The 72,089-nt window shown below is 41.2% G+C and overlaps 1 protein-coding gene across 1 annotated transcript; it reads right to left on the bottom strand.

Moving 5' to 3' along the window:
* Positions 1-10,975: 10,975 nt before the first annotated feature.
* CD28 (CD28 molecule) lies at positions 10,976-44,499 on the bottom strand. Its single transcript, XM_010991751.3, has 4 exons — positions 44,281-44,499; positions 23,468-23,824; positions 23,092-23,216; positions 10,976-17,593 (listed from the first exon to the last, which is right to left on the bottom strand). The coding sequence occupies exons 1-4, from the start codon at positions 44,423-44,425 to the stop codon at positions 17,465-17,467; spliced, it is 756 nt and encodes a 251-aa protein (XP_010990053.1). The 5' UTR covers positions 44,426-44,499; the 3' UTR covers positions 10,976-17,464.
* Between the last annotated feature and the right edge of the window lie 27,590 nt (positions 44,500-72,089).

Here is a 72,089-nt window from a genome sequence, read left to right on the forward strand (position 1 = left end):
AAATGTGTTAATCATTTCAATTTCTGGATCCCCCACCACCACCTCCCTAAAAAAATAAAGAAAAGAAAAACAAGTGGGAAGGAAACCTACAGTATCGTTTCATCTCCTTTTGCTACCGTGCCTTGACGCAAAAGTTCACAGACTTGTAGAATCTCTGAATGAAAAGGGAGATTAAAGTCAAGATGGTTTAAGCACATAACCCATGATGAAATTGACATGTGTACCAGTGAAAAGAGAGTAGGCTCTGAAGCCAGACAAATAGGTTAACTTTGCCACTTCCTTGTCACATGGCCTTAAACAAGTTACTTAACTTCCCTGAGTCTCAACTTTCTCAAATGAAAAATGAAGAAAATAGTGTGTAAGGTTATAGTGAAGATAAGAGGTTATGTAATTAAGATCCTTAACATTGTGCCTAGCACCAAATGGTAGCCATGATCTTATTTATTTATTTACTCACTTATTTAATTTCTACATACTTGACAAATGATCAGCCAGCTGTCTTAACTCCCCGTCAGTGATGAGAAACTCTTTGCTCCCCTTGTCAGCCCATTCCATATTTGGAAAGTCCTCCAAGAGTTACAGTATTTCCCTATTGCTAGGACTGCTAACTGCCCAAGGAGGGAGAGACTGGGGATGGACAGTAGCAAGGGATATATTAATGACTGAGGAGGCTGTGGATTCAAATAGATAGGAAAAGAAAAGAAAAAATTCCAGCTCAGTCAGGTCAACATGTGCTCCTTAGCCCTTCTATACATATATGCATAGCCAACCTTCAAGCTCCCTAGGCTGGTTCAAAGAAGGTTGAAAGAACCTAACTAGTTGCTAGCAAAACTGTAAAGGGTTTGGGTGGTGAGCACTTTGGAATCTCCAATATCAAAGCAATGTGTTCAAACCTATAACCAGTGAAACTTAGAAGAAAACATATGGTGCCCTAACTCGGGTTCCTCAGAAAGAAAAGTATGAAACAAGGACTTCCATATGAATACACTATTAGAGAGTGAGATTCAGGAAGCAGGAGTGGTGGCCAGGTGACACAAAGCCAAGAAGTGGGGAGATCCAATTCAAGGGTGAGTTATTTAATTAGCCACCACCCTGAATGAATGGTTGCACCATTCCATAGGACTCTATGCAACAATGTATACAATCTGAGGGTAGAAAAGGGGAAACAAATTCTCATTGATTAGCAGTTCATCTTAGGTTTATCCCAAGTTGCACTTGTGTACTAGCCAACTATAGCTGCAACAGTGCTGTGTAACAAATAACCCAGAATTTTCAGCAGCTTACAGAAACAAATATTCACTTTTCTCACTCATGGGTGTGTGGGTTGGCTGGCCATGCTCTGTTTTAGGCGATGATTGGACTTGGTTCAAGTCTGCTCCATATAACTCTCCTTCAGGGACCAGAAGCTTCTGAAACATGTTCTCTCATGGTGAATGGCAGAAACATGAGGACAAATCAAACCACACAAGCACATTTAAAGCCTCTGCCTGCATCCCATGCACTCACATTCCATTGGCCAAAGCAAGACATAGCGCCAAACCCAAATTTAATGAGACAGAGATCAAACCTCCATCTATGCTACTGGGAGTCACTAAAAAGATATTCACTTGACAGTGAGTTTCAATGTTTAATTCTATTACGGAAAGGGAGTGAAGATTGGGACCCATAACCTAATCTATCAAGCATATGTGGACACTAAGTTCCTGAGGAGTCTTCCCTAGAGCAGATGAGACCCACTCAGAGAACATCTGGGATGAGGCTCTGTCAAGCTGAAACTGCATGAAGCTAGTTGATTCAACAGAGGGAGGGAAAAGAGATGGGTGAGGCTGAGAAGATTTGAAGTGATACACAGGAGGAGTCCAGAACATATGGTCAACTCTGATATCAATTGGAGTTTTCTAACAGGACGAGGACAATTACTTCATCGTGGTATGTAAGAAGGGAGTGCCAACTGTACTAGGAGTTCACTCTCCAGCCTTTCCTGTGTGGATGGGAGGAGGAAAGGCAGTACAGACTGAAGCAAGGAATCTTCATTTTCCTATGCTGCCATCTTAAGAAGTTTGGAAGTGGAGTTTAGGAGATACCTATTTGTCCCTCTTACAAAAAAATGACTTGTTAACCAAAGTTTGATGTCAAATAGGTAAATGCCCATTGGGAACCATGTGCCCATTAATAGAACAGGCATCTTCCCTTAACACTTTGGCTTGGGGTGAGGAATTCAAGGACCATGCACCCTGATCCCACATTTTAAACAGATTAACCTCCCTGAGCCCAACCAAAGTACATCATTCTTGTCTGAAATAGACATATTTTTCCATATTGGAATGAAAGGGAGAGAGGCTTCGGTAATCGTACTGAATTTAAATTGGTTCCTCTAGGATTTCAACTCATTGGTCCTCATTCTATATCTCTGGGCCACAAAGAATGAAACTCATCTAGCTCTCTTCAACCCAAAAGATTTTCAAGACTGAAAACAATTCATGGTCAAATGTAACATCCAAGTATTTTGTCTACAATATGTCAAACATACGATGTCTGGAAATACATAGGCCATTAACCGAATTTTTATTTTTGTTTGAAGTGAAATGACTTTAGACTTGTGCATACTCCTAAGAATTTATTCAACATGAGGATGAATTTAAAAATACACATTCTTAGGGCAGCCAACAATAGGTCCCTTCATATTTGTAAAGATGCCCAAAGTCACAAACACCATGACGTACAATTTTCCTTCTTAAAATGAAGTTTTTGTACTCACTTGTTCAGGAGTACCTCTCCATAGGTTCAAGAACTATAATAAATACCATGAAACAAGAGGCAAAATTTTGTGTGCATGTGCTTTTATTCTGGGAAAAAAATTCATGACTTTAAAAAAATATTCCCAAAAGGGTCCATGCCCCATCAAAAATTAAGAACACGTGAATTTGTTGGTGGTTCAGATATTTAACATGAACAAGTTAGTTTACATGGAATGTAGCTTACATGGAAAAAATAAAGATGGAGGATCCATGAGATTTTGCTAATAAGTAAGTCAATGTAACATTCCAAAACTTTTGTTTTCTTGTGAAGAATTAGACATTTCTTAGACCATTGGTTAGACACAGATGGGTGGCAATGTAGCTGACAATATCTCCAGAAACTATGCCTGTGCTCTGCTCCTCTTCTTCCAACAGAGACCCCTTCCTGCTGGCATTTGATCCAAGCTAAATAAGTCAGAATGATTCCCTGAAATATTTCAGGCTGAATATCTTGAGGAGAAAGAAGAATGAGAGAATGGAGATTACATCCAGAAAAAGCAGAAGCAAGAGGTGAATAGAGTCTTAGGAACATGGGGATTCTGGTTCCATTGTCTCCTCCCTCCCCTGGATACACGAGCTGCTAAATCCCCTTTTTCCTACTTGCGCTAGTTCAAGTCATGTTTCTGTCATTTGCAACCAGGAGTCCTGATCCCTATATTTTCATCATTAGCTCTAGTGGTTATCTTCATTTTCAGGCTCCTTCTCAGTAGGGGACAAAGATGCCCTCACAAGAACAGAATATCTCCCTGGCATGCTCTTATCATAACTCCTTCTCTAGGGAAGTGATTTGCCTCCACAGATGAATCTCATGGGGAAGATTTTCATATTCATATCTAAGAACAATTACAAATCACCACAAGGCATAGGCCTTGGTGGCTCTCAACAAGTTGAAATAAAGAGACTATGTGAGGCAAAACGATTAAAAATGCGGCTCTGGATATAAATTCCCTGAGTTTGAATCCTTGACAAGTCAATTAAATTCTCTAAGTCTTGGTTTAATTGCCTATAAAATAAACAAAATAACAATGAGAGCAAGTGCATAGAGGAGTTGTGAAGACTAGATAAAACCATGTATATAATGCACATGTCACAGCACTTGATATTTATAAGCATTCTCTGAATACGGACCATAATATCAGGATTGATGCTTCAAATGTTAGTTTCTTGAGTGCCAGTATATGAAAGCTACGCTTATGTCCATGGCATTTGAAAGGAATTTAGAGGTAATACGAGATGCTGAATGCCAGTGAAGGGTTCCCAGCAAACACGGACTTTAATATTGTCTTTTGGCATCTCTGCCTCCAAGCTTCTAAGGATATGGGAAGTGTTAGAGCAATCTTACACAGCAAATGAGTCACCAAATCTCTTGATTCCAAAGTCTATACCCGATCCACTTTGCTCTGTTTCCTTGTATTGCTGCTGATTTGGGATATGGCTATTTAAAAATTCTTTGCCCTTCCTTCCGTCTTGAGATGGAGTCTAATTCTCCTCCCTTTGACTATGGGTTGATCTTAGTGACTCACTTCTAACTTCTAAAGCAAACTGCTTCTGTCTGGATCCTTCAAGAGGTCCTTGCCCTTGGACCCCAGCTGCCATACTGTTAGGAATCTCAGGCCATATGGAGAGGCTCTATGTAGGCCCACAGCCTCCAGTTAACAGCATCCTCTGAAATCCTAGCTGGAAGCCAATATCGGCTGCCAGACTCTGAGAAAGCTTTCAAGATGGCTCCAGAGACCCACATGAGGATGACCAAGCTGAGTCCACTTAACCCTCGAACTGTAAGAGACAGTAATAGTAATAATGTATTGTTGTTGTTTTGTGCCACTAACTTTGGGATTGTTTGTTACATATCAACAGATATGTAAATAACAGAATGGGAGCAGGCGTACAGAGGGAGGAGAGAGCACTCACACCTTTGGGCACTATTTGCAGATGTGGAAAAACAGCCCTCACAGAACCAACTGATCCCATGTAGGGAAGGCTCAACTGCTCTGCCCACACATAAAAGAAATACATTGCAAGCTCTAGTGATTTGTATTTGCCCCTCTGATATCAGGTCACCCTGTGTGTTTTGAACCAAGAGAAGAATAGAAGAGCTTGCTCTGCAGGAAACAAATCCCTCCTAGTCCATTCTTTTCCATTCAGTGCATAGTGCAGCAAAAAGGTCAGGAGCAGATGACTGAAATGCCCTTCCCCACACTCCAAAAATAATGGATGCTCAGTGCACTCGGCACACACGCACATGTGCAAGAAAGAGACCAACATCCCTCTCCAGGCCAAGATTCACTGCTCCACCCCACCCTAGGTTCCTTTCCCAGCCCTCACTCTCTCACCTTCCCCCCAACCACCCCCCACCTAGCTGCTCACTGCTCAAGGATCTTTCCCCATCTATTGTTTTCTCTTATTCCTTCAGCTTTCATTTCTCCATTTCTTCTAGATGTCCTCCTTCCCTAGACAGCTTAAATCTTTGCCTTCTAGTAACAGCAACAAAATTTTCCTTTTCCTTATCCTTTGCCTCTTGTTCTCCAGTCAGCAAATGTTTGCGAGCCTATCGTGGCCCAGTTACTACACTGTGCTGAACTCTGGAGGTATCAGTAAGGAGTCCCAGGCCAATAAAGGAGCTCAGGTGCCAGGAAGCTTCTCTTCCCAAGGAAACTTCTTGCCATGAGTTCTACTCTCCTGACCTCCTATTCTTCACTGTCTGATCACAATTTTCCCTGTGAGGACCTCACTTCTGGCCCCACCACCCACTGAAACTTACTTTACACACATTTTTCTCTTTTGTCATCATGAAGCTATATTAGTTGAGGTTGGGGAATACAGCATTTATTAACGCTTTGTTGTCTTGATTTATAATGTTTAGATATTTAGTGGGTCTCCATTGATTGGTACTTCATCCTGAGCTCCACAAAGATTAGGGCTTGGCCTGCCTGTGACTCCAACTTCAAAATGCCTTCTGCTCAAGACCTCCTTAATGCTCTGCACCTGCAGGTCTAGGAGAAAAGAAGCTATGCTTGCCTTCATATTTCCCATCCACCCCCAGGGTCTCACTTTGATTCATGCTCTTATTCTTTCCTATAAACCATATACTTTTTTCAGAGCACTTACCTCAATCTGTAATTATATTTGTTTTTGTAAGTTTATGTGTTAATGTCTATCTCCCCCACCTGCTTGAAATGAAGAAACTTGTCTGCTCTTATCATTTGATACCCAGCATATAGCTCGTAGAAGCACCCAATAAATATTTGTTAAAGGAGCAAATGAGAAAATGAACAAATTTTGATGGCTGACTCACAAATCTATCTCCTAGCCCAGATCTCACTCCTGAGTGCTAGCTTCACATCCAGCTGCTTCATTTGGTATCTCTACCGGGGTCCCCACAAGGATATCCAAAGTGAAACTCATCATCTTTCCTCCCCTTAAAATCACTGTCTCCTCCTGCATCCATGTCTTAGACAGTGCAAGTACCACTTGCTACAGCACCAGTCATGATCTCTCTCTCTCTTATAAGTCTAGTCAGCCTTCATCTTCACCTTTCTATCAAGTACCTGCCCCAACCCCTCTCTCCATTCCACATTCTTGCTTGACTTACTATAACAGCTTCCAAATCACTCTTCACATGCTACAAAATTATCTTCCTAAAATGCAAATCTAATCAGGTCTTTGTCATGCTTAAAACCTTTCCCACAAAATTGAGAGGGTGGAAGTTAGTGGAAGTGAGCTAAATTCTTCATCTTTCATTGTGGAGAGTCCATAAATACTGTTAAGTTTAATCAATCAAGAAATAGGAATATAAATACATCTAGAGTTATGGAGGTAAGAAGACTGCAGAAAAAATGAAGAATAGAATTGTAGGGGAGGGGACAAAGAAGACGAAGACCTTTTGATTTTCATTTTGTAGCTTTTTATAATGTAAGATTATTAATTATAGATTATAACAATTTAAAATGCAGAATTAAGAATATATAGCTTTTACTAGCTTTCCAGTGCTCTTGGAATAAACTCCAAATTCCTTGGCATAAAACTTTGTCCTAATATGATGTCAGTCCACACAACTAGTCTCATCTCCTGCACTCTCCCACACTTAACCTGTTCTCCATCCACCCCGAATTCACATGCTAAGCTAGTTCCTCAAAGGCACTGTGCTTGTATTTTTGCACAAGTTGGTCTCTCTACCTGAAATGTAATTGCCCCCACCATCATTTGGCGTCCCCTGTCCTTTAAGATTCAGCTGGTGTCGCCTACTTCATGAATATTTTCCTGAGCCTCCCCAACCCCTCCCGTGGGTTAGGTGCTCCACCTTGGAGCTCCAGTAACCCCCTATGTCTAGCTTTATAATAGACCTCAAATACATGGGGAAATTACTATATCCCTCATAGCTTGGAAGCTTCCATAGCCTGAGGACAGGGGTTACCTCTAACTCCCGTGCCAAATTCAGTGCCTGTCATGAAAGGAGTACTTAATAAATGCTGACGAACGAACAATGAAATAGTAAGTTTACATCTGCTCATCTCTAAAATAAAGGAGTTAACAAGCAAAGGGCTAGTTTCCTTAAAGAGGTCCTACATTAAAAATCCAACAATGCAACTTTAAAAAGTGGGCAAAGAATATGAGTAGACAGTTTTCAGAAAAAGAGATACAAATGGGTCTTAACCACATGAAAAGATAATGAATCTAATTCATAAAAAATGAATTGCAAATTAACTCAATACAATGATACGATTTTATATTATGAAATTGGCAAAGATCAAAAGTTGATAACACTGTGTTATCAAGAACAAATAGACTAATAGCCTCTCTCACACATGACTGATGGGAGTGCATGTCAGTATGACCTTTATACAAAACAACTGACAGTATTTCTAAAAATTAAAAATGCAAACACTCCTCCTCAAAGCAGTTCCACCTTGGGTGGAGGGTGGGAAGGGATAGACTGGGATTTCAAAATTGTAGAATAGAAAAACAAGATTACACTGTATAGCACAGGGAAATATACACAAAATGTTATGATAACTCACAGAGAAAAAAATGTGACAATGAGTGTGTATATGTCCATGAATGACTGAAAAATTGTGCTGAACACTGGAATTTGACACAACATTGTAAAATGATTATAAATCAATAAAAAATGTTAAAAAAAAAAAAAAGCAGTTCTACCTCACACAGTTGGAAGAGATGTATGCACAATACTGTTCATTTTAGTTCAGAGCCTTAACTGGAATCCCAGTTCACAATAATATTTCACCTCTGAACTTGAATTATATATCATTTATTTGGAGCTTAATGTGTACTGCCTTTATGACCAGTTATTTCCCCAACCAGATTATAAATTTCTGAGGTCAGGACTATGCCTTAAACCTCTTACTGTCCTTCTAAGTGTCCATCACTATACTGAACACATTTTTTGCTCTGTTTGTGTCCTTTTCACAGGACACAAGCTTCCTCTGGGAAATCAGTTTTGGCTTCTGAATGTCTGAACAATGTCTTAAAATGTGAATTTCTAGAATACATTTCAATAATTTAAGAAGTGGTAAATCTTTATCAGTACTCCTCAATTTTCCCAAGTTTTTTTATAGTACCAAGTTCATCTAATCTGTCAAAGACCAAAACAGCTTGTAGATATTTATCAAGAGAAAGATAATCATTCATTCATCCATCCATTTACTCATTCAGTTAAGATGTTTTGAGCACCAATCATATTCAAGATGTATTTCACTATGGAAGACTCAATAATGTAAATTTATGCTATCAAGAACTTTACTATTTGGAAAATGCCAAACTTTGAAAATGATGTAATAGTTTCTCATGCTATAATATGAAGGTGTCTTTCAAATTAAATCCACCCAAGTTCCACAAAATTTTCAAGATTTCTAACCTAAACTGACAAAAAAAATGTTCTTAAGAGAAAGTGATGGAAACAATTTTGATAAATTATTAAACTTAGAAGTTATAGGAAATTGTAGATTTATTCAAATAATCTTGATTGGCAACTATCAAACATAAAATATTTACATCTATAAAATCTGGGAATGTGATGATGGGAGAAAACCCAGAACAATGACATTTATTTGGGGAAGATTATCCTGGAAGAGTTATAATAACAAATGAAAACTGCTACAGGAATTAGACTCGAGTTCATTTAGTCTTGCCCCATCACATACTGATCATAATGAAATAAGAGTAGATTCTGCCAACTTAACTGAAAAGTTCTAGGGGCATCTTAAGAACTAACCCCAAACCTGGTATTCTCCAGGTCACAAAAACTCATTTGTTTCCCTCTGAGACTTAAGCAAGGAAGTTTCTTTTCACATTCCTCCTAAAAGACAACCCCACCAGATGTATGTCAGGAAAAACCAACCGACGGAATTCAAGTGTGCGGAAGTGCGAGGAAAAGAAGACTAAGGGAGAGACTCCGGAGAGAAAATTTGATGGTATTAAGAATGATTCCATTTTCTTCTGGTTTTTTTTTTTTTAACTACTGTTCATTGTGAATAATTCCTGTTTTGAGAATGGGGGTCCAATTTATTCTCTGAAGAGTTCAGCAAGCAAGTGGCAGAAAGGCAAACATCCTGCCAGGACCTCCATGGCCCATAGGTGTGGGCTTTAAAGAAAGGTGCCCTCTCCTGGTGGGCAGAGCTCTTTCCGGTGAGTAGCTTAATAAGGATATCCTGACTGGGTTTCAGCCCCTCATCCCGCAGGCTGGGGCCTTTGCACCGGGCAAACCACACCTGAATGTCCACAGTGGCCCTGCGTGATGGAGAAGAAAAATCTTGGAATTCCTGGGTCTGGAATTCCAGACCCCGAACTTGAATGCCATGTTCAAAGTCAGGATAAATCCATTCTACTGGAATCTTTTTTCATTACCTGGCACCCTAGACTGTTGGCACAATAATCTGAATCATCTGACCTTTTAGAGGCAATTTCCTCTTGGCCGGACAGATCAGGCTAAATGCTACATTTGGCCCTATTTTTAAATTCTCCAGATCGTGTGAAGGAGCGTGTGCTGGGCTACTTCCAGGGACTATTTGTACCTTGGATGTAACCGGCAGCTGTAGACAGGAGTGAGAAATGGAAGTGAGGGAATGGGAAGGGTCGGGTCCGTGCCCTTCTTATCTGAGGAAAAGTGATCTCACCAGTTACCTGTGAAGTGCCGAGCCCCAGTTCGGATTGCAGAGGGGTCACTCTTGGTCACCTGCAAAATGGAAGCCAAGGGCAGATTGAAAGAGTGTGATGGATAGGAAGCAGGAGGCCAAGGCTGAGACAGCTGCTTCTGGTCTCTGCTACCCCCCACCCCAGGCTGGAGGTGAGGGTGCAGCGTGGGGGTGAGTTAACAGGGAGAGTAGTCTTGTTCATTACATAGGACACGGGCCGTGCTTTGGCCCTGCCTGCTGTGACTCGAAATTCACTTTGTTTCCTTGGAGATTCAAAGGATTTTATGCCTAGGAAAAAGGAGAAAGAGCAAACAGAACTTGAGAGAAGAGTAACCACAATCCCCAAGATTTGTAGGCTTTTAGCAAGAATGTGCAGGGGACCCTATCTGCTTGAAACAGCTTCTCCTCCTCTTGACTTAGAATTTCCCATTTCTTCTACCAAAGATGACCTTCCCTCAGATGAAGATTCTTCTTCCTTATTCTTCATTGATCCGTATCTTTCTTTCAAAGCAGATTCACCACTCCCAAGAAGCCTTTACATACATCCAAACTGATCCCTCCAGCCGTAAAAGTGCAGATAGTAGGTGGAACTCAAAGACAAGCTGGCAGCTAAAATTGTGACCTGGGTCCAAGCCCAGAGTCAGCAAACTGTGGGCTGAGGCCACCCGCCTTTGAGCAGCCCATGAGCTAAGACCGAGTTTTACATTGTGCATGGGTGGGGTAAAAACCAAACGAATGCTAATATTGTACGATGTGTAAAAGTTACGTAAAATTCAAGCATCCACAAATGAAAGTTGATTGGACACAGATGTGATTGTCTGCTGCTGGTTTTTCCCTACAAGTGCGGAATTGAGTCACTGTGAGAGACCACCTGGTCACAAAGCCTAAAATGCTTATTATCTGATGCTTTCCAGAAAAAAATTTGTCAGTGCCAGATCTAAGATATTAAACGTGTTAGAGATTGGTAAGTAAGAACATCTTAAAGAAATAAATTTCAAGCAAGACAAAGGCTATCAAATAGCCACATTCAGGTCTGAACCCATAATTTATTTTGGAGGAGGGAGGTCATTAAGTCTATTTATTTGTTTGTTATTATTATTAATGGAGGCAATGGGGATTGAACCCAGGACCTCATGCATGCTAAGCATGCCCTCTTACCATTTGAGCTACACCCTCCCATCTCTGACCCTGTAAATTAAGACTAAGTGGTTACCCTGAGGATTAGGGTATTAAAAAAAAAAAAAAGAAGAAGAAGGAATATACAACATCTACACTCTGTACTTGGTAAGTGTGGAGATTAAAATGCTGGGTTACTTGCTACTCGCTGCCGCGAGTTACTCCCCCTTCCTGGCCCACTTCTTAGAGCTGGGCAGGCGCTCATTAAAGAGTGAGTGAGTGAGTGAGTGAGTGAGTGAGTGAGTGAAAGGGAAGGGAGGAGGGAGAAACAGGAAAGAGGTGAGAGGAGAGCTGCATAGGGTTGGGAATGCAAAAGGGACCCCCAGAACAACCTCAGGTTTGTCTACCCTTGTGTAATACATGGCAGGTTCTCAAAAGTTTGCAAAAATGCACGTTGGGAAGCTAACATGTCAAATGCTAAGGGTGTGCCCAGGGGACTAAGAAATGACTCGATAACTGTGGTAACTGTCGTGATGCCCATTCAAGCCCACCTTCTTCCACCCGCTTCCTCAGTCACCGGACACTCATCTGTTTAGTCCAGAGACTAAATTCAGACTTGGAGATTAGCGAGGGGAAGGAAATCGAATCTGAAGCTCGTGAAATAAACAGCACCACTTGTCACTGTTGATCTTTGATGAACTGGCTCTTCTTTCCGTACCGGGGCCCCTTTCTCTTTCTCTCTCTCTCTCTCTCTTCGCTTGCAGGTGACACCCACACATATCCTTCAGAGTTGGCAGAGATGCTCGCTCAGATAACAACGGGAGTTCATACTGCACATTTTCATCGTCGTGTGTCATCATCACCAAGTAAAACCACAACTATAGGAAAACAAAGCTGTTTGCTGCTCTTCTGTCTCAACTGACATTTCCACCAGCTCTCACAACTTGGTCTTTGGAGCCAGAGGAGTGTTTCAGTCTGTCATTGAGACCGCTCTGCCAGTGAAAGTGTAAGTGGACTCCGATCCACTCCTACTCGAAGAGAAATTCACCTTTCTGTGACTTTCTGTCCCCTCAAATTCCCAGCATTCCAAAGCCTTTCATGGAGATGGCGCAGGAACATAAAATAAGGACATGTACTTGGGAAGTGCGCGTTCTGGCCTTCGCGTGGCCTCAATAGCGAGGTCGGCTCAGAACAGATGAAACGTCTTGGATCACTCATGTTTCATCCTTAACATTTTTCAAGCAGGGAGCCCAGTGTCCACACCCTGAAAAGAACAAAAGGCACACTGAGAAAGTGGACTCCATTCTGCTCTGGACGATGTCCTGTGTCTGTCTCTAAGTGCTGAGCACTTGTGAATCTTCAAAGGGAAATACACGTTCCTTGGGGATGCCAAACCAGAGAAAGTTGGGAGGCCCACCCACTCAGGTTCACTCCTAAAGAACCAAATTTCTTCTTAGCACCACTGTTGAAAAGTCGAGAGATAAACAGTGCCTCAGTTAAGGGAGACACCGATGAGGTAACAGACAAGTTTCTGGTATGACTCCCAGACCATCCCATTTGCTTAGAGTAGTGGCCTGGGCCCCCATTATGACAGATCCAGAAATGTCTTTGATTTTCCTCCCTCGTCCATTATCTCTGTTCCAGACAAGATGAGAGAGGAAAAAGTGTTCTGCTTTAAAAGGAATCAATCTGTTTTAACAGACTGGAGGGGTAAACAGTGAATTCAGGGCCGCAGGGAATTACACTATTCACAGAGTTACGTAGTTAGAGCCTGGTGGGAGGTCTGTTAGGTGAAGTCATGAAGTTTGCCTTTTATTTCATTTTGCACTTGAATTTCAAGTTACTGGGACCATTTCACAGAACTAGGTTACACTATTTTCACTAGCCCAGAAAAGGTGTGCTTATTGAGCAGATTTATTTAAGGCCTGATTTTTACAACTTGTCCTTCTCCAGTTGAGTTGGTTTGTCCAAACTCATGAGTGACTAGCTGAGTTCCATCTTTCTTGGAGTAGTAGGTTTTAATTATTTTTATTCAGCTTAATGAGCTCCATTTCAACAAAGAAAACAGTCTGTTTGGAGATGAACTCATTGCATACCTCTGTGACTTCAAGCCACGCTCAAAGCACAATTTGAAATGAGCTGCTACATGAAGTATCAGATGAGCTCTTGTGTCTCTCGTTCAAGGGCCTTTCCCTACCCACAGGATGATAGCAGTGTGTGTGTGTGTGTGTGTGTGTGTGTGATGATTAATATGTCTGATTTGAATTTTCAATTTGCACCAAGTGCCACAATGCTGTTTGTTGTTCTTTTATTTTTAAACTATTTCAAGCCATTAGACTGTTCAGTTATGACAAGAGCTTGACAGGTGACGAAGCTGAAATTGTCTACCCCCAGCATTTCATCCTTGAGCTCTTTTTGAATTACAGCCAGGCAAGGCATTTATAGAATTTGCTAGGGGGAAGAAAAAGAAAGAAAAAAACAGGAAGGAAAAGAAAAGAGCAGCAGTTTAGTAGTAGGATAGGATTTTAACTGAGGGCAACATTTTCAGAAGCCTTAGACTATAGGCATATATAAAACATGGTCAATAATCCGTTAAGAGGGCATTTGGGGACTTCAGTGGGAAATCAACTTAATCTTGACTGTGGCTTATTTAGCGTGACTTTTTAAGATGACTCTAACAGTATTAGTTTTCCTCACTGCACAAACATTTCTAAAATGTAAATGAACTCATATATATCAGGGTTTTTTCACCAGGTTTGGCTATGTATATGTTTTACCTCCTGTCTCACTAATACAATGGATTTTTGAGCTTATTAATAGAAAAGTGGAAAACAGAACTGGCTGTCTTCTTCTTAGAGTGCGATTAGTACATTTAGATTAACCATTAATTCCTAGTCATGTGAAATTTATTCATTCAGTCTATAACTATTTGTTGCATGCTGGGCACTGGAAATATGGCAATAGACAAAGCAGACAAAGTTCTTTCCCTCCTAGAGTTTACATTCAAGTTTGGGGAAACAGACAACGAACAAATAAATTAAAAATCTAGTGTAAGAGATGGTGAGATGTTATAAAAAAAAAAAAAAGGCAAGGAAAGTAGATGGGGCTTGAGGGGGATTTAACTAGGGTAAAAGGTGACACTTGAGTAGGGACCTGAAGGAAATGAGGGAGCAAGCCAGGTAGATATCTGGAGAAGAACTTTCCAGACAGAGGAAACAATATGTGTAAAGGCCCTAAGGTGGGAACATGCCTGTGATGTTTGAGGAGGAATATATCAGAAAGTATGCACTTATAAGAAAGAGAATTCCAGAGCCTCAGATGCCTTTGCAGATACCAAGGCCTGGGTAGTAACATGTCAATAGCAGTGACGACCCTGGTTCTAGGTTCATTGGTCACTGCCACCATCTCCAAACTTCAACATATAGTTAAGTGAACACTTTAGGATCAGTTCTCAGGCCTGCTGTGGTTCCTATCCAGCACTGCAAAAGAATGGGAGGAGGAATCTGATAGCCATTTAACCACCAACATCCCCGTTTAATTAGCCATAAGGACTAGTGGCTCAGTTAGTTAACCTAAGGGATTGATGGAGCCGAGGCTGAAGTTCAGTCTCTCTCATAGGGAATTTACATCACACAGAATGCACACGTAAGCCGAGCCTGATCTCTCAAAGATATAAACCATTGGTCTGATGAGAAATCGTGACTAAAATCGAGCAAACAAAGAAGAAGTGTACTTTGCTTTGAAGTGAAACTAATAATTGAAAGTCTGGATTTTTTTAAAAGCTAAACTGGAGATTTATAAAAAAGATTTGTCCCACTCCTTTTTAAATATCAGGTTGTCTCCAGATTCATTACCAAAAATGAAGCATACCTTCTCTGAGAGACAATATTAAAGCACAAATTTTAAAACCAGTACATGGTAGTTCAGTAATTTTATCACTGAATACACAGAAGATAAATTAACTTGGTCTCTTTAAATTGGCATGCTCAGCCCCAAATAAGTGAGCTCAAAATCAATTAATTATAAGACTCTTACAACAACAGCAGCAAATGGCATTATCTTCTTCATGGTTACCATATCTGAAACTGTAAAAGCATTGCTCCAACCACTGTTTTCAAACCATTCTTGGTTCATACTAATAGTGAAAATGGACTTCCCTACTAACATCTCTACTCTGGTTCTGTTCAGAGTGAGTAAGAAAAAACTAAAGTGTGATTCATCTTCAGCAAACCTATTTTTCCCATCAGAAAATAAAACCATTTATTACCAAAGAGCAGATCTTTCCATTTTTTAATTTATTTATTTTTTTGTCATTGCCCTTTCTAAAAATTCTCCAGCTCTGTTGTTCTCAAATTCAATCTGACAACTTGGATGAATGAACTCTGTGTGCCAAGAGACTGACAACACAGCACACCTGCCAGTATAAATTCAACAGTTTGTCACCCAAGTACTGCTAGGTTTAACCTTCTTTTCATGGACTAGAAGCCTATTTAAAAACCAATCAAAGTTCAGTATATTCTGTCTGGAATTATAAGATTTCTACCCCTCCCCCTGTTACCAAAAAAAAATTTAAAAAGTCTTCTTTATATACAGAAAAGTGAGAGGCAGAATGCTGTACATGTCCTTACAAGCTAAAATATTTTGAAACAGGAAAATGGTGGAATTTAAGAGGCTCTCAAATTTCGTAGCACCTCATTCCTGGGTAGTGGGTTTAAATTTGTGTTACAGTAGTTTCTCTCTTCTCAGTTCATTGCCCAGTTTAATCATTATACATAGTTTATCTATATGACAATAATAATAATAGCTAACATTATATGTCAAGCATGGTACTTTGTGCCAGGGACAAGCCGAAAAATAAGACAAACTAGGGACACATCCTCATGGAAATTATAGCAGAGGGACAGACATTTGTGATCATTATCTTCATTTTATAGTTGAAGAATGAATCTTAGAAAGTCAGTAACCTGCCTGAGGCCAACTAGCAATGGGACTTGAACCAGGTCTATCTGCCTCTGAAACCTGGACTCCTCCAACATTTGAATGAATCAAAGCACTGAACAAATAACAAGGGCAGCAGCAAAGCTGTTCTTCAGGGTCCCCAGACATACTCCAAACTGGAGCAGAAAAATATCCATGGTGTTTCCAGGGTCTGGCCTTGCAGGGTATCTTGAGAACTCTGATGCTGTCTCAAAAGCATCAAATATTTTTCTGTATCAGTGGACCTCCAGGGTCAACAGACAACCAAACCACAGAGTTTTGGAGCTCTGAGCCCTAAAGCACAAAAAGTCCCATAAAGGAGCTCTCACCACAGCTCCTTCTGCCTGCCATCTTCTGGAAAACTTCCACCAGATGCTGGTCATCCCCTCATTACATGGCAAGAATTGCATCATTCCATTCTATTCCCCCTCCTCCAGAAGTACTCATCTCCCATATGCTAGTGAATGCTAACAATCCCCTTTCATGATATCATCACTTCTTCTGCACACATGCTCTCAGCATCCCACTTGAGATCTCCACGCAGACAATAAAGAAACCAACTGTGCAAACCTGAAATACATGGCATGGAAAAGGCCCATCTATGATCAAACAGGAATGAGCTGCTGAATAAATAGCCCTTCATAGGATTCAAATAATTTTGACCTCAAGTGACCTGATTTCCTGACACATTCTTCCTTTGTGCAGGAGGACTACTTTATTCTTTTGAAATCATATCGTGAAGACTACATTGAATTCCCAACACGGGGAGTAAGGAAAGCAAGTTGACCTCCCTAGCTTTGAAGGAATTCCATTGGTCAAAATGACCAAATAGGATCAGAATTCGTCATCAAAAAACATGCCCACATCTTTCCAAACTAAATAGGAACTAAGTGGCTCATTTCATGAGTGAGAGAGTGTTTTAATGGTTTTTAAAATGTTTGTGTCTCACTACCCTCTCCCCCCACTCTAACTTATCCCCACCCTAAACTCCCATTTAACCAAAGGGAATGATTTTCTAGCCTTTCTTCTCCATCTAAAAAGTCTTTTGATATCACACTTCACTTGGCCACAATGTGCAGGTGAATTAGAAAGGAGTGGAATTGGAAGCAGGCTTCAAGGCTAACAGAATCCACTCGATTTTTGGTCTCCATCCTAACCTCTCAATCAAGTCAATAAATAATAAGTTTGAATTTGGGCCATAGCACTACAAAATATAGCCTGTCACACTAATATTCTTTGACTTCATTTCAGAGTCTCAAAATGATGTTATTCAGTCTAGCTGTTCAAGAAGAGTTGGCACTGGTGGCCCAGCAGAGGCCTGAGGTGGCTGGCTGAAGACGAGGCAGTCCTTTCCTATCCAGAGCAGTGGTGTTGAGCAGGTGACGAGGTGCCAGCCGACTTGCATCTGGATAGGCGTCCGTGTCAGGAGCGGTAGGCTGCAAAGTCTCGCGCTGGCGCGTAGGGCTGGTAGTGCCTCCGGGTGGGCCCTGGCCTGCGGGGGGTCATGTTCATGTAGTCACTCTGAAGCATCCTGTTTCTCTTACTCTTCAACTGCAGAAAAGAGAAGTGTCACTGTGAAGGGGGCCGGGGACATGGAGGGAGATGACTAGGGAGGAGTTCTAAGACTGGGGACAACTGCACAGGAGTTCTAAGATTTGGGGGCAACTATTCAAAACATGGACTGTCAAATGAAGCTCAACAAGCCAGAATTCATTGAGCACATTGCACTTAAATCATGACTAATTAAACCTAACTACTTTTGACTCTTCAAAATTAACTTGAAAAGTCTGAATCAAAGAAAGTATTTTCGAGAAATGCACCCGTGTTACTCTCAATGCAGCCATTTGACCTGAATTCCAAAAGCATATCTAATTAACATATCCACTGCAGATGTGTAAATATTCTTGAAGGCTCTTCCTCCTTTGGAAAGGTTAAGTATCCCCAGTGCCACCTTCTTACATTAGTCATTTGCTTAAGAAGCCATTTTTCCATAATTAACAAAAGAGGACCTTCAGCCCTGCAGAGTCATAAGAGTGGAGACCAAATTAATTAGGTATTACAGTTCTAGACAACTAGGTACATTTTATTCCCTTATTTGTGAGTACATTTCCATAAACACAATAGCATCACTCATCTCCATTTCTCAGATTCAACTCCCTCTGGATGAATGTCTACCATCTTTTCCAGATCAATGTGATGGTAAAACTTACATATTTAATGAAAGACCCACAAACATTCTAAAAATAGAAAGTCCTCCAGATGTCTGGACTCAGAATTATCTATAATGAGAAAAAAAATCTATTTCTTGGACATAGAGCTGATGCATAAGTAAATATGTTGGATATGAATGTCCTGAACACCTGAACAAATAAGTAAATGAATGACTGACCTTATTTCCGTGCACTCCTACCCGAGCCCTTCACACCTTCTTTGTCCAAGGGGCATGAGTAAGTGTTACAGAAAGGTTAGGAAAATACTGACCTGCACATCACTAAATACAACTAACACGTTTTCAGGCCTCATCTTTTGAACTCTCAGCAGCATTCTCTATTATCAATTACCCTCTCCTTTCTGAAACACTTCTACTTTGCCTTCTGTGAGATGGTACCCGTTTTCATCCTACCTCTCTGGCCACTCCCTCCCTGCCTTCTTTGTAAGCTCATCCTTCTCTAAGTAGCCATACAGTGTCAGAGTTCCTCGCGGTGTGGTCCTAGGCTTTTTCCCCTACTCACACCGTCGCATCTCCCTAGGCAGACTCACCAACACCCACAGCTTCGATTGCCACCTATTTTACCCGAATTTATATCTCTGGACTAGACCACAAAGGCACTTTAAACTCGATATATCCAAGAAGAACTCAAGATCTTTCCCCAAAGTCTCATCCTCTCCAGCGTTTCTCATCCCACTGAACGACACTACCTTATGTACAGTTGCCCATGCCAGACCTCCTAAGCCTCCTCCTTGACACCTCCAGTTCCCTTGTCCTCTGCCCCAGGGGATATCTGACAATGTCTGAAGACATTTTGAGTTGTTAGCAGCGGGAGGGATGCTACTGGCACCTAGTGAGTAGAGGCCACAGACGCTGCTAAGTATCCCACAGGGCACAGGGCAGCCCCTGACAACAAAGTATTATCCAGCCCAAAATGTCAGTAGTGCCAAGACTGAGAAATCCTGATCTGAAGAGTCTGATCATGAAAAAAAGGGAACGAAAAGGAAGCCATGGATACAAAATATATCACCATATTAGAATGATTATTGTTAGACGGCTTGACTCCTCCTTCTTGCTCATACTCGAAGGTGACCAGTGATTTGAGCCTGGGTGACCAAGAGGATGGTGTTCCATCCATAGATGTAAGGTAAGATGATAGGAGAAGTGGGATTTGAAAGAGGCTATGAATTCAGCTTTGGTCATTTGGGATTGAGACAATGGATGTGTCATGGAGCTGAAAGTAAGAAGAGGACAGCATAAAACAGACATAATTGGGGGAGTCATTTAGAGAGAGGTAGCTATGGAAACCAAGCGGGTAAGGGAAGTCGCCCTTCAAACATCTTGGTTCTACATCCTTTCTACAAATGAAAGGCTAGAGGTCTCTTGGGCATAGGGTTATGGCAGGGCAGGAGTAAGGCAAGGAATTGTCTGCCCCCAAATAAATGTGAAAGGCTGCTCAGCTGATACCCTGGGAGGCATTATAGTATCTACTCAAATTCTGAGGACTTTCCTTGCCAGACTCCCCAGTGACCGTCTTTGCCTCTGGACACCCAAATAAAACTAGGTCTAGAAGAGGGGCCCCCATAATGAAGATATCTTGACTCTGAGGTTCTCTGGGTTGCACCAAGATTATGAAAGATCTGTTGCACTAAGCTCTCATACTTATTCTCACGCTGTTATCAGATAGCAGATTTAGTCATTATCACCCTAACTGTAAACACAGCAGTGGGATTGAAATGACACATGCATGGCTGGGAACAGTATACAGAACCCACAGTGTCCATGTGCACCTAGCATATGCACTTACGTGTGCAGAGCACTCACCTTATGTCTGTGTGACTAAGTCATTTAGCCCTTCGCCATTCACTGTCTGCTAAAGATGTGTGATTTCAGGACCACTCCTCCCTTTTCTGTCCCTCTACCCTCGTCCTTACCCACTTGTTTCTTGGAAGCAGCAGCAAGACATAGGCAATTCACTCAAAGCCATGGCCCTCAAAACTACACTGGATTTAAAGGCAGATACTACCGCGCACACAATTTCTATATTCCCCACAGTGTGACTTAGAGTGGAGAAAACTGTGCTTTTTAAAAGGCTCCATTAGACTAAGAAAGAGAACAGGTTTACCAGCTCAGCAAAGTGAATGGAGGATTGAGTGAGAGTAACAGGTGCTGGTCTGTGGCCACCTGGCAGAGGGGAGCTCTTTATTTATTCAAATGTCAGTAGCAGGTCAAGAACTGAGATGGAATCTGCAGCTGCTCCCAGAAGCCCACTCAGCCTAGAATTGCCTACAACAGCACGTCACAAGCCCTCAGGAAGTTCCGGAAAACAGCAGCTTACACCAAGGCACAGTGCAGACCAGCCAAAAATATGATCCCAGAAAAGTACCCAGAAAATGGCTAAACACTAGTGGTCCCTAGTGGCCGGGCTACCTAGCTCAGCAACGTGCTGGTAGCTTAAACAGTAACAGCATTGGGAAAAGATGAGCCCAGGTTAAAAATGCTGTGTTAGTCTATGAAATATACGTATATATTTGTTTCACACCCTTTTGGTCAGAGAGTACAAAGACCTATGCTTGAGATGCAAATAAAGGGTATTTCTTATTGGGTGACCTAATTAACCACAAGAAGCCACAGAAGACAAAGTACGCCAAGCACTGGGACTTCCCAATTTTCAGGGAGCCTGTGAGACAGAGTAAGACCAAAATAAGTTTTCCCGAGACAAAGCAAAATGAGCATCACTAGGAATTAGCAATGCTGCCAAAGAAAAACATATAGCATTTATGATGTTTCCAAATTGAAAATAAACTTAAAAAAAAAACCTCATTGAGAATGAGAAGCTACTTTGATCCCTTTGGGTAATTCGAGCCACTTAGCAGATTATAGCCTGGTTATAGTAACTGATATCCTAGGGTATATTTACAGTAAGTTTTAAATGGTGAGCAGTACCCTTCTGGCCACTGAAAGCTAAAACAGTTCCCAAAACTACTTCCCGCCAAGCTAGTAAAGGACGTTGACCCAGGTCAGTGTAATATTGGGGAGCATCTGTCCTGGAAACGTACCCAAAAGGGCACTCCACCTGGCTTTTAAATTAAGAAGTTGAGATTCCCAAGGGGATCAAGATAAAAAGAAGAACTGAGATTTTAAATTCTAATATTATTGGAAAACTTTCCAGAGGCTCAAAGTTGGATGGTCACTTGGACGAAGACACCAAGATCCAAAAAGATGAAGAGACTCAACCAACATCAGAGGAAGAACTTAGGCGACATTGCACTACATAAAAGGTCCCCATCAGGGCTGGGCAGCTTGCAGAAGGCAAGGCAGGCAAATTCTCAAGATGTATCTGGTATAATGGATTTCCAGGAACAAGCACCTGACAAACGTGGTTACAGAGTTTGTTGGAGGTAACTTTAGGCAACAAGTAGCCTGCCAAATGTCCATCTGCCCTGTAGAGTCTTCTGAAACGGGAAACGCATGTGGGGAACAAGCAAGAGGAAAACTTGGGCAATAGGCCAACAAGAGTTTAAAAGGATGCCAAGCTGAATCTATCACTGGCATGACTGTGAAGCCAGGGCTGCCCTCCTCCTCCACTCCCACCCTGTCCAGCACCAAGGCTATAGCAAACAGGATGGCTTCAACACGGCACAGCTTCCAGAAAACACTGATCCATGTATAAATTAGTTAAATGTAAAGAGTACGCCTTAAAGATGAGTATTATACTTCAGGCATGTTCATTTCAGTCCTTACTTTGGCCTCTATGGGGTTACCCATTCATAAGCGTTCTTTAAGAGCTTAACTAAATAAATGCACATAATACCAGACAGACGGTGAATATCAAGAGAAATGGTCCTGAGGTGGGGGATATAGCATGAGGGAGGTCCCGGGTTCAATCCCCTGTACTGCCATTAAGAACATTAAAAAGTAAATAAAAATAAAGATTAAAAGAATTTTTTTTAAAAAAAATAGAAATAGTCCTTTATCCTTGAGGAGCATATATTTCTTGTTGAGGAAATGGTTCATACATGCATCTAACTGCTAGAAAAATATTCAAAGACAATATGGAGTCAATGGAAGTATTCTGTACCACACTGTTTACGCGAGAACAGGAAGTTTCTGAGTAAGTGAAAGGTCCTTGATTAGGAGGTCCCCTCCTCGTGGTACATATGGTTACAATATGTGTTCAACTGAGGCCAAAACTTCAACGTTGAAAAAGGTAGAGAAAAATACACCAGGTTTACTGCATGAATGTTTGCAAAAGTCTGTAAACTCCAATTCAGTGGTAAGAGCTCAGAAAAGTCTAACTCCCATTGTAGTTTCATAATGACAGCACCGTACTTGGCCTCACAAAATTCAACTGCTTCAGAAGAGATAAAAATATGACTCAGATAAACAGACCTCGTTTCTTTGCAGGTTTGAATGCATAATTTCAGTAGTCAAATTTCTCATGATTTTTGACCCTGAACCAAATTTGTCATTGGCTTCAGTTGCTTAGATTCCCAAGTTTTTTAGATTTTCATACATTTGTATATATTATTTTATATGTCATAATGACATTGCAAAATGGGGACAAGAAAGGTCATTTTCTTCCCTAATTTATCATCCACCCCAATTTTTACCTGTTTTAGCTTCTTACTCTGCCTGGCCAACCAATCAGTGCCTTCTAGAACCTAGAACTCACATCGGATTTTTATCTCAGATAAAGTCAGATAGGCTAAAAGAGAACCCAGCAGGGACAAATCTAGCAGGGACAACAAAAATAATCCACAATAGGCAAAATTCTTGAATATATCCAGATTGCACACGCAGTAGGAGAGTTACATGAAAGCAGTGCGGCTTCCCTTACCCAGCAGTTACAAAGAGCCACTGATGCCAGCAAGCTGTAGAAAGCTAGGATGCTGGCTACCACCACCAGTGCCCAAAATGGCTTAGAAGACTCAGGAGACCAGGGAGCTGGACAAAGATGTTTCTCTGAAAAACAGAACAGAGTAGATTAAATGATATGGGAATGGCACTTGAGTACTTTTCCTTCCTTCTTCCCAGGGAAGAATTGGAGAGGAATTGATATATGCAAAATATCACTAGCTTAAAATGTACAGACTTCCTCATTGGTGTATTCTCTTTGGGCATTATCCAACCCCACCACTGATCATGACCTAGTCTTTACGACTGCAGTTGAAAACCACTACTGGAGAGAGGACGCTGGTTGAGCTATACATTACCTTTCACGTGGATAATGGTCCCGTTACTCTTCTCATTGTCTATGTAAGGCGGAGGATACATGACCTCGATCTTGCAGAAGTAAATATCTGTTTGGTTAACGTACAAATCTCGGAGGTAGAATGTCACTGTTTCGTTGCCCAGTTTCCCATTGCAGTTGAATCCCGTACTTGAGTGAAACTGAAGCTGATAGGAGTAATTTCCACTCACAACACAGACTTCCACAGCACTATCGGCTCCCTTATAAAGAGATGCCCGGAACTCCTTTGAGAAGAGGTTGTAGGTGTACTTGCAGCTAAGGTTGACCTCGTTGTTGTTCACCACAAGCATGGGCGATTGCTTCACCAAAATCTTGTTTTCTGGAGGGGGAAAAGATCATCTGCTTAGAACAAGAGTATAAGGACTTTTCCCCCCTGAAATCAAGATCTATTAACTAACAAAATAAACAGATCTCCAGCAAAGACTTTCTCTTGGCAGATGAAGATGCAGGAGCTCTTTGAGAGATAATTATACTGAGAGTTTACATTTTGATCTTATTTTTATCCACCTTTGAAGGAAACAATGGAGCATGTTTTCACTTGGAAGGCAGAATGTGGCCTTCTATTGGCCCTGAACACCACAGCTATGCATCTGGAATTTTGAAGTCTGCACTGAGATTTCTAAGGTGTCCTAAGATGTACAATTAATCATGCTTAATTGTATTAATTTCCTAATTGAGTGGTTTACTTGGGAATATGGCTTTTAACACCTGACATAGATAGATTTGTTATTTTAAGTTGTAATTCAGCCTTTTGTGAAGGAATTAACATGTTGTGAAACATTTTGAACTTGTTTATTGGCCATTCCAAGAGTAAGATAAAGAAGTAAGAAAAAATGTAACCCAAAGAATTTAATTTTTCTTCCATAGCAAATTCTGAGAAAAGCCTCCTCAAGAAATTTACATATTTGTCTCTTTAAATCACAGAAGAAGGAAGAGGCCCAAGAAGCTCACAGGAGTTCTCTCGCTAGTCCATCTTCTACCTTTATGCTATCCCAGTAAACGATCGAAGACCCTGGTGATGAGCTAGTCCAGTCTCTTCACTTTTAAAGCAAAGAAGCTGAAGCAAGGCTATAAAATATCTGGGGGAGGAGAACACATCTGTTCCATCTTGATTCCCACTATATCCCCGTTGCCTAACATATGATAATATATTCCCTTTTTACTTTTCTAGTGACCGTATGAGGTCTAGAAACATTAGATGATTTGTCTAATATCACTGAGCAGATTGTGAGCAAAGCTAGGACTAAAACCTAAGTAAACTACAACCACCTGGGAAATAGACCACTTAAGCACTGAGAATCAACTCTGCAACCAAGACTCTCCAAAATTTCTCTAAGCAATAAATCACTTTGTGTCTTGTCTTTGATTCAAAATTCTATACAAACAAAAGATATTTTTGCTATCATTTGGGGGTCTTCTAATAATTTTCTACCTGTTTGCATTTTTTAAGCAAAAGTTATTTGAAACAACACCCCCACATACCCATACTGAAGAGTCAAATAGAATAGTCTACTAAAATGAAATTTATAATTTCACCTGGATCTGAATCCATGTACTCAGGTATTTTGTTTTTGAAAAAGGAGCACCTCATAGAACTAAAGAACTAATAGCTTTTCATCTCCTACGCAGTTCTCAGCCCTAGCGGTACGTCAAGAACCAATGCCTGGTCCCATTCCCAGAAATTCTGATTTAACTGGTCTATGCTGGGGGGGAGAGGGGTCGATTCTTCTCGTTTTTTTCGTAACAACTTACTGAGATATCATTTATGTACCACAGATTTCACCTTTCTTTTTTTTAAAGATCACTCTCAAAGTATACAATTCAGTGGGTTTTTATTATACTCAAAGTTGTGAATGGATCACCACTCTGTGATTTCAGAATATTTTACTATCCCCCCAAAAGAAATCCCATGCCCACTGGCAACTACTCCCCATTCCTTCTTTTCTCCAGCCCCTGGCAATCACTAATCTGTTTTCTATCTCTAGAGATTTGTCTATTTTGGACATTTCATATAAGTGGGATCATACAACCTGTGGCTTTTGCGTCTAGCTTCACTCACTTAGCATAATGTTTTCAAGGGTCATCTATGCTGGTAACATGTATCAGGACTTCACTCCCTTCATGGCCAAATGATGTCCCATCACATGGATAGACCACATTTTTTGGTTTTTCCATTCATCAGTTGCTTCCACGTTTTGGATGGTATGAATAATGCTGCTATGCACAGGGAACTATGTTCAATATCTTGTAATAACCTTTGATGAAAAAAATATGAAAATGAATATATGTATGTGGATGCATGACTGGGCCATTGTGCTGTACAGCAGAAATTGACACATTATAATTGACTGTACTTCAATAAAAAAATAATTTTTAGAAATAATAATGCTACTATGAACATTCATGTACAAGTTTTTGGGTGGATGAATGTTTTCAATTCTGTTGGGTATATGCCAGGAGTGGAATTGCTGGGTCATTATGGTAACTCTATATTTAACTTTCTGAGGAACTGACAAACTTTTTCTAAGGCAACTGCACTATTTTACACTCCCACCAGCAGGTTCCAATTTCTCCACATCCTTGCCAACACTTGTTATTGTCCATCTTTTTTATTACAGCCATCCTAGAGTTATGAAGTGGTATCTCACTGTGGTTCGATTTGCATTTCCCTAATGACTAATGACGTTGTGCATTTTTTTCCTGTGCTTATGAGCCATTTGTATATCTGTTTTAGAGCAATGTCTAGTCAGATCATTGGCCCACTTAACTAGGTTGTCTTGTTAGTGTTATCAGTTTCTTTACATATTTTTTATATAATTCCTTATCAAGATATGTGATTTGCAAACATTTTCTCCTATTCTGTAGGTCATCTTTGGTATTATTTTAAAAACTCCCCCAGGTGATTCTAATACTCCGTCAGGGTTGAAAACCACTATAGCCTAACAGATTTCACAAGCTGACAGCATATTAGAATCACCTCTAAAAACCGTTGATTCCCAGGCCAGTTAAATCAGAATCTCTGGGTGTAGGACCCAGATATCAGTGCTCTTAAAGCTTCTCAGAAGATTCTAATTTGCAGTCAAGTTTGAGAACCAGTGGCTTAACAGTTGAAACTGATTTCTTATCCTCAATTCATAGGCCTCCACAGGCTTTTCCAACGTCATTTCCTCAAAGCCCTCCCAGCTAGCCAGGTTATTTAAGGCAGCCTCCCAGGGCCACGCTGTGAGTGTGCCTCTCTCTGTCCTTGGCTCACTGACTCCATGGCCTGCAGTGTCTCTCCCTTCGCCTGTCTCAGAGCGCTTTCTCTCTGTATCACTCATCTGCTGTTGGTTGGGGGTCTATATTTTGAGCATTTCTTGTTTCATAGGCTTCAACTTGTTTAGCTTTTGATTTGTGTGCATTTCCTCTGCACCCCTAGTTTCCAAGTCTCTTCTGAGCAAGGATGATGTGTTGTGCTTCTTTGTGTAATACTGTGTGAACAAAGGATCTCATCAAATGATCAATAAGTGAAAGATGGTAATCTGACTGTATCATTTTTGGCAGCAGCTAGCTCTGCCTACCATCTCCTTAAGTCTTGGTTTAAAATTCAGATCTCCACAACTTCAGCTTCATTTATTATTCAACAGATAATCTCTAAAAGCACTGAAAAGAAAACATGTGAAAAATCAGAAAGCTGAGCATGTCTTGATAGGGAAATCCAACTCACTTTTTGGTTTGTTTTGTTTTTCTTGGCCTTTTTCTTTGTTTACTTAGAATCACTGGGCCGGCTCTGATTGGAAGAACCAACCCCAGCAAGAAAGGCCAGCACCCCTCCTCCTTTCCATGTTAGGTACCTGTACTTCCGCTTACTGAGCCATCCAGGAAGGGTGTTTCTGTTACTAATTACTTGAATTCTGTTCTCATGGGCATTCACATTTTTTCTAATCCTCCTTTGAGAGCTGATATAAGAAAAAAAGTTGAGAATAGGATTTCTTTGTAGGGATTAAAAAAGAGGGAAGGGGGAAGCATGGGCAAGGAAACTGAATAAGGCTGGAGAGAAATCCTGCAGGGTCCCCAGCTTGGCTTCCTGCTCCCAGCACCCACAGCGACATGGAGAGGGAGGAAGTTCAAGCATCTATACTCCAATAGTTTCCTCAGGACATCTTGTATAACTTGGGGTGTGACACCTTCCCAAAAAAAGCACATAGGAGAGAGAGATTGATTTTCCAAAGATGAGCAGGGCTCAGTTTCTATCCCCGGGCAACTCACAACCTGGTGAAGAAAGATATATAAACAGACAGCTACTTTAGAAAGAATGGTACACTGATCTACACGTGTTTCTGGGGGCAGGTGGAAAGCCAGCTGAGGAGTTCTGGAGGAGGTGACTGCTGACCTGAGTCTTATAAGGACTATGTGTATATTGACTCAACAAGTTTTTATTCAGGAAAAGTTATCCTAGCTAATATGAGTCTTTGTGTTTGGGGGCACAGTGATCTAGGAGGATGTTTTTTGGGGGTAGGGGAAAGCTAGGGGACTGTGGGGAAGATAAAACAAAGAGAAAAAAAAGAATAGTCTAGGCAGAGCAGATGAGGAGGGAAGAAAGAGTTTGGCAGGTGCAGGGAATTACAACTACTTCAATTTGCTGGACCTGAGTTGTAAAATATAGGATTGGCAAAGCAAGCATGGTTCATAGCTTGGGCTCCATCCTGCAGGTAATGAGGGCCTCCTGAAGGACTTCAAGCAAGAATGTAGAAGAGAAATCTGAAGGGCGCAAGAGTGAAGCATGGAGACCAGCTAGGAGGCAATGGCAGTAGTCTAGGCAAGAGGTGATGAGGGACTGAACTACAGCTAGAATGAAGTGGGTGAAATATTTACAGGTTACAGTGGGCCAGTCTCAGCACTGGCTTAGGTGTGGTGAGTGAGGGAGTTAAAGATGCTGTCCTCAGCCACGCAGACCAACCAGTAAGTAACCCTGTTCGCCTCTTGCCTACATCTTGTCTTTGTTTATTACGTGACCAAAACAGACAGCTCAGAAGCCGAGGTGAAGTTTGGACACGTGGGCTGTGACGAGGACATTCTTCCAGCCTCAGGGATCACTGCAAAGAAAATGAGGAAGTACCTCGAAGGTTCCTGGTCACACAGCTGACTCCCGGGAGCTTAGTCAGCCTTTGCTCTTCTCCAGAAGGGAGAAACAGTGGTCTTCCTCCCCTGAAATGATTTTCCTTCACAACGCGTAATATAATGAGATAAGTGGGAGATGGGTTTTCCTTCTGTTCCTCATGGGGCCTCCAGATTCAAGCCTCAGTTTTGTTAAAACTGGTCAGGTTTTTCCTGAGTCCATCCCACCTCTGTATGGCAAAGTGAGAAACTTCTTAGGGAAGATCAACCCATGATCCCAATGTCTAAGCTGGCTGTTCCATAGTCAGTATACTCCTCAGTGAGGGCTTATCCAACAATTGAGCATGGAAAGAAAAAGTCCCTTCTTGGCTGACCTTTTGTATTACTACATTGCTGGGAAAGAGGTTGAAAAATATTGGTTACATAGCCATTTGAGGAAAAAGAGATGCCCAGTTTATCTGTTGATGTTTACTTGCCCCCCTCTTCCATGTCAACACAGAGCATTTTAAAATTAGGTGCTGTGCTTGAAGTAGTTCACTTAGTGTGTGGCAACAGCCTCCTAGCTCAGGGTTCAACCTGAGTTCAGGATTGGCTAACAGAACCTCTTGTTTGTCAACATGTGTATCCTTACAGCGCTTGGTCCCACCTTGGTTCGTGCCAATCTTTCAGAGAAGCCTAAGTGGGAAACCATTTCACAGGACTTCAAAACCTACATCTGCCTTAGAAAGACACTAAAGGAAGAAAATTCACTTTAGGGGGTAGAAATGGTAACCAGCTGCTCTAAGTGACGTTGAATATACATGATCATTATGACTTCCAGCAGACAGGATAATTCTGATTCCTCTTATGTTTTCTTGAAATGGAGCATGTTTGAAAACGCACACCCCTTACTCTGAGAGTGAAGTAATAGCGTGGATCAGTCCAAGCAACCAATAACCAGAACATCACGTGACAATTGGCTTTGATATGTATTTTGGTTTTCTGAGTTTCAGGGAATCCGCAATACTTCAAATAATTTAAGGACATACTGTAAAATTGAAGGGTATATCTAGCCTCGGAAGAAGAAACTAGAGAAAGATTTAGCTTCCTCATACTAAATTGATTCGTTTTGCTTTCCAGTTAGTTCCCTTCTCAAGTTAATTTTGTCTTGGCCAACTTACCTTTTTCCCTTTAAATATTTGGTCTTCCCTCTTGTGAGTAGTTAGGCAAAGTCTACCTAGGTCCAACCTACTGAGCTAAATAAAAGAGAGACACTGTCAATCTATCAATTGTATTTGCTTCTGGTACTAAAAGATTGCCTTGACTGACATTTCTCTAATTGAATTGACAAGTTGTTTTGATGATGAATTTAGTGCTTTGCTTTTCAAAGCCTTTCCTAGCAGCTACACCAGCTAAAGGTGTGGAGACAGGAAGCAGTAACCTCAAACCTCTTTCCCTCACAACTCCTCCTTGACAACGGGCAACATGAAGAGTAAGCTTGGAGGTGAGAAGGTACTTATCTGCTGCTTCTGAGCAAGGCAGGGAGAGCTGAAAGATTTCCCACAGATAATCTGTGAATTTTGTGATATAGTTGACTTCTGGAAAATTGAAAGTTGCTTGTGCTTCCATGAGAAAGGGGGAAGGGGGGTTCGGTTACTCTCCTCCCCCCAAAAAACTTTTCCTTTTGCCTGTTGTAAGTGGGTCAGTTACTAAAACAATAAACAAGCCAACTCCCTGCACAGGTGGGGAGGATAACCATCTCTAAGGCGTGGCTCCAAACACCAGAGAAGGAACCCTGACCCTACAAGGACACTCCCCACCAGCTCACTTAATACTTCGATTCCAAAATAAGGTGAAGCCTAAAATGCAGTGTGGAAAATACATTGACTTACATTAGTAACTATGATCTACACTCACAGGGCTACAAGGTGCTTTCTCCAATTTTCTCTCATATGAACCTCACATTAACCTGTGAAGTTAATAAGCAGGACAGTCATTTTTATGCCCATTTTACAGAGAAGGAAACTGGGGTCAAAGAGGTCTAATTCTTGCCCAAGTTTACAGAACAAGTAAGGGGCCCTTAGGACTTGGCTCATGCCTCATGCTTCGAATCTATTGTTCTTTTCCCCCTACCAGGTTGCATCAAAAATTCAACATAATTTCAGTGATTATTTCTTGACCTTCTCAAAGTTGGACTTGATAGTTGGATGGTACTAAAAGCGAGAGTTAGGGAGGAGAATACCACTGAGTAGAGGAGTAAATGGAGAGGGAAGAGGACAAGACCAAGATACATTTTGGTTTCTACCCCTCTGTTGCTGGAGTACCATCCTGCAGAAAGTGCTCAGCTGGAAGGAAAGGTGAAGATGCTTTCAGCCAACCCCTTATTTCACAGAAGAGGCAACTGAAAACCAAAGAAGTAAATGGCTTTCTAAACACACAGTGAAAGAGCTAAGATGTAATTTATTCTCGGAGTCATGTTTTAAATCATGAATGAATAATTTTGTACCTTCAACAAGATTGACTTGATTTCATGGTCATATTTAGAAAAATCTGTCTCCCAACTTGCTTTGTCTCTACACAAAAGATTTTGCTTACAGTTTCAGAGACTTCCTGAAGGTCATAGGCGGATCCCAGACAAGGCCTGCAGATGCTACAGTGACATGAAATACCTCTTATAAGTTATTTCAGACCCACAAGCAATAGTTATACCATCGCAGCACTTCCATTTCAGCTTGCCCGCATGTCCAAAAGGATCTGAACATAAACATCAGTCAATACATAAAGTCACTTCCGGTCTAAACCTCACAGGCAAATCCTTAACCCCAGGACCTTTGTGAATTACATTTATTTGTCATGTTTAATTTATGATATTTCATTTTGCTTGTCTATGTTATCGCACCACAGAGAGATAAAATGGCATGTAGTGGCTGGTGAACCAGAGAGTGGAATACACAGCACTGAAGACTGAAGTCTGCATTCCTTAGCTGGAGTTAAGGAAGCACTAAAAAAAAGGTGGAATACCTGTTTATCTAGCAATATGATTTTCCTTCAGAACCTCTTAAGAACTTTATTGGGTTCCATCCACCACACATCACAATCAGAGTTCCTTCTGCAGTTTGAAAACCAGGTTGTAAAGATCCTAATCATGTTGTTTCCTTTTTTAAATTCTGACTGAACAGAATTTTACATGTTAGGCAGGAACCAAAGAAAATGAAAGCTTTCTATTTTCATCCATCTTGCCCTGTGATGTTTGTGAACATATTGTGACGGTGAGGCTGGTTTCCCTGGCACAGAAGAACACTTCCCTCCTGACCACAGAGCTGGTGAAGTTACCGTAACTTTCCTCTGAGCACATTTCCTGTTCAGGCCCAGGTTACCCTTCAACACGTGGCCATCTGACCACTTAACTCCTTTTTCAGGCTCCATAAGGGGCAGGCTGTCCACAGGCCAATCCAGTGTTTGCTCAGGAACTTGTGAGACAAACCGTGCTTTCTGGGAGGATCAGGAGATTCAAGCATCTGTGGCTCTGGTAACCCTAGCTGGTGGCTTGGCCTCATACAGATGTAAGAAAGAGGAACACAAAACACCCATAGACCACAGCATCTTTCACCATCCTCCTCAGTGAATACAAAGATAAAAACAAAGCTATCACACTTTGAATGGCTCCAGACTCTCTGAAACTCATGGTAAAATGGATGGGGGAGAAAAAATAATTTGGACTACATTCTCAAAAGAACTTTGTGGTCATTTCATCTAGTCTTCTGTTGACGTCATCTTGAAATGCTTCTCATTTTCACCAGGAAAAGAGATTTAAGGGAAACCTCTCAAAAAAAAAAAAAAAAAAAAAGGGCTTTGAAAAACCATGGTCTCTATACAAATATGTTGTCTCATTCAGGATCTTAGCAGAAAACAGGTGCGCACTCAGAACCTGGGTGATAGGAGAAGAGTCTATTTATTGAAAGGCTGTTGGCAAAGGTTTGGAGCCACAAGGGGCAGTACTAGGATGTGTGGCTCATAGCAGCAGAATTCTGACCACCCTTACATCGCAAGGGGAGGGTGAGGCTCCCAGAATCAGAAAGAAAGAGAGTTGGAGTCCGCCATGACAGAAGCAATGACTTCTGTAGAGAAAAATATCAGGCCCAGCAGCCAGCCCCGCCCAAGACTGTGTATGCACAACTACCAAGTTATATCAAGCACCTCAGCTCTTATCAATAGACAGTGTGATTTTTAAACAAAATCTAAAGAGACCTTAGTTCAAACTAATGGTGCAAATGATGTACAGATGATTATAGAAATAGAAGCTGCTATTGGCCAGAGTCCCAGCGCCACCTGTAACCTTGCCCTGTGTTTCTACGCAGGCAGACACTGTAGTGTAGACAACAATTGTCCTTAGCCTTTTAAAAACTTGTTGTGCTCCAGGCAACTGTCAGAAAGTAACTCAGAGGTCAGATAGTTCAGTAGCAAAAAGTCCCATCCAAGCACCTAGACTTAAGGCATTAATTCTTGAGAGAGAAAAATTATCAATACGATCAATGAAAACCCTCTGAAAAGAAATTTTGATGTGTCAGAAAATTGTTCTTTGGTATTTTGACTTCTGCCTCTACAAAGTCAATCATTCAGTGAAGAAATAATGGGACCTAAAGTACTAGGTGCCTGGGAGGTGGGAAGATGTAAAGGATACAGCCACTTCCTTCTAGGAGAAACCCTAAGGCAGGTTCACAATTAGCTACACTCCAAAGCCACGTATGGAGTGTGAGCGCTACAGAGGGTCACTGACGGGCACACAGAAGAGCCCTTGTTTCCAGACAAGATGGTTCTGGAGGCTTTTGTGCAGAGTGGTCTCTAGCTGGACCATGAAGTATGGGGCAGATTTAGACAGGCTAAAGTGAAGGAAGTGACCTTTAGTGTAAGGGTTTATGGGGGACAAGCAGAGCATTCTATTTTCATGGGGGGGGGGGGACACTCAGGGGGCAGTAGGTGAAGATGGCTGATACCAATCATGGAGAGCCTTTAACGCCAAGAAAAGACACAAGGATTTTACTAGAAAGGCAATGGGAGATGATGAAAACATCTGAGGTGAGGATGGGGTGGGAAGTGTCACTTGAAGGTCAGCGCAGCAGTGCAGGGCATGTTGGCTTGCAGTGAGGACAGGGCTGAAGCCGGTCGGGAGGCTGAGTGATACCATCGACGTGAGCTTCCAGGGCTCGAGCTGTGGAGGTAGCCGCTGGGAGAGAAGGGGTGGACAAGGGGTGGACAAGGTGTCAGTGCTGGGTTACGCTTGGTGACGGCGAACAGGAACCAGAAATGACGTGGAGTTTATGGATGGGGGAGGGCCCGTCGACCAAGTTGGCTAAGTGAAGAGAGGAGATCTGTTTAGGAGAAACGCTGCTGGGGGTTAGATGTGTTGGGCTTGAGGGGCAGCAAGGCGTCCTGGAGGAGAGGTCTGGGAGTTTGATGAGTCAGACTGGGGCTCAAGAATGCAGGAGTACATTGGGATGTCATCTGTATTAGGATGATAGTTATTAATAAACTTGATTGAATTAAAAAAAAAAACTGCTGCCTGTACTGTAATCCGTCCCTATCACTCAGAGACAACACCCAGCTATGCAGGGTGTGAACACTCTAGGACCGAATCTTCCCAAACACAAACACAAACTTGGGTGTGATGTGACCCAGTCTCTACCATTCAAACATCTGCAGTGTCCTCTCAGCAACTAATGCTGGGAGGACCATCTAAGAGGACAACATGGCAGAGCCCCTTGAGTTCTATGAGAGAGGTACCTATGCCAAAAGCCGTCAAATCTGATCCAAAAATCAAATTTTATTACCCTGAAATGTTGCCTATAGTTCAGAGAGTAGGTAACTGGGGCTTTACAGCTTTCTACATAAATATTATGGCAGTAATTCAGTTAACAGAAAGAAATCCCACAGGTAGCAAGGGACATCCTATATTGATACATTGTTCTAAATACATATTTTAATCCAGTAACCATATTTGGGAACTATATTTTCCTCCTGAGCCATCATCATTCTAAGCCCTCATTCAAAACAACTCTGTAAAGAAGATGACAATACAATTTCCTGTCTGTTTCATTCTTCCTAATTTTTACACCTGTGAGAAGTCTGCTCAGAGCCACCTTGGTACACTGAGAATCTTCTAGGTAAGTGCCATGGCCTAGAAGTCTGAAAATAATTACTGTGTTGAACCCTAATATTACATAGAAAGATAGGGGAGAGCAAAATCAATATTGTCCCCCAAAGCCTTACTGCCATTTCTAAGCATACTAGCATCTAAGATCAGGTTCACAATCTCTCCAAGCAATTTCCAAGATGGCTGGTTGCAATTCTTGTATTTTCTCTATCAGATCGTAAGAGCATCCACAAAGGGGTGCCTTGCTAGAGCTGATAAAAGCTAGAGCTTTTTATTCCACTTAAGAAGCATTTTTAAGCCAGAAATAGACCTGAGATATCTTCTAGTCCAACCCCCTCATATAGCAGATGAGGAAATGAAGGCCTAGAAAGTTAAGTCACAGTGTAACAGATTAAACTCTTAATCACATCCCCTACCTTGACAAATCAGTGGCTTTAGCTTTTGAGTTTGGAAAAAGAAAGGGAGAAAGAATAACAGAGATGGCCTCCCCAAAGCCAAGGGCAAGCCACCATGTCTTTCCTCCAAACAACACAGAAAGATGCTAAGATTAACTTCCCTGACTGGCAACTTGCTGGGCAGTCTTAATAGGAACCTTGTGACCCCATTATCTCGGCCATGAGCTGAGGCCAAGCCCAGCCATATTGTGCACTTTTGAAGACTCAAGCAACTTTACAGCTCAAACAGGCTAAATCTCCAAAGTCAAGGTATGTATTATCCCGGTCAGCTTGTTGACAGAGGTTTAATATCATGACCTGCCTTGAGAAATAAAATATAAATACACATTTCACAAAAGCTTTTAACATCAGGTTTGCCAGTATGAATCATTCACCAACCCTAGCTTCATCCTAACATATCTCTACCCCTATAAATCTCTTCCCTTCCTCCCATTCTTCTTAGAGATTTGTCTTCCTCTCTCTAACACTCCTATCCTCCATGTCCCAAATCTCCATATCCTCAAGAAAGCTGCCTCCAATTCTCTTTTTTAACTTTCCCTCTTCCTCTTTTCTTTCCTAGTAGCCCCCTCTCTCCCCTCCACCCATGCAGCACACACATACACATACACACACTCAAGACTAACATTTGGCTCCTTCCACATGTCAAACATAATTAAGTCACTCAGTTTGCAAACATTTATTACATACCAACTATGTACAAAATACCATGGTAAATATTATAGGTGGAAAATTTCCTGATTGTCTTCACCTTATCTAGCAATTTCTTCTCCTTTTCACTGTCTTGATTTTGTCCCCCTTCACCTTTTCTTAACCCTTTGAAGTGCTCTCTTCTTTCCCATCACTCTGCCTAAACTCAGAAGCCCCAAATGGCCTCCTTTTAGCCAAAACCAATGGCCTTCCCAAGCCATTACTCACTTCTCCTTCCTTTATATAATCAATGCTATTAACCACTGTTTTTTTTTGTTTGTTTGTTTGTTTTGTTGTTGTTGTTGTTTTTCCTCTCTCTCTCTCTCTCACTGTTCTGGAGGCTAGGAAGTCCAAGATCAAGTTGCTGGTGGCTTTGGTGTCTAGTGGGGCTCTCTTCTCTGCTTGCAGATGGCTGCCTTCTTGCTGTGTCATCACATGAGGAGAAATAGTCTCTTCTTCTTCTAAGGGCACTAATCCTATTATGGGGGCCCCACCCTCATGACCTCATCTAAACCAAACTACCTCTTAAGGCCCCAGCTCCAAATACCATCACCTTAAGGATTAGACAGTCAATCTATAATTTTTTCCCTTTTTCAGTTTTATTAGGTAGAAATATTACAGTTTGACTGCTCATATACATTATATCACATGTAAATATATATATACAATATACTGCACTTTCTTTTTAGTTTACATATGTGTACTTATCATTGTTTCTATGAATAGATTAGAGCTTTAGCTTTTTAAACTTACATAGTTATCAATGGAATAAAGCCAACCACAAAATAAGAATTAACAGAATGCAGTAATCCAATCATAAAGGACAGTCAAATGTGCTTACACATATTCAAGAAGTCAATCATCTAAGTTATTAATAATAAGTAGTTCATTTGTGTCCTTATTTTTTTATTTTATTTTTAGATTCCACACATAAGTGATATCATATTGACCACTGTATCTTTTTGAAATTCTTTCCTCTTTCAGCTCTAGGAATATTCCATGAACCTCATTCCCCTCTTACCTCTCCAAACATATCCTCTGTCTCCTTCACTAGCTCATCATCCTCTTCAGCTGACTCCTAATCAGGGATGTTTTTCAGATGAAGTTCAATTCTCTGCTTTTCTCCAGTTATACCCTCTCCTTTCTACCAGCCATCCATTTCTTTGGCGTCAACTTCATTCCAAAGTAGAGGATTCCTAAATGTTTTCTTCTTGCCCAATTCCCATATTCAGCTTTGCAATGGACATTTTTATGACATCCCAACTTCATACTCAGTATGTCTAAAATTAAACACTATTTTCCTCCAAAAATCAGTTGCACAGCAACATCTTGATCTTAGGTGGAGATGCCACCATTCCTCTTAAGTCAAAAATCTTGCCATCATTCTTTGTCCCTCCCTCTCTTTCACAAACCAGGCACTAAGTCCTGAAATTTCTACTTTCAAAACATCTCTCAGAATAGTCACTTCTCTCTTTTCCCACCTTTGCCACCCAAATCCTATTACCCTTTTCCTGACAAAGTAACAGTGTTGTAACACGGTCTCCTGGTCATTAGTCTCCATACACTGTAAACCATCCTGCTTCCAAAAACTTTCAGCTGCTTCACAAGGTCTTGCAAGTGAAACTTGAACTTCTGTTATCAGTATTTAATCTTTTGTTTGACCTGACCTCACCCTATCTCTCCTAGCCTCTATGCATTCAGAGTGGCAATCTTTTCCAAAAACATGGAATGATGCTTCTGGTTTAATTTATTTGTGTTTTTTCTCCTTCCTGAGGCAACATGGTAATGGTAAGAACATGAACCCTGGAGCAAGAGTGTCTGGATTTACTCACTTACTAGCTGTGTGACCACAGGCACGTTGTTCTACCTGCTCTGTATCTCAGTTTTCCCATCTTATAGACAAGATAATCATAGCAACTACTTCAAAGGGTGTAGGGAAAAAATACATGATTCAATATAGAGAAAGCTAGCTAGAACAGTATCTGACACATTATAAGTACAAAATAAATAGTAGCTAGGAATTATTATTAAAAACATCATGCATTCAAATCCCATCCAGTTCTAAAGTCCGGTTCAATTCCCAGCTCTCCCTTCAAGCTTACTATTTCCTATTAATCTTATTAAAGTATTTACTTTATGCTTTCTTATTTTGGTCCTAATTCATTTATTTCCTTCTTCAACAAATATTTTCTCAACACCTACAAGGCTTCCAGCACTGGACATGGTACTAAGGTAATAAGAATGGATACAACATGATTCTGCCTGCAATGAGCTCACAGTCTGGGGGAAAAAAACAGATGCATCAACACAATAACAATTTTAGGAACCCTGATGAGGAATAAAGTCCCTCACTTTGCCATTTAGGGTCACAGAGAAGATTTCTTCAGGTGAGAGGAGTAGGGGACAGTCAAGATTACAATAATTTATGCAAAGCCATTAAGGCATCGAAGTAATTACTACGATTATCTTGTGATGAGGTAGGGGACTGCCAAGTGTTATTTATCTGTTTCCAGCTGTTATATCCTGTCATATACAGTCTTCTCAACTAGATCTGAAGTCCCTAAGAGAACTTGATTAATTACACAAGCAGTTCTTGTGTGCTAATTAACTCTTTCTATTTTCCTCTATTTATATTCCTTCAGATCTCAATAGAGACTAAAATATAACAGAGGTTTCATAAACATTTGTTAGATTGTGTTACATTCCCATGGGGATTCCTCTGACAAGACCATAATAAAGGCTGAATCCCTGGGGAGAGCTTCCTCAGCGAGATGGATCTTGCACTAAAGACATAAAGTGAAAGACAAGTGGGATTTGGATACATGGAAAGGGGGAGGGAATTCCAAGAGGGACACAGCATCAGAAAGGTCACAAACACGGAGTACAGGTCTGTGAGACAGGGAAGAAGGCTGCAATATTGGGGTTAAGGATCTTACATTAAGTATGAAAAGAGATAGATTGGATAATTAAAATGCGCCCAGCCTAAAAGCATCCAAAAAGGTCAGGAAACATTGCAAAGTCATCTTTCTTTAGCATCTTCTAGGAACCATCAACAAAATTTCCTTTCTATAAATTGAGAGATGTCTAGGTTCCCACCCATCTCTACATGCCTGTGGTTGGATTCCACAGTTCTATGGCTACTTCAACTTATCATTGTTTTCCATAAAATACATAGTGTGAATAGGGAACCATTCACAGTGACACTAAGTTGAAAGAAAAAAAAATTCTGGAAAGATTTCACAATTCTCATTTTTACTGCATTGAAGCTCAGACTAGGTTTTTGTATCAGTCACAGAATCTAAAAGAGCACATGGAAGATGATAATAAATACCCATTGAATGAGCACAGGAATGAAGGCCTGTCTTACCAAAACATAAGAAGGAGCAGGCATTTTGGAGAACTGGAGTCCAGTACTTTAGAGAACAGTAACTTACTAACCCCTGTTCTCATTCCCCCAGGAGCCTCATGTTGGGAGGAAACAGTCCTCTCCTCCTATGTGCCTATTCTTACCCAGCTTCTGTGGAACAGAGTCTGTGAATCAGAAATGATCCCCTCCTGGACTCAACATTCCTGAATCAGGTCTTAAATTACATGCATCTATTATTAGTAGTGTCCCATTTCAAAGAAAGTCATCAGGTCACATGGAAGTTGAAGATACAGCCTTAGTGATGTTCTGACACTTCTTGGGCCAAGTATCCCTAAGCACTGAAAAGCACAACCCTCTACCTTCTTAAGTTAAAAAAGATTGCCCCCCCCAAGTTATTAAAAGGGGAATCTACATCACTGTTAAAATGTAAGACATGTCAATAGTTCAGCTCCATGTGAATGAGTGGGAAATGACTAGGAGTTACTGTTATAATCAATATACTACGTGTGGATTGTGAGCCTACAAGGTGACTGATATTGCAGAAAGGGGCTCACAATTAGATTAGAGGTCAGAGTGAACGCCAAGTGGGTGACACTCATGACATCATCAGAAACTATTAACCTGGTTGCCTTGGCAGCCAGAGTCCCCAAGATAAAGAAGATGATGACAAATGAAAAAGATGATGGTAATGGTGATGCAGAGATAAAGTTACAGCTCAAAGTTAGGTAAGAAATTCACCACCATGCAGTTCTCTTCCAGCAAAGAAAACATAAACTCACATAACCTGCGTGGTCACACACGGACTACATTAAGATGCCTATGAAATTAGCACTGAAATCCTAAGGCCCAAGAAGTCTAAACTCCCTTTTCACATTGTCTAACAAGCAGCTGAATAGTCCTTGAACCCATCCAACACACCTCTCTTCCAGTGACAGAGTCATCAAAATGAGAATAACAAGCAAAAAATTAGACACCCACTTTCCATGGGGCCTGGGTTACCTTTCCTCCAGCTTCAGGGACCAATTCTCATGCAATGATTCTCAGACCGAAAGCTCTGGGTACATTTTTTTGATGACAACACCATGTCATTGACCAAAAAGCATCAAAGAAATTACCATAAAAGAGACATCGATTCCTGAACACATCTTAGAAAACCAAGGACCCCTTCAGTCTGTCACAAAGCCACCCAGATGTTTTTTTTTTTCTCAAGTTCAACTAAACTATCAACTGAGAAGAAAAGTTCCAGCCTCTATGAAGTTCCATAAATGATAAATTTCTTGACAAAAAAAGGCAAACAAAATTTTAACCAAGATGAAAAGGGGAAAAGGAAGACTTTATCCTTTTCAATGACCTGCTGTGAAATAACTGTGCTTTGAAGGAGCGCCTGCCCTCTAATTTTTAGACAAGAAAGTCTGCAGTGAATTGTGTAGCCTTATCGATGCCTATATCAGTTAATAAAGAGCTATTGTTTTAGAGACGATAAACCACAAACGGAATTTTCTTCTGGGATGTTGGTGGCATAAAAATTTTCATTTTGTAAATGTCAGCACACTGCATGCAGGAAATACTTGGAGGAAGTTATCCACACGTGATAAAAGCTGAATGGTCATCATGCGGCATTTTAACACTTGTGAAAATAGAATAAGGATATTTAAAAGGGGGATGGCTTATGTTTAAAGGAGAGGTAGTGAGATCCCCTCCCCACCCCACTGTAAAAGTTTGAATGTGAGAGCTTCAGAGTTGTGATCTCAGATTCATTTCTATTTCTAATCTGTCTGGGAAAATGACTCATTCTATTTCCTGGTATTGGTAAATTGGTATTAATTTTACATTCCTTGCTGTAAAAGTCCTTTCTGGATGGTGGATGGTTGCCTTAGGGAAAAAAAAAAAGTAGTATCTTAGGGTATGATAGTAGAGTAAAACAAATTCTTAAGCAATGAGTACACTTTTGAAATACCCATCAAGCCTACTGGAAATGACAAAACACCCAGTCAATTTTTTAACAGTCAGAAAAACTGGCTACTTGTATATTGGGTGCCATGCATTTACAGTGATCTGCTGATTACACTGCGTTTTCTATGTCCATCTTTTTACCTTACTTGCCCAAGCCCAGCCTCCGAGCAACGCTTTCCTGAAAGAGGTAAATCACATGTTCTCAGGGGGATGGTAAGGTAACCAAAAGCCTCTTGGTATCTCATGGCCTCTGAGTCCCTGAAGGAATCACTCAAGGCTAAGTGACAGGCATGAAAGGGGGCCCGAGAACAGCCTCCCCTGGGCTGGTGACCAAGCCTCTGCAGCCCTCGCCCACTGGCCAAAAAGAGAGGTCATTTGCCAAACTAAAAATAAAGTCTTTAATTACTTTGCTTTGCTGATGATTTTGTATTACATACCCATCATTGTCCTGCCTTCTACGCCTCTCTCAGAAAAAGAAGTGCTGGGGAAATGCAGCAGCCTTGGAGAAATCGATAGCCTTCAAATTGGCCATTGTTGACAATTTATTTGCTAAGGTTTGGGAAGAAATGAAAAGAAGTGCTCTCGTGGAAAAAACACATGGTGTTGTCCTGATTTTTGTCTTCATACTGGATGATTAGCTTGCTGAAAAATTACCAGTATTGGCTGAAAAATCTAAGAACAATGCCATGTATTATATGCACACCTTCTATCATCAGACACAGTTTGTTTCCCTTTCAAGGGCCTGCAGCTCTAAGCTGGACTCCTATTCCAAAGTCCAAAAAAGTCCCCTATTGTGGACCTCAATTGCACAATTGTCCAAATCCAGGAGAAAGCATATAGCATTAGTAAAGGAATGGTGTAAGTTCATATTTCCGCATGCTTCCTAAATCAGATTTCTTTAATTTAGCCATAAAGATCTTTCTATAGTGTTATCAAAATCATGAAGAATCAGGTTAAACCTTCACAGAATAAATATTTTAAGCTGTGCTGTGAGCCAATGAGTTAAATTTATTAAATTAGTGAAGAGAAAAAACTGTTCTTCGTACACACACACACACACACACAAATACACACATACACACAAATACACACACACACACAAATACACACGCACATAGCCCAACACAGACACAGCAGTAGTCTCTCACAACCCTAGGGAGGACAATTACACTTCGACCAGAGAATTTCCTTATCTAGAACTCCCTCATGGACAGTAAATACAGAGAAAGACAAGGCACGTGGAAGGTTTTGCACCACTGATGAGGATGGATCAGACATGTTTGTATGTTGGAGTTGTTTTTTTCCTCATTAGTTTTCTTACTGGAAGAGGCGTAAAATCTTAAAAGTTTTTATGAGGGTGAGTTGGCGTTTGAAGAGTAGACGTATCTCAAAGTCGAAAGCACAGTTTCCACGTGTGTGAACTCTTCACTGCTCCTTCAACCAGCCCCCTTTTAATAAGTGTTCTAAAGGGAAAATAGAGAGCTGTGAGTCTTATAAAAAGTATCTTCAGAGGAGAGTGAATGAATTGATGATGGACGGCTGGCCACAAAACACGCCAGGAAAGGGCTGTGTGGACAATTACCAACTTTAAATCATTTTCTGTCAGAGTGAGGCTTCTCTCTCCTTTCTGCCTATGCTATACTGCCTAATAAATTAAGAAGTTTTAAATATTCTTAAAAAATAAATTCTAGAGGTCCCCTACAAATAAAGTTTAAAGGCTTTTTTAAATCAATGTTGAAGATTCTTTTTAAATATATTTGGTAGCTCCCCGTGCTGGGTACCAGATGCTGGAGCATAACCTGTCTCGTCACCAGTTCATGTCCTTTATTCTACCAACACATTTTGTAAAAACACACAATTTGTAAATGTGCTCTGTGGCACATCAGACAACAAAATGGATGGGTAGACAGGTAACTATTGTACTCGTGCACGTTGGGTAATTATACCCTTTGGAGCTCGTGCACATGATGTTTAAGAACAGTAATTGAGTCCCCGCACTACCAACATAAGTGAGAAAGAAAATTGGAGATACTGGCTTTTCAATGCATCTTCAAGGGAAAAATATAACTCTCCTTAATTAAATATGCCTATTAAACCCTATCAATCCAATTTTTGAGCCAAGTGGTTCCCTTTTCTAACTCTGAGAACAAGTTGAACAAATACCTTATCACCACCACCACCAAAGCAACAAGCTCTTTCTGTTTGGAATTGTGATTTTCTGAAGGTGAGTTAACCCTGGACATAACTGAGAGCTATGAAATTATAAACCACATCATATTAGGTGGAATAGCATAAGAACACATGTTCTAGAGTTAGACTAAGGTGATTCAGTCCTCGGTTCCAAGCTAGGACAAGTATATCTTTAGCCAAATTAACATTTCTATCCCCATCTCTTCATCCGAAATGGAGTTAACTGTAATAGATTCAAGTGTTTCATCCTCATCCTCATCATCATTGGAAACAGGATTTCAACCTGGAAAAACAGATTTCAGCCAACTGTAAAAGAAAGCTGATTTATTATCTATATTGTACTAGCTTCTGTGACAACTCCAGAATTCATTTTGGCACTCATTCACAATTTGGGTACCCATGGTAATTACAACCAACGTTTATCTTGCTAACCAAGCACTGACTGTGCTGAACATTTTACGTGGATTATTTCATTTTTACCTTCACAAAAACCTTGAGATGAGGTTATTATCCCCATTTTACAGATAAGGAAACTGAGGCTTGGAAAGTTTAACTACTAGTCTAAGTTCAGCTAGCAAGCAATGGATCTTTCAGAACCAAGCTGCCTACTGCAACTTTCTTAAATTTAAAAATATATATGTATATACATAATCTAAAAACTCTTGGGACACTAGCAGCTAACAGCTAAATAAATCTCATTTAATTCCAAAGAATGTTCATTAAAATATCTTGTTGGCTGTAGCCTGAGAATCAGTGAGTTTCTAAATAACAGGTTGCTGCTCTGTAGCAAAAACTACACTTCAAATGTCCAAATTTCACAAGTTTTTTGAAACTTAAAATGAACCTAATAGCTCAAAAGAAAAAATTGGAGGAGGAAAGAAATCAAAATGGTTTACCTGTGACTTGAATTGAGGGGAAGAAGTTGAGAGCCAGGAGTAGCCTGAGGATCATGGTGCTCACGGTGGGCCAGGGCTCCAGCCCCTCCTCCCTGAGAAGCCCAAGTGTAAGGTGAGCTGAAGACACCCCTGAGCGTCTCGTCATCCAAGGCCACCACCACCGCCACCACCGCCTGACTTCCCTCGGGGCACATGATCAAGGGACTCAAACCACAAAGCATTGTGACTGCAACATTTCACACAGGATATTAACATTGTTTTGATGACTTTTGACTTTTCCTCTTCTTTTAAAGGCAAGCCTTTTCTTGTCACTGAAAGAGAACGTCAGTCCCTCTATGATGGGCTCATGGAAATCATTCTCAATGGACAGGTGTCAGAGCTGTGAAAAATGGGTGCTGGGAATCCAGCAGGAACTTCAGGGTTGACAAACAAGGGATTCTAAAAGAGGAGAGATTTTCATAGGATGGGGACAAACGGTAACAAAAAGACACCCATGAGAATTATATGGAGGATTTGGGAAATATTTGTCATCAGTGTTGAAAGGAATTACAAATATGAGGAACTGAGCTTTGGTATTGGACGCGGGCAGCCCCATGGAGCACTTGGCACACGCTGCTTGATTTATACCACGCCTCCCCCAACTCACTTTGAGGCACTTCAAGAAACACACCCCACTTGCAAGCACCCTGCCTACTGACTATCTGGACCAGGTTCCCTAAGCAAAAGGAGAGTCAGAAAATATCACATATCCTCAGGGGGACAGTAAGGTAACCAAAAGCCCCTTGGTATCTCATGGTCTGTGTGCCCCTGAAGGAATCACTCAAAGTTAAGTGACAGGCATGAAAGAAGGCCCAGAACAGCCTCCCAGGGCAGGTGACCACGCCTCTGCAGCCCTCGCCCACTGGCCAAGTCTCCTACATTTAGGGTCATCCTACTAGCGTGGCCAGCTCTGCCCTCCTCCTCTGGCACCAGGGTCAGGGTCTTGTACTCGAAGGCTTTCTCAAAAACTTTCCATTTTCAGCAACATAGATGGATCTGGAGATCCTCATTCTAAATGACTTAAGCCAGAAAGAGAAAGAAAAATACCATATGGTATCACTTATATGTGGAGTCTTTAAAAAAAAGACACAAATGAACTTATTTACAAAACAGAAACAGACTCACAGACATAGAAAACAAACTTATAGTTACCTGGGGGGAAAGGGGATGAGAAGGGGTAAATTGGGAGTTGGAGGTTTGGGGTACTAACTAATATATATAAAATAGATAAACAAGTTTCTACTGTATAGCACAGTGAACTACATTTGATGTCTTATAGTAACATATAATGCAAAAGAATATGAAAAGGAATCTATGTATGTATATATATGCCTGAAACATTACACTGTACGCCAGAATTTACATGACATTGTAAATTGACTATACTTCAATTTAAAAAAAACTTTCCAGTAACTTTTTTCTGCTTTCCTGAAAATCTCAGCTTGGTATGATTACCCTAGTTTGTGTGTGTGTGTGTGTGTGTGTTTGTGTGTTTAAAAAAACACAACTTGTGTTGCTTTTTATTCCGACTATAAAAGTAGGACGTATTTCATATAGAAAATTCAGAGAAAGGGACATTTTACCTTTTTAAATGTTAAAAATAATAATTAAAACAAAACTCATTCATAATCTTGCCACTCTGATACAAACACTGTTGACATTTTGTTTCATTGCCTTCCATGTTTTTCTATTAAGATTTTTACATATTTAATACCAGATTTTATTTATAGTTTTCAACAGATCTATATTATTATCTGTTATGTTATATCTTGACATTTTTCCATGACCTGTAAGTATTCTTTATAAACTTCATTTCATTGACACAATATTTCATCCTATAATCAAATCATTAGTTGTTTAACAATCCCCTAGTGTTGATACTTTTTGCTTTTTTAAAAAGCTACATTGAATATCTTTCACGATTTAGCTATAAGTGAAAAAAGTCTTCATGTCCCTCCCTCCTTGTCTGACAAATGACAGATCAAAAGTATTTCCCCTCCTAATAGACCCTCTTTGTCCATATTTCAATTTTCTCATGAACACTGTCTTTATGACCCTCCCATCCCACTATATCTTTCTGCCCTTTAGAGTAACTTGTCCTTGGAAATGATTCACTTCTACTTCTGAACTGCAGGTAAATGATGAAGGCATCTTCCCTAGAGAAGATTCACTTCTAGAATTTGACCCAGTATTCCTGGCTCTGACCCTCTAAGATACAGGGGAAACTGTCCCTAACCCAGGGCCTGATGGTTTTCTAGGGACAATTTATAGAAGGCACGGCACCCTTCTCTAAGAGGTTTCCCCTATTCTGGAGTCACCAGACCACCCAGATCTAGAACAAGAGACTCTGAAACTCATCTTCTGAAGAAATTCCAGTTTCCCTAAGTCCACCCAGGCTCTTGAAATTCAAGGACATAAACTCCATGATGAAACAAATGACCTTAATAAATCAGTACATACACTGAAGTCCCAGCTACATGGCTAGTCAGAGAAAAATATAATACAGGTGACCAAATTCTACAAGCTGTTTGAAGCATAATAGGAAATAAGCCTGGGGATAAGATCTTGGGGAAACAAAGAATCTAGGGGCATGTGATAATAGTGATATAATAAGAAATATGAGTATTGGTCTTCATCTTTGACTCCCAGCAAGAGCTTCTAAAACTTTTGTGATTCCCTGATCAATAAAGATGCTAGGAGTATCTTCTGTTTTAATACTTGGTCTTTGACCCCAGTTCCTGGTACACAACTCCTAAATCCCTTGGAGTTTCCTGGGTGATAGGAATTTTTTTTTGTTCTAATGAGGTGATTCTCTCGTGGGCTCCTGGAGAGCTTCAGTATGTGAGCTGGCCACCAGAAAAATCAAGCCACAGTTAGAAGCTTGGAACTTTTAGTCCCGCCCCCACCCCCCATTCCCTGGGGAGGAGAGAAGGGCTGGAGATTGAGTTAATAATTAATCATGCCTAAGCTATGAAACCTTCATAAAAATCCCTGAACTACAGATTTGGGAGGCTTTCTGGGTTGGTGGACACATCACAAGCTCGGAGGGTGGTTCACCCCAGTTTTACAGGGACAGAAGCTCCTGCACTTGGAATGCAGAACTCACTTTACATATCTCTTCATCTGGCTGTTCATTTAGCATGTCTTTATTGTGTAATAAATCAGTAAGGATAAGTAAGGGGTTTTCTGAGTTCTGTGAGCCATTCTAGCAAATTATTGAACCTCAGAAGGGGATTGTGGGAACTCAATTCATAGCCAGTCAGTCAGAAGTACAAGTGACAACCTGGGACTTGCAGTTGGCTTCTGAAGTGTGTCGGGGGAGGTCTTATGGGACTAAGACCTTAACTTGTAGGATGTGACATTAACTCCAGGTAAACAGTGTCAGAACTGAATGGAATTGCAGGACACCCAGCTAGTGTGGGGAGAAAATAATGACACATTTGGGAATTCCAGTGGCTAAAACACAGGCCATGAAGTCCCACTGGTTTAGGGGTCAAATCCCAGTTGGGTCACCATGTATTCGTATGATCTTAAAAAATCATAGCCTCAATTCCTTGTGTATAAAAATGGGTATCAAAATACCTCGCTCGCTAAGTTGTTCATATGTCACACAACGTGTGAATCTCCCCACCCTTAAGATAGAAATAAGATTTAATGAATCTCCATGTCGTGCTTACTATAAAGGGGCTGAATAAATGTTGGTTGGATCAACCAAAAGAGATCATCGAACATGTGTTTGATATATTTTTGTGGATTGACTTGACTTCATTGCGAGACTACCACCAGAATCATTTTAGAAATTAGCATATTATTCCTCCTTGGTGCACAATCCTTTAATAATAACATAAACCAAGATAAACTACAAAGCATCATGAAAGAGTCTTCAAGAATCCTAGTTGTCAAGCCATTCGGTGAGAATCCCTGTGGCTATCTCTAACTCACAGAGAGCAAACTTACCAGGATAACACCTTCTTTGATCTAAATTCCAGCTAGAAGCTTGCCTTTCATTTTAGTTTCTAATTTCCCCCAAAGTTCTGCCTCACAGAGATTCAAATGCTGACGTGGTGATTGTGGGAATATAATGAAGACTGAGTTTCTTCCTTTGAGCTGTGTGGTATTACCTCAGTCAACTGTATGAAAACCTTATTTAACAAAAATAGACAAAGGTGAAGTTTAAAAAGTTAACTTATGATCACAAGCCAGCAGGACCAAAACCTGAAAAAAATTATGCAATTACTAAAAGAAACAAAAAAATAAGAAATAATTGCTGTATTGATTGACTAATTCCACTGAGTAAAGAAATACTACAAAAAGATATATTTTCAGAACAATCTGAAAGGCTTTATCAAGGACTACATGAAAAAGATGGTAAAAAGTAGCTTAAAATAATTACGTAAAAACCTTTTGACCACTAACAGAGGCAGACCTATCTCTTCACTGGTAGAGGCAGTACCTCCCCACTTTCTGGGGAGTTCCTGCTAGCCGTTACATGCTGAGCATTATGCATTTATTATCTCATTTAATCTCCACAACAACCCTAGGAGGTTGGTACTATTATCTCCACTTGGTAGGTAAGGAAGCAGAAGCTTAGAGAGGTTAAGTAATCTACCCACACTCACAAAGTCACACAGCAGGTAACAAAGCAGGGATTTGAACTTGATTTGGTCTGACTCAGACAAAGTGAACTCTAGATTTGAACATCATGGGGGAAGCAGACACAATCCTAATCAGATCAACAAACAGCTTGAATCTGTGATTGACAGTGCAGTGGCCAGGGTCAGGGTTTTTAAAGAGGCATGGATTTTCTTGATGGACACAGCTGAGCTTCAGCACAACTTCATCAAGTTTCAGCAAGAATTCTACATGACATGCAAAGCCTTCAGCCAGGAGTATGAGATTCTCCTTACTTCTCTACTGACCCTATGTTCTTGCAGTCCCAGTCAAGAGGGAAAAAAAATGTGTAGTTCTGACATCACCCTGGAGGAATTAATTATGATGAGATCAGGAATTTGTGTGCTGTCAGCAAGGTCACATCCGGAGCCCGGGCAATGCTGATCTGAGCTTTAGGACAGTTCCACGACAACAGGTTCGTCCGCTTGGTAATCTGAAAAAAAAAAAAAGGCAGAACAGGGGTGGGGGAGGTATGCAGAGGCAGATACAGACAGAAAATGTCAATCACTGCCATTGAAGATTGTGAAAGACTGTTACCAATCAGACTCACGCTAAACCATTCTGAGAGGGTGACAAGTGATAGTCTGAGCACTCAGTTTTTTCAGGAAAGTCTACTGTGCTGTTCTCAAATCCCATTATTCTGGACATCTAGTGTTCTTATGGAGCCATGTTCCTTCGGTCCCAGAAGAAGACCAGCACCTACTTACTGCTGGCATTACACAAAGGTACCAAGCGCCCTGTGTTGGCTGAATTTTTAATTTTTTGAAGTCACTGGGACATTTGGATATCTTCTAGAAACAAGAATGTTAATTAAATATGACTAGGGTTGGGAGGACAAGGTAAGGAATGTGTTTCACTCCCCCTCGCATCTTGAACCTGATTTGACCCTCTTCTGCTCCCTACTGTGCCATCAGTGGAATGGTAAGGAGGCGACCTCTGGCCTCTTCAGGAAGTACAATCTTGTCCAGGGCTTGGGAAAACTGTCATGCCTGCTCTTTCTCCTTTCGGAAAAGTAAGAGCCTTCATCCCCTAACATGCTTTTTAGCACAGAACCTCCAGGAAACAGAACCGTTAACTTCAACGTTGCTTTCAATGTCTCTCATGTTACTGGGCCCCCTGGGAGCCTTCCCACCCTCCCCCTTGCTGCAGCTCCCTCCCCCTACCCTTCCCAACCGTTCCCACACTCACTGAATGAGGAAGGTCAGCCTGAATACATCTGTCCACATCTCTGGAATGCCACAGAGGAGGAACAGCTGTTGACCTCTGTTCAGAACACATGATCCTGTTTGTCCCAAAAGTAGCTTGGGTGAACTCCAGCTAATATATACAATCTCCACTTCCTATGGAGAATGTCAGGCCAGAGGAATATATTCCCTGGAATATATTCACTTGCTTGGATATGAAAACAACTACACCTCAGTAAAAAATAAAATTTGAAGTAAAAACGACCTGCATCCAAGTACTGGGTCCTATTACTACTAATAGTAATATTAATAATTATAAATACATATTTATTTGGCTATTAATATAGCCAAAATGTATTAGGCATTTGCTATATGCCAGATATAGTACAAAGCCAAAAGCACCCCAAGTTTTAAAGCTTACTTTTTCCTTTAAGTTTTGGGAAAAGCAGTGTATTTCCACATCTTAATAAACACACACACACACACACACACACACACACACACACACACACACAGACTAAAAACCTTTACTAACCTCCTGTGTGTACAGGCAATCAAATTGAAGATTTTGTGTTTCTTCCAGAAATATTTGAATGGAAATAAAGGAAGTTGATGAGAAGAAAAAAAGCTGTAACTGAAATATTACAATAAGCCCAGTAGGAAGAGCTTAAGCAGCAAGAATACAGAGGCTCTGGCCCAAGGCAAGGTCCACCAGACAAATCTTAGAAACCTGGAAAGACACTGAGGAGGAAGCCCTTAGCTTGCCTGGAGAGGGCTTCAGGGCAGGGCTGCTATGATGTGGAGGGAAAGTAAAACAGGCCAGACCAGCAGTGGGGAAGAATGGGGCTTTCCTTCCAGGCCAGTGCACACTATTTGCGAAAGCCCACAGCGCATGGCTTGCTGAGGGAACCGCAGGGAGCTCCGTGTGGCTGGAGCAGAAGGAACACTGAGGAAAGGCATGGGAGGTGACAGGTGGTCAGGCCAGGCTAAGGAGTTTGCTCTTCGAGGACCCCTCACGATACAGGTCAGTGTGCAGGTCAGAGATGCTGTTACCGATTTCGGAGGTATCAGCATACTGGACCCAGGCTTTCAAATAGGTTTAATCTCTTAAGCGAACTCCAACTGATTGATCTCACTGCCTGAACTGCAGCTGAACAGGATTTCCGGGACCTTTCTCTGGTTCAGTGGGAGCATGGGAAGGACACGGGGGAGGATGGGGAAGGCTCTGTGACTCCCTGGCCAGGATTATAACATAGCCATGACCACAGATCGGATTACAGGCTGCTCTTTCCCATCTGGTCCTTAAATCTTGGCATTTTTCCATTGTTGAGGTTTGAGGAAACTAAGAAATTATGGCCTTCTACTTGCTAAGTCAGTCCGAAATCAAAAAAGATAGATAAGGAAAGACAAAGGAGTCCTGACAATGAAGATGTATATACCAGCGATAAAGTAATCCTGGAGAATGTTGCCAAGTGTGCGGCCAAGACCCGCACCCCAGACCCGCACACCAGTCACGGGCAGCGCTGGTAAGCCACAGGCCTGCCTACAGGGGCAGAGTCTTTACCATTCAGCCCCCACGCAGCCCAGAACAGAAGGCTGCCTCCCTGCAAGAAGACAGGTCCCAAAGGTGGGGGTGGGAGGCAGCAGGAGCCAGAGGGAGATGAGAGGTTAGAGGAGGGTTTGTGGCTGGGGAGGGACAGAAGGAAGCACGTTTTCATGCTCAGGAACGGAAGACATCACAGAGAGAAAGACTGAGGGAACAGGAGAGAAAGAGAATAATCTGTGGGGGGTGGGGGAAATGGAGGAGAGATAAGAAATAGACTAGGACATAAGCTAATACATTAGCATCAAAGAAAAAGGAGGAAACCACTCTGAGGCTTTCACACTTGTCTAGGAAAATGGAAGTTACAGGAGTTAGAGATTAACTAACGTGGGCCAGGCATGTTTCAATTCATGCACATTATCTCATAAAAACCCCTGTAGGAGCCATTATTTTTGGTCCATTTTGTGGAGGGGGAGATCTAGTAAGTAACGGAAAAGGACTGAAGCACACTACTTCCATCTCTGAGACTGTGATCTTGGGAAAGGTGACAAATGCCTGGAGTCTGACTCCTCACTCTTTGCCATTAAACCATCGCTTCAGAACAAGCTTCCACTAGAAAGTGTGAATCAACGGGAGAGGCATCTTCAGAAACGATCATTCAGTGGTGAGTGTGGTGGAGGGTGGAGGGTAGGAGAGAGTGAATAGCCTGTTAAAGATTAAATTCAGTGTCTAAAATCTCTGAAGAAGTGAACAAACATCTCTTCTCCCCTCTCTTTCTCTCTCTCCCTTCAAAATGCAGAAGTAGAAGCAGTGTAATTTCAGTAAAAGCATTTAATTTCTCTGGTTGCTGCCTCAGACTTTTGGGAACTGTGCTGACTTCTCAGGGCTTGGCTGCTGGTGCTGTGTCTCTGCTGAGAAATTAGATTTCCTAAAAATAACCCCCACCAGGTGGCGGAGCAGTGGGAGTGGCAGACCGGCTCCTGATTTGCTTTGTGCTTGCCGAGGTCATCTCTGAGGCTACAGCCCAAGGGAATGCGGAGGGTGTAGGCTGGCTGGATGAACCGTCGCCATGCCCTGGAGATCAGAGTTTGAAGAAAATGATGTCTGTTCCCCAGAACTTGACTTGGGAAAGGTTGGTGGAAATGCATTCTGTGTAGCCATGATAGTGGGAGTTCTCTCAGATCTATCTCTAAGCTCTCTGGACCTACCACTCTCTTTCTGTTTCTCAGAAATTCTGAATTGGTCTACAAGCTGCATAAAACATCTATGTGTTTCTGCACAGACATGGGGTTGACAAGTACTTATTGCGTCTGCCCTTTTTCTACTCAGTCTGAATGCAAAAATGCCTCATATGGAAGTGGACATGAAAACTCTGAGAAGAGAACATAGGCAAAAATAAATTGTAGCGATGTTCTCCTAGGTCAGTCTACCCAGGCAATAGAGATAAAAGCAAAAATAAACAAATATGGCCTAATCGAACTTACAAGCTTTTGCACAGCAAAAGAAACCATAAACAAAATGAAAAGACAACTTACAGAATGGGAGAAAATATTTGTACGATGCGACTGACAAGGGCTCAATTTCCAGAACATACAAACAGCTCATACAACTTAATAACAACAACAACAACAAAAATAAAAAATGGGCAGAAGACCTAAACAGACATTTCTCCAATGAACACATACAGATGGCCAATGGGCACATGAAAAAATGCTCAATATCACTAATTATCAGAGAAATGTGAATCAAAACTACAATGAGCTATCACCAGTCAGAACAGCCATCATTAAAAAGTCCACAAATGATAAATGCTGGAGACGGTGTGGAGAAAAGGGAACCCTCCTACACTATTGGTGGGAATGCAGTTTAGTGCAGCCACTATGGAAAACAGTATGGCGACTCCTTAAAAAACTAAAAATAGACTTACCATATGATCCAGCAACCCCACTCCTGGGCATATATTCAGAGGAAACTCTAACTTGACAACATACATGAACCCTGTGTTCACAGAAGCACTATTTACAATAGCCAAGACATGGAAACAACCAAAATGTCCATTGACAGATGACTGGATAAAGAAGATGTGGTAGGTTTATACAGTGGAATACTACTCAGCCATAAAAAAAGAATAAAGTAATGCCATATGCAGCATCATGGATGGACCTGGAGATCGTCATACTAAGTAAGCCAGAAAGAGAAAGAAAAATACCATATGATATCACATATGTGTAGAATCTTTTTTAAAAAAATGATACAAATGAACTTATTTACAAAAGAGAAAGAGATTCACAGACGTAGGAAACAAAATGTATGGTTACCAGAAGGGGAAGCTGGGGAGGGATAAATTAGGAATTTGAGATTTGCAGGTACTAACTACTGTATATGAAATAGATAAACAGCAAGGTCTTATTGTAAAGCACAGGGAACTATTTATAGTAACCTATAATGAAAAAGAATATGGAAAAGAATATATATTTTAAAAAAGGAAAGTGGACATGTGGCTCTTTTGTCCCCAACATTCCTATTGCATTGTCCAACTGGCAAGACTGTGTCTGATAAGTCGGGTAGTTCTTAACTTTTTTATGTCAGGGTCCACTTTGGCAGTCTAGGAGCCTAAAAACCCCTTCTTACACTTCTATTTTGAAATGCAAAAAAAAAAAAATTAAATACAGTATCACTTATACGTGGAATCTAAAGAAAAAAAGACAAAGTTTTTTACAAAACAGAAACAGACTCACAGACATAGAAAACAAATCTATGGTTACCGGGGGCAGGGGTGGGAAAGGAAAAGTTGGACGTTCGAGATTTGCAAATACTAACCACTGTATATAAAATAGATAATCAACAAGTTTATACTGTATAGCACAGGGAACTATATTCAATATCTTGTAGTAATGTATGGTGAAAGAGACTATAAAGACGAATACATGTATGTTCCTATATGACTGAAGCATTGTGCTGTACACCAGAAATTGACACAGCATTGTAAACTGACTATACTTCAATAAATATATATATAAAAAAGGAAGAAAACCTAAAAAAATTAAAAATACATGGGATTGCAAACAAAACCTTAAGTATTGAAAAGCAGTTTTTAAATATTTGTTAAAACATGATATAATAATAAATGTGCTTTACTAATACACTTAATAGCAAGATCTAGCCCCGGTGTGGTAACTACTGTCATTCTGAAGTAGTGATAAGCATAAGTGATATTTTGAGATAATTTATTTTGAGATAATGTGATAGGAAATAGCTGTGATTTCTACTGATGGAGCCACTAGTACTACTAAAATTACTGTGGTTTGTTGCCTGAGTATATTGCTGAAATGCAAAATTTCACTTAGAGAGGTTAGTGAAAATCAAGATGTAATTTTTTACCTGTCCACGATTACATCGGACCCCCGGTCAAGAACCCCATAAGTCAGTACATCTGGCTGCCATCAGCATCTCATCAGTCTACACATGATTCACTCACACTTACGCGCGCGCACACACACACACACACACACACAAAGCACCGCGTGCCCTAGAAATCTGACAGCATCTTAATGCTGGTAAAGGCCACTTCCCAGATGTCTCTATGCTGGAAGATCAAGGAGCAGGAGGTGTAGGGAACACTGTAGATGGCAACATCAGTATTGTCTTTAGCCTCCGGTTCCAAACACTGACTGGGATGGATGGCCACTCCCAGCCATGGCTTTCTCATCTGTGCCTGATACTCGGGCCAGAATCATAAGCTCTACAGTTCTACCTGCACTTGCTTTTCTCTTGCATTTTAGGTGAATCCCGACTTCTTTCCATTCTGCTCACCAATTCTCAACAGTGTGGGACATATCCTAGTGGGGACTTTCAACGTGTAGTGGAAGGACCATACTCAAACTCAGAACTCTTGTTCTGGACAACAGTGTTAAGCCTGCTGATCACTCTGCAAACACTCCACATCCTCCACTTGCTATCCTGTCCTTCACGGTAGATCCAAAAATCCTTGGAAGACTTCTGCCAGTTAAGGCACACTCTCCCTGTCATTCACTCTGCTACAGACCCATGAGCATTGTTTCTTCATCCTCTCAAACAGCGATCTCTTTTAGGTGTCAGGTCATTAACACGACCTCTTTCCTCTGCCTGGAATGTTCTTCCCCTTCGCTCTTCCCAAGGCTCCTCCTCCTGGCAGTCATTTCTGACCATTTTATGTAAATTGGATACTTCTTTGATTCCCTCCTTCATTATCCAGTTTATTTCTCTTAAATGGCCAACATTTGTAATTTTTGTACATATCTGTGTTTTTGTCTGTCTCTTGCATTAGAGGCTAAACTTCTTAAGTGCAGGGGCCACATCTAGTTTGCTCACTGCTGAACCCCAGAGCCAATACCACGCCTAGCACATAGCTGGCACTCAGTAATGATTTGGCAAGTGGATTAATCAGCACTGAGCATTGCCTTTTATAGTCCACAGCTCTATAATCTAATGTACAGGTTAAACTCCTAAATGGAAGGTGAGGCAGGGTATCACATAGTATATAACCAAAAGCATGCCTCTGCTTTAGGACCAGAAGTGGGACCCCATTTGGCCCAGTTAGATTGGCTTCACCTGTTGACCCAGCTGCCACAGTCCCATCCGCCCACTGTGCCAGGATCCAACAACTGGTGTGGAGAATTCTGTGCCTACTGCTCCAGGGATGGTGGCAGTTGGAAGCACAGAGTTGTTTAATCTCTAGAACCATGGAGTTTGAGAGCTCAGGGATGCTCCAATCCTGGCTGGCCAGACATGCCTTTTTGACAAACTCTCTCATCTCAGTGTCATGGGACCAGGGAAATCAGCTTTGGACCAGTAGACCCCTCCCTGGAATTCACTTCCTTTGCAAGCTATACATTCATCCACGGATGGTTAATGAGCGTTGCATTCAGTGATGTGCCCGTTAGTACAGGCTGGGAAGACAAAGGCAAATGAAGCATGCCTTCAAGTGGCTCAAGCCAGTCAAGGAAACCAATAACAACTTGCACAAGGCAAGTTTCTGCTTTTACATTGATGGGGCAGAGAGCATCATCTTGGCTCTTATAGACATTCTCCTTCTCAACATCTATAAACCTGTGTAAATGAACCAACATGCTAAGGGCACCCACGGATATGTTAATGCGTATGTGTACAGCCACACTGCCACCTCTCATAAGATCCTGAAAGCATCAGGTAGAAAATGAATCTCCCTCCAAGGGGCACACGAATCCAACTTTATCATTCAGCACTATTACTGTTCCTTTAAGAGAAGGGCTGGAGCTGCAGCTCTGCCCAGCCCAGTAAGCACAATGGAACATTTTCCTTGGGATTACCTCACTCCCAGTGACCCACACAGGAAATAATTATTTTGGTAGTCGTCAGTAAACAGTGGAGCACACTTACTTGAAAAATAAGCTCTTTTTTGACCCTGTGAGACAGTGGCTTCACAAGCATAACTGGACCTACCCAAATGCAACAATTTTGTATGTAAAGGGTGCCTTATTCTTGGATTGTGGGTTCCCAGATCCAGGCCACACTTCAGAGTTCTGCCAAAAAGCCACAGCAAACAGTTGTTTTCTTGTATTTCTGGCTAGAGAAGAATGTGGCATCAACGAAGGAAACTAGATTTCTCTTCCTGGGGTAGAATATGGAAATTTCAAGACGTCCTAGCAACAAGCTCAAACACCACAGTCGGGTCTGAGAAGGTACTCCTGCTCTTCCAGACGGCAGTCATAGGGTGTGCCAGGGAGCCAGGGCCACGCTTGGAATAAGTGACAGTTCTAGACAAGATTTAGGGGTTGAAATGAAAAGTCCGGCTCTCCACTCCCTAAGCTATCTGAGGCCTAACTTTACAGCCCTCTCTTTCTCTGCGTAGTCCCCCCAGGAGGCAGCACCCCGGCTGGAAGCTACAGAGCTCTGAGAAGAGTGATGCCACCTGTTGAAGCAGATGCACTGAATTAAGGAGGCAACGTCCTCAACTAAAATTGACTCTAGTCTACTGAAATCCAGCGTCACCGACTTAGGCTAAGGTCTTGACTGCTTTGACAGAGACCCAAAATAATAGTGGTTTAAACACAGTAGATGGTTTTCCCTGTCTCATCTAACTGTCTGGGAGTAAGCAGTCCGGGGCGGTGTGGCAGCTCAAGGCTCAAGGACGCAGTGCGTTCTGCGGTCTGGCTCTGCTGTCCTTGGACCCACATGATCCAGGTTGGGTCACCTTCACACTCACATTCCAGCCAACCAGACGGTAAGATGGAGAGGGAGGGCCTGCCCCTTCCTTTTACGAACAAAACCCAGAGATGCCATCAATTCTGCTTATACCCCGTTAGCCAGAACTTAGCCATATGACCAACAGAATTTCAAGGCTGTTCCCAGCTACATATTGGGGATTCTATTACTATAGGGAAAAAATGGAAACTCAATATTGAGAGGCAGCCAGTGGTTTGCCACAATTGTCAATTTTCAGATTATTCCTTTGACAATGGTAAGTTATCAGAAGACACAGCCTCTTTTCCTGCAAATCCATTGCACTGTGCCCCCCTCCAAAATTACTCTATTTATCAGAAACCACCCCCCCACCGTCATGCCAGTATGATATACTGGTGTGCTTAAGGAAGAAAAGGTCATGAGCGTAGAACTACAGGGTCCTTGCACTTTGTGTGGTGACATCTGGCCAGAACGGTAAGCTGGGCTGTACCTCCTCTTGGGACACTTCCCTGATGATGGCTTTGGGTGGGTCTGAGTAGTGTCAAGATTTATTCTATAGACCAAAGACACTGCTTGGATTACCTTAAGACCCAGAGGTTATCCCATGGCTGTGAGGATTGGCTTGTTTCATTTTGCCTTCTCTCTAGCCCTAATAGGAAAATAGTGGTAATGAGTCAGGGGTGCAAAGCCCCCGGGCAATTTCAACATTGGAAAGGAGGGAAGATTTCTCCAACCCTGCAACCCTGAAACCCTGTGTGACCTAGTATAAGAAAGGGGCTACATGTTAACCTCAAACTTTCCTGTAAGTTTCTGAGAATCACTCCAGGAAATATGTTGTGAATAGGGGAGGCTTGGGAGTAATTGATCCAGCCCTCTTCTTGGGTCCTTTTAGAGTGAGACTTGCTGAATTCAAAATCTTCGGAGAATCTCTGAGCAGGGACTTCCCAGAGAGTTTCATTCATTAAAGAGGAAAGAGTAAGGGACTCTGTGCTGAATGGATTAGAATCCCACCTGGTGTTTACACTGAACTGCAGGATGTGCTTAATATCCTGGCAGGAATAGGCCATCACTTGGCGGCAGCAGACAGCACCTGTTTACAGTATCCAGCCTGGTCATATAAAATTAATGACATCTCCTCCAGTATCAAGTAATACAAAAACCAAAGGTATAGATGTTCAATATCTCAAAGATGAGCTGAGATGAGAAAGGGAGCCAAATTGAAACAGTTTCTACCTAGAGGTATGAAACAGAAAAGTCGATTTGTCTTACGTTATGAGCATAAATTATGATATATTGCTACTAAATTATAATAAAGTCGTAGCAAAAAAGTCTATGAGGTGAGAAAATTTCACTTTATAAACAGAAAATCATCATCTTCATTGACATAAGACATATATATATATACATCTCCAGAAATTTAACCCATCTCAGCTGATTTTAGTGATTTTATATAGCACATGTATCATGGCTGTTACATAATATAGTTGACACACACACACACACATATATACATATTATAAGATGACAGACTCTTAACAGTGATTTTAATCACAAAACTGTTCTAAATTCCAACTTAGGTCTCTAGTCAGGGAACATTAGGACATCCTCTTCCTGTTTCTGCCTTGTCCAAAAACTGAAACAGAACCCTTGGAAGGGGTCCAAGATGTCAGGAAGAAATTATTTTAAGTGCTGTTATGCTTGGGAGGGGCAGCAGGGCAACATGAATTGAGCTCTGTATCCGAATCCATGTATAGTAATAATAAAGACTCCACTGTGTTGACTTCTGGCAGTGGACGAGGGAAACGGCACAAACGCCGAACACAGGGGCGCGTTCCGTCACTCCCTCCTCTGCTCCCTTAGCACGTTGTACATCCCTCCGTTAGCACTTCCCTCACCCGTTACACTGTAATTATTTGTTCACCAGCTTGTTTCCAGCACTGTCCTGTGACATGGGGAGGAGTTAAGAACTCTCCCTCTGGAACCAAACTGCAGGATTTGAATCCCAGCGCTGCCGCTGATTTGTGACTTCAAGCAAGTCCCTTAACTGTGCGAAGCCTCAGTTTCTTCAACTGTATTAGTATCTGTCGACTACGGTGGCTGTGAATATTTCATGAGAAAGGAATGAGAAGCACATCCTGCGTTAAGGAACATCCTCAGTCACTGTTAGCTGTTCTTATTACCATGTAGGGATAAATCCTATCCTATTCATTTATCTATAGGATGCCTAACTCCTAAAGCATCTAAGCTGAATGAGCCAGTGAATGAGAAACTGTGGTAGAGAAAGGGCAGTCCCCTCCAATGCCCTTCCTTCACTCTGCTCCAAGGCAATGGAGAGGCATCTCTGCCTGGTCAATTTAGGAAGGGTAACTGGGCATGTGTGGTCCAGCCTCACCCATCTTCCTCCTGGGCATGAGCTAGCTGCCCTCAAAGGGCATATGCTGGGCTTTACACTTCCAGCTTTGCCCTGGTGGGCAGGCCTGCCCCATGCCTCCCCATCCTCCTTTGGGGAAGGGAGGCAACTTGCCATAGAAAGCACGCACTCTCTTTCTCTCCCACGTGTTCTGATGTTGGATGAGACTGGATGGAGAAGACTGGTGAATTCTGGACTCAATGCTCAAATCCATAGATCCTGCCACCAAGCCGTTCCCTTCGATCTAACTTGACCTATCACAAGCATGGTATTTCGGCTTCCACCTGCCATTCATATGCATCATTCCCCAGTATGGCCTATTTATCGAGCCCACTTCTAAACCCCATCAGTGGCTTAACAACAAAAAGAATTTTTTCAGGTTTTTAATTGAATTGAAGAGTTGAAAAAGTAAGGTGCTGGTTGCTCTTTTTCCTCTCCAGAGCTAGCCTTGGCTTTTCTCTTTCTTACTGTAAGAGGTTGGCCACTTTGGCTGCATTATCTGGGCTCTCTTGCCTTCTGGCTTCCAGTTGGGTTCCACCAACTGGATGAGGCTGGAGGGTGAGAAGAGAGACATAGACCAGAGTGTTTTCCGTCCACTCCTCCCCTGATTAGTGAGGTTTGGGCACTGTCTGCATCCTCTGCTTAAGGCCTCAGCACCTGCTGGACACCCGCTCTCTCGTGGCTACAGCTTATGCTGGGTTTTCCAACCCCGTTCTCTCTCCTTGTCCCTTCAGACCGAGGAGCAGTATCAGTATCCCCACAATGTTAGTCCCCCCAGTGCTCAGTCATCTTTGTTAGTTCTCTTAACCCGGCCCATGCCCCTGTAAAGAGTCCCATGGTAGAGTCTCTTCAGGGAAACTTCTGAGTGTTCCATCTCTTTCCCAGCAGGACCCTGACTGAAGTAAGTGATGAAGAGTTACAGGAAGACACATCGGGTATACATAGAGCCGAATGTCACTAGACATTTGTCCTCTCCAAAAAAAAATTGCCTTTTATTTTAATTGCTTTTATTCTGAAGCTTTCTGTTAACTTGGCTTTCCATATTCTTCTAGCTAAAGAATTAGAGGACCTTGGTCAGACTGCCCCCTATATGTAAGTTCTCATGGTAGTTCAATATCTCTTCTCAAATCAGTAAATTGCTTGTTTTATAAAAATAGTGAATGGAAAGCCAAAAGGAAGTGGAAATGGCAGAATTAACTTAGTTTACTTTGAGTTCTATGGAAAGAAACCACAAATTTGAAGGGGTGGCATTCTAAGATAAAGAGCTCTAAGATCAGGGTTCAAAGATAAAGACTGAGGTTTACCAGACATGAGCTTCCAAAAATATAGCCTCCAAGTGAACATGGGTGCACATTAAATTTTTGTTTTCTAATCTATTTCCACCTGTCCATTTGTCTTTTAATGCATTTGACTATTTACCTCTGTTTACAAGAGTAGGCAATTTCTCACAGCCTCCAAATTTCGATGCAAAAATGAGTCTGACTCACAGGATGACATCAGTCAAGATTAGGGCTTTGAGAGAATTCTAAAGGCAGCAGCCAAACAATAATTACTTTGCGATGGAAAAAGTGAAAAAGCACAAAAACAAAACTCCTCAGTCCAGCATGCTAAACCTTTCCCAGTCTGAAGCTGCCCCTCCTGGGAAACTCATCGACCTCAAAAACACACTACGCTCTTTCCCATCATTTGGCCTTTGCTTGTTCTGTGTCCCACAACCTGAAACACCTTCCCCTGTCCTCTCTGTCTCTCCCAACCTGACACCCAGAGGTGTCACCACATTCTGCCAGCGCGCCTCTCCCAGCCATGGCAGCCCGCAGCCCTCTCTGCCTTTTGAGCACATCTGGCACTTACACATTGGCCATTTACTGAATCACATGTGATTCTTAATTCCCAGAGCCATTTCACTGTCTCTCTCCAACCCTATTCCTGGGGTAATTTTTGGCAATTTCAATATACTTCTGATAAAACCTGGCCTCTCATATCCTTTTTACTCACCCTTTTTGAGTTGGCCACTACAACGCTATCTTGTCGTGACTGTTAACTGCACCCACTCTGTATCTCAATTTCAAGCACTCCATTCCCCGATTACAACCTCCAAGATTTCAGCTGACTCTCTTACCCCAGCTCCCTTCATCTGACCAAGCCTACTGTCTCTCACAACCTTCTTGTTCTCATTTGCCTCCTCAGCCATCCAATATCCATCACTATACTCACCAACTCACATACACCTTTAACTCCCTAGACCTTCTTTCCCTCCTTCATACTCCTGTGGCAAAACCCCAAAATTGGCTAAATCCAAAGCTCTGCCTTCTCCCTACTTGAACTTGCACATGGCTGGGGACAAGTGTACAACCACTTTGGCTGTCCTCAATTTAAATCTGTGACCCTCTTTATTGATTTTTTCTAAAGCATTCAACTTGATCTTTGTAGAGACAATAATCCTCTTTCTCTTTGCTTTCTTATGCTTACCTGCTTTTTATTGTGCAATAGCTAAATACAGGAACAAATGCAAATGGTATGAACAGGTTCTGGAGCAAACCAAGTTGACTCTTGCTGAGCATGTAACTCAACGGAGGGAGAACAGAAGCAAGAGTTACAATAGTGAGTCACTAGTAGCCTGGAGTTTTCAAAGTGCCAGGGACCTCAGCCAGGATGTATCACAGAGAGTATGGGAACCTCTGTTAGTCTGGCAAGTTAGTTAAATGGTAGTCAGTTAAGAATGGCTATGTACACATGAAAACTATAGATTCTGTAAATAAAAATCTGTAAATAAGAAAAAAAAGATTTACCGCCTCTCATTTTTTTATGCCAATGTAAAGAGTCCGCTTGGGCCCTGGTTTGTTAGGTTCATAGTAAGGTCATTGAGAAGCCTGTCAGTTTGCCCCGGGCTTGGCCATGATTCATTGGCTATGCTACTATTTTGGCTTCCTCCTATCATGGTCATTTCTTAGTTGATGCTGTAACATAAATATCAAATTCTTTAAGATTCAAGTAATTTTACCAGAAATAAATCATCTCCCCTACACAGCACAAAGATACCATTACGGGCAGTGCTTCTCAATCTTTTGTTTTTAGTATGCCTTCCCCAGGAGGAACCTTATTAGACATTTTTGTTTAAATCATTCCCCTCCTCCATGAAATGTTAATATCATAGGAATACTCTATGTAAACCAATTGTCACCTCTTTGGGGATGATATCACCCTGTTTAGAATGCATGATTTAGAGCGGATGAAGTGTGGCCTACATGTGATTTTTTTAATAAAAACTGTATATGTTAGGGTGTACAACATGGTGATTTGATATACACATACGTAGTGAAATGACCACTACAGTCAGGCTAATGAACGTATCATCCCCTCACAGTTACCTTCTGTGTGCATGTGGTAAGGGCACCTGATGCTGCTCTCTCAGCAAGTTCTCCGTGTTCAGTACAGTATGATCAATACAGCTATCACGCTGTGCATTGAATCTCTAGACTTACTCATTCTACACCAATGCAACCTGGTACACTTTGACCAACTTCTCCCCACCTCCTCTACCTCCTCACCCCTGGTAACCACTGTTCTATTCTCTGTTTCTTTATACAGTTCTTATCTGGCTGTTATTTGTGTCTGGGAAGATGAATGGCGGGGGACATTGATTTGAAGAAGTGTCTACTTTAGTAGTGAAGATGTCAGTGGTGTTTCACACTTTTATTTTTTCACTTCTCTTATTCCATCTTTCTTAATGTGCTAGCTGTACTCTTACCACTTCAGCTCTAGTATTTTTCTTAAAATGGTAAGCAATTCAACAACAGACTAGGACTAAAGCTCATACTATCATCAAGAATAGCACCGCATTAAGCAACACTAGTAAATAAGCCTTTCCTTTTCAGATTATTAGCAGTTTCCTTAACCTGGGAAATAAAATATCTGTGAAAAGTATTCTCCAGTGTCATCACACCATTTCATCTGTCCTCTCACCCCCATATGTGTTTACTGTTAACAGCATATGTATCATGAATGTTAGCACACAAGTCAGAGGTCCACATGGCAGCATTCAGGAAAAAAGAAAGACAAGGAAGGAAGGAAGGGAGGGAGGGAGGGAGGAAGGAAGGAAGGAAAACAAGAAAATACACAGAAAGAAAAGAAAAGAATTCTGGGGGTTTTTTCTAATTTACAGCCACACATTTCAAAGGGGACTATGAAACATTAACTGAATAGTAGTGTGTTGTCCTACTATATTAAAGAGGTCAGTTTGCTCCTCCAATGTTCACCTTCTAACACTGAAAAGTTATGTTATTTTATTAGACCTGAAGCCAGAAAAAAATATGATGTGCTGTGTATAATTATTTCATAAGCTTCTACGAGCAGTCTTCCTGACACTTGGATAGCAGCGCAAATGACCATTACTCATATTTTCTACCTCTGTATCTATGTGTTCTTTCATACTCTTAATGTGCAAGAGAAAAACCCTGATTATGGATGTTGGTAGTTTTTCAGAACTCCAAAACTTTCAGTCAAAAAATGGAGTTCTGAATCACTAAATATCAGGATCACTGGGAAACAACTTTGGGGAAAATCAGACTGGTGTTTGCCCCCAAAAACTGGGTTTTGCCATTAGCAATTCAGCCAAGCCAAGCAGTAAAATATCTAGAACAAACACTAATTTATGCCAGTTTCACTACAGAAATCCCAAGATTAAAAATTTAATTATTGCAGGAGGAGAGGAGGGGAGAGATGAAGAAAACCTGAGTTGCATCCAAGAATCTGATAAAACTTTAACTTTTCTTGCCATTTTTCAGCTAAAATTTTTATTTCACTATTTTTACCTACATTGTCTCTTTTGAGAGACTTAGGAATTAGACACCTGAGTGATTATTTACATAAAGTCTGTCTTCCTCCATCAGACCACACACACCACAGTACAATGTCTATTTTGCTCACCATGGTATCTCCATGACGAACACGGGGCCTGCACATGGTAGATGCTCAAACAATTTGTTAAGAATTGAACATATTGGATGGGAAGAAAGATATTTTGATATGACACTTTTCTCAATGCAAGATTCAGCTACTTTATTCTCCAACCATCTTGACTTCTGCATTTACTCATCATAGAGCTATGTTGTCCCTGAACAGGGACGATTAAGACAGTCCCTGACCTTAAGGGACTCACAGTCTAGTTGGGGAGAGAGACTTGTAGACAAGTTACTCATAATACAGTGAGATATGAGAAATAGCAAATGTCTATGCAAGGGATAGAGAAAGAGGTAGCAATCCAAATGTCTCCTATTGAAATCGGAATTGTATCTCTGGCAGGCAACTGTCAAAGGGTAGGAAAAGTAAAAGATCTAGAACTGAATGTTTGTTTTGTTTTGTAACCAGATCATTGAAGCCAAACTAAATTGAGGACTTTCCATCCAACCTCTTTCAGATCTTGGCTTAAACACCACTTCTTTAGAGGAATCTCCTCTGACCCCTCTTCACACACACACACAGACACACACACACACACGCATACTGGGCTAGGTCTCCTGCCGTCCCACCACTAGAGTGGGAAGTCCATGAGGCCAGAGTACGTGTCTGCTAGTCCACCCACTACTATATATCCAGAGTCTAGAACTATCTCTGGCATATAGCAGGTGTTCAATAAATGTGTGATGAATAAAGTCTTCCTTGCAATATATTTGTTTCTCATTTTTCAAACCAACTTATCTCATTTTTCCATTCTATAAATAGAAAAAGTAATTCCCCTCCCTAAATAATGCTCTTTGCCTTTTCCTTCAAGATGGTTGTTTTCCTAAATTTCAAGACATTATTCTTCAATAACTGGAAGTAAATTGCATTTTATGCATCTCTACACAGTGGGGAATGGGACCTGAAGAGTGTACCTGCCTCCACCCCCACCAGGTACCTTAAGGGTTGAGCCTATTTGTAGACTCTCAGAGTAGTTTCCCCATGGAGTTTCTCCACACCTCAGTTTCCCAAGGATTTAGGCTGAGGGAGGGAAACTTTCTTCTGGAAAGTAGTTAAGGATTAATGTTCTCAGAGGAATAGCGGAAGGTCAGCATTCACTTTCTGTGCCCCCAAGTCAATTCTTACCCTCTGCTTTCACTCAGGGTAGGAGGAGAAGAGAAGCATGATCCTGGTTTAAGGCTTGAAGTGCTCCAGATATTTAAGATTCTAAAAAAAATATAGAAACTTAGAAAGCATCCTCAAAGAGCTTTCAGTCCTAAGATACCATGTTCCGAGGTCAATAAGTCTTGGGTTTGCTGATTCCCCAGGCCATCTGGCAACCAGAGAGAGATATTTTAAGTCATGGCACTGCCACGTGGCAACCTCAAAAACCACACCCTTTGAATGTCAGCCTCCTTCACTGACGTGGGGTAGGGCTGACGTAGGGCAAGGAAGAAAGGTTGCGCTGCAGGGCCATGGGCCCCACTGAAATGCCGTTGCCTTAGAAACAAAACCTGACTCATGTAAGTCCCTCGTTCCTTTCTTTACTAAATGTGCTGCTGAAAACTGGGAAACTCAGTCAAATTTGGATGTTTCCAAATGTCCAGATGTGTCCTAGATACAGCGTAGATGTCAGGAAGAGACTTGAATTGATTTAAATATGAGGTATTTTTTCTCAGCATAGAAATATCCCTTCTGAATTATACACAGTCTTTCACATGACCCTCGGAGGGAAACAGGGAACTATAGTTACTGAAGAGGGATAATGTTGGCCCCAAGAAGTACTGGCTAAAAGCAGACATATGATTAGAGTGAAAGGTTTCAAAGTTTCTCTTAATAGCATCTTTTTCATACACACATCCACAGACACTCACATGATTTAAGTGATTACTAAAAAGAAAATACAAAGTTTTTAAGTGTGCATATACATACAGTATACATATGTGTGTGTGTGTGTGTGTATATATATATCTTAAAGTTGCAATGTATGAGAAGATGTTATATCATTATATACCACTTGTAACAACTAATATAACTGAAAGCTCCTAGGATTTCCTGTTAGTTATTATTCCATCTAGAAGCAGGGATTTCTCTTGGTCTCTTAAAGTTAAGCTAACTCAGATTTAGGGGAGGTGTACCACGTCATTAGGTCCTGAGATGGCAGCAGGTAGAGCATCTCTGAGTGACTAGGGTTCTAGTACTACCTCTGCCACTTATTAGTCACCTGCAAAACAGACCAAAGAATCTCTCTCAGATTCCTCCTCATGCCAGTATCCCACAGTTCTGTAGCAACCTCACAATTATTTTGGAAACATATCAGGGGATCGTTGATTCAAGTGCCCACGCCATGTACGTTCTGCAGCTATTTCTTCACTAGAGTCTTGTCACTTCCTCCCAAGACTTGTGAGCCTAGAAAAATCTGCTACTTTGTACTTTTGTGTTTGTTTTTGTTTTCGTTGAGTGGCAAACCAATAGGAAACAGGGAATACTTAGATATATCAGCTAATGTTTCAAAGACGGCAATATGTTTGGGAGTTAATAAGCGTATAAAATACAGTTGAAGCCAGAAATTTTAAGGAAATCACCATGGGAAGGTATATAGAGCAGGAAAAGACATAAGACTGAGGGCTAAGTCCCCTTGATAATGGGGAAAGGGTGAGCACAAGAAGTCCTAGAAGGAGACTGAAAAGGAGAACCAATATCGGTAATAAGAAAACTGCGATGCTTAGGAAGTCAAGGGAAGAGACGGAGTCGTCAACAAAGTCAAAGCTTTCTGCAAGTCATGTGGGAAAGGATTATGTCACTAAATATAACACTATGGAGCTATTAGCAATGGAAGTTTCCGTAGGGTGGTGGTAGCAGAAGATAAAAGGCAAATGGTTTGAGAAGCACTGGAGAGCTGGAGCTGCAGATTGAGCTAACACTTATCCTCTGTCCATTCGAGCACTCATGTGAAAGGCTGCAAAAATATGCAATATGTAGCTGAGTTTCATCAGAGAAGGAAAGTAAAGCCAACTCCAATTGATGCTATGGTGATCCAAGGATTCAGAGCCCAGACACTGGGACTGGGGTCAGGAAGGGAAGACAGGAGACGTGGCCTACGGCCTGAGTAAGGAGAGGAATTGAAACTGAGACCACTGCATATACCCAAGGTCCTCAGTGGGCTGCCTAGTCTATAAAAATTGATCTATAACCACACTATCTAATATGGCAGCTATTAACTGTATAATATTTAAATTTAAATGTATTAAAATTAAATAAAATTCAAAATTCAATTCCTCGGTCACACATTTCAAGTACTTAATAACCACTTGTGGCAAGTGGCTACCATGTTGAAAGACATAAATATAGAACTCTTCCATCTTCATAGGAAGTTCTGTTGAATGGTGCTAATCTAGAAAATCTCTGGCTACCATCCCAAAGAAGCAGCAAGGAAATATGCTCTCTGCCTCAATCTTTGGATGAAGGCAGAAAAACTCCCCTTATGAGAAACTGATACCATGAAACATGTGCCTCTTCCAGGTGGGTGGTCCAAATTTGTACTACCCACATATGCTGAAGTGCCAAGCCAGCAATCTAACACTTGGAGTCCCAGCAGAAGCATCTCAATAATACACATCAACAAAACACTCTCTAGTGCCCATTCACAACCACAGGACTCTACAGGAAAGAGCAATGTGATCTAAAAATGAGCTTGTTATCAACAAGTATAAACCACAGAAAGAATTTAAATAGGGTCTTCACAAAAACAGATATCCAAATGACCAATAAACTTAAAACAAGGCGATCAACTTTGTAAGTCATCAGGAAATAACTATTATATTAAAAATAAAAAAGAAATCCACGCCATGCCATTATACAGCCTCCAAAATGGCTACAATTTAAATGACTCACAACACCCACTATTGGTGAGAATGTGGAGCAACTGGAACTCTCATACAATATTGCAGAAGTTGTAAAATACATACATTGTGACCAAGCAATTCTACTCGTTAGGTGTGCCCAAAAGAAATGAGTACGCGTGAACATATGCCCAGAGCATGTACCCAGAGGTGGATCCAAAGACACACACAGGACGTTCACAGTAGACTATCTGTGATAGACAAACTAAGGGCAACCTAAATGTGCATCAATCAAAGAGTGGATAAATGAGATAGATATTCATACAATGGAATATTTTGTAGCAATGGGAGCAAACTACTCCTACACCCAAAAACATGTATCAATCTCACAAAAATAATGCTGAGGGAAAGAAGTCAAGCATAACAGCCCATATAAAGTTCAAAACAAATAAACCTAATTCGGTGATGACAGAAGTTAGGACAATTACTTTTGTGACTGAGAAGGGGCATAAGTGGGGCCACTGGAGTGCTGGTAACATTCTACTTCTTGATCTGGGTGGCTGTTACCAGAGTTACGTTCCCTTTGCAGAAATGTAGCATGCTATACAGCTATGATTGGCACACTTTTCTGCATATATGTAAATATAAATTAGATACATATTTATATTTATATATCAAATGTTATGTTAATTTTATATACCATTAAAATAATAACTAATTGAGAGGATTAAAAGCAAAGTGGAACTAAAATTCTAGCCACCAATAACATGGAATATGGGATGGGGTTGTCAGATTCAAACATGCTACAGTGCTTATATTTTTCTGAGGAAAAACTGAAGTATTTGCTAATGGTAGACCTTGCTGAGACAAGCACATTTGTTAAAAATGTAAAGGTTCTACTGTCTAGCACAGGAAACTATATTCAATATCTTATGGTGACCTATAATGAAAAAGAATATGAACGGGAATATACGTATGTGCATGTGTGACAGAAACATTATGCTGTACACCAGAAATTGACATATTGTAAACTGACTATACTTCAATTAAAAAAACAGGAAAAAAATTAAAAAATAAAAATAGGCATTTTCAGATTGGACCAAAAACAAAACAAAATGGAGCTATAGGTGTCTTACAAGAAACATACCTAAACATAGTGACATACTGTTTAAAGTAAAACAATAAAGACGTCTAGTCAGAAGTCGGACTGATCGGAGTTGAGGATTTGGTGGGTGAGTGCAATGAAAGGACAAAGGGTCAGGAGGGTGAAATAAGAGGTGAGAGTGATCAAAGGGATAGGTTACAGAGTCCGGGCTGGCTCATAAGGGAATGATACCTGAAAACTGCTGTTAGGGAAAAAATGTAACAGTTTGAGGAAATAAAAGTCAAGGAAATGGTAGTCTAACAGGGCCCCAAAGCAGGTGTGATGAGAGTAAAAGAACCAATTTGATTTCCATCCAATTTAAACTCAGATCTAAACAGACCATTAGATCTTTTTTTTTTTTATATTGTCCAACTTTCTTACTATAAATAATCTGTAGGGCTCTGCAAGATGTAAAGAACTAATTCACCGTTACATCCTCCAAAGTTGAAGTGTATCTTAGCAAGTAATCAGCCTTTAAACCGTAGTCAGCCTTGAACGCTATATTACAGTTGTACTAATAGAAAAACCAGTCATCTGGTCAACAACCAAAACCTCATTGCCTCTGATGGCAATCAGGGCACAGAAATCTAAAAAACATCCAAGAAACCACTGACCTTCACATAACAAAATGTAACGCACATTTCCTTTGATAAAGTTCGCTTCTATATCTCTGCATTATACATCCCTGACTTGAGGAAAATAACCCTTACAATGTTTACAAGGCACAGTAAGTGGAAACTTCAGTTCTAGGCTCAGTGTAGCAAGTATGCAGCCATAAACCCCTTGACAGACCTCCGTCCACAGAATTGCTTTAATTTTTAAAGTTTCAGCCCACATGCTGCATCCTCCTTCAGCCTTCCCCAACTTCCTCAAGCAGGGTGTATCATTGTTTCCCCAGCATTCGCTCTTCCCTTTGGGGGTACAGTTAATTATCAGTTATTCTAATCTTATAGTCTAAGTGTTTACATAAATCCTCATCTCTTTTAAGATTATAATCATCTTTTTTCTTTTTCAGTTTTATTATGTAAAATTATTATAGTTCGACTACACATACACATTATATTGCATATAAATACATATATACACTATACTGCACATTTTTTAGTTTACATATATGTACTAATTATTGTTTCTAAGAAGAGATAAGATTATAAGCATCCTGGGGACAAGAATCGCTCTTGACCTCATGCCCAGAATATAACACTCTATTCTGTGTAACAGAAGGGACAATAAATATGGAATACAGATAGTTGCTCCATTTTCAGGATAAAGAAGCATGATTTTGTTTTGTGGGCATTTTATTTTTCTTCTTTAAACTAAAGAAGTTGCCTTGACTAATAGTACCAGGCTGACTTAAGAGGCGGGTGACTGATCTTGCAGAACATGCTGCCAAAGTTATCCCCACTCAAAAGAGCTGGAGTACTAACAAACACAGGATGATTCAGTTCAGTAAATTTTAATGCTGCAACTGTCTGATTTTTTGCCTTAATTAGAAACTGGTTTGATCGGTACCCCCACCCTCTTTTTTAATGACTTTCTGTGAGTAAATCGTTGTAAAATCACATAAGCCATGCCTGTCCTCCAAGTGTACCAACCCTCCTTTCATATGGCAAAGGCTGTCAAAGCATGGGCCGCTGTCCACAATGCCTAATGAGAGCCATATTTTCCTCTGTTGTCCAGCGTCACCTGAGAAAGAGGATCAAGAGCCAAAATCTCATAGGCTCCCAGGGCAACCCTTGTCAGGGGCCCGAGGTTAGGGTTAGACTGCTCCTGCTACAGCTGCAGCAGACCCCAGACAGCACAAGACCGTAAGGACACATTAGTGCCAATTATTGTT

This window comes from Camelus dromedarius, chromosome 4 (genome assembly GCF_036321535.1).
Source record: "Camelus dromedarius isolate mCamDro1 chromosome 4, mCamDro1.pat, whole genome shotgun sequence".
NCBI lineage: Eukaryota > Metazoa > Chordata > Mammalia > Artiodactyla > Camelidae > Camelus > Camelus dromedarius.

What these genes read in the sequence shown, in the direction of transcription:
- CD28 (XM_010991751.3), bottom strand. Translation starts at nt 44,425, where the DNA reads ATGACGAGACGCTCAGGGGTGTCTTCAGCTCACCTTACACTTGGGCTT. An exon ending in CCCCTCAATTCAAGTCACAG is followed by an intron (nt 23,825 to 44,280) that starts GTAAACCATTTT and finishes TTCCCCCTCCAG; the next exon opens with AAAACAAGATTTTGGTGAAG. An exon ending in TGGCTCTTTGTAACTGCTGG is followed by an intron (nt 17,594 to 23,091) that starts GTAAGGGAAGCC and finishes TCTTTTCTGCAG; the next exon opens with TTGAAGAGTAAGAGAAACAG.